The sequence below is a fragment of the Podarcis liolepis genome, assembly GCF_965112155.1.
Source record: "Podarcis liolepis genome assembly, chromosome: 9".
Lineage (NCBI taxonomy): Eukaryota > Metazoa > Chordata > Lepidosauria > Squamata > Lacertidae > Podarcis > Podarcis liolepis.
Genome location: NC_139564.1, coordinates 66016335 through 66088423, shown reverse-complemented (window position 1 = coordinate 66088423; position 72089 = coordinate 66016335).

Genomic DNA, 72089 nt, shown 5'->3' with positions numbered 1-72089 from the left:
AAAGTGATGGACTATATGACATTGGCCGAGATGACAGGCAGAATCCGTGACCAACGAAAAGAGACGGTGGAAGAAGACTGGAGAAAATTTAAAAGTTACCTGAAGGACTATTACAAACTTAATGAATGTTAAAAATGTCGCGGTTTTCAGAAACAAGGGGGTACAGGGATATATGGTTAGAAGATAGAAAAGGACTAAGTTGACAGAGATTTGAAAGTAATAATTGGGAGTTGCTAGTTCAAGTATGGATATTGGGATGCAGAGAGGGGGGGTATGGGGAAGTCCAAGAAAAGAGGTTTATAAGAAAATATGTATGAAACTATGCGTGTTTGTTTGTCATTTTCATTGTTTGTTTGTCTTTTTAAAACGTTGTAAAACCAATAAAAATTTTATAAAAAAAAAAACAAAATAAGTAACACATAAGAGAGGAGAAAGACCATATGGTTTCACAAAATCAGTCATCCTGGGATGTTTCCAATCGCATTATTATGAGGGCGACCTTCACTCAGATGCTATGAACCATTCTCATTACAATGGACATTATACAGAGTTCTAATACAAGTCCTATTAAAAAATTAAGGCACTATAATATCTGCAGCTGAGGGGTTGTGCCTGGTACATCGTAAGAACAACAACAACTTATTATTTATACCTTGTCCATATGGCTGGGTTTCCCCACCCACTCTGGGCAGCTCCCGACAGAATATTTTTTAAAAAAACAATAAAACATCAAACATTAAAAACGTCTCTAAAAAGGGCTGCCTTCAGATGTCTTTTAAAAGTCAGATAGTTGTCTATTCCCTTGACATCTGATGGGAGGGCGTTCCACAGGGCAGGCGCCGCCACCGACAAGGCCCTCTGACCATAGTGTCAACAAATGGGTAAGCTCCCCACAGCTTCCCTTGTATTAACTTCTCCCCCCTTCTGCCATAGGATTGAATGTCTCCACTGATACCTGTGGGGAGTTCAGGTGCCAAATTTGAGGGTGATGGAATAAGATCACTCCTGCCTCCCACTGAGGACTCTCCTCAAATCCCTGTGTATGTCTGAGGTAGGTTTTTGAGTGCTTTGTTGTTGTTTAGTCATTTAGTCGTGTCTGACTCTTCGTGACCCCATGGACCAGAGCATGCCAGGCACTCCTGTCTTCCACTGCCTCCCGCAGTTTGGTCAAACTCATGTTAGTAGCTTCAAGAACACTGTCCAACCATCTCATCCTCTGTTGACCCCTTCTCCTTGTGCCCTCCATCTTTCCCAAAATCAGGGTCTTTTCCAGGGAGTCTTCTCTTCTCATGAGGTGGCCAAAGTATTGGAGTCTCAGCTTCAGGATCTGTCCTTCCAGTGAGCACTCAGGGCTGATTTCCTTAAGAATGGATAGGTTGGATCTTCTTGCAGTCCGTGGGACTCCTTCAGCACCATAATTCAAAAGCATCAATTCTTCGGCGATCAGCCTTCTTTATGGTCCAGCTCTCACTTCGATACATCACTACTGGGAAAACCATAGCCTTTATCAATAGGATACATTCTCTGCTTTAAAGAATTTATAATCTAAATGAGAGTAAAAAACTACAGGAAAGAGATGAGATAATCATTCAGGAAGAGGATGGTACTGGAGACTAATGGAGGATGGCTGTCCTGAAGAAACTGCTCATTATGGGAAATGTAATCATATGTCTCAGCCTCTTGATACAAAGGATCTAAAGCTCAAACAGCTTCTGTAGCTTCTGGATTTATTCCTGAAATCAGGCACACGGTAGCTACAGATAAAAATCGTTAATTACTAAAGAAGAAATGAGCTAAGCATCATAGATATTGTAAAATGGGTTTCGTTCTTGCTATTGATTGGCTGGCTTGCAACAATGACCTACGCATATAAAAGCTATGGAGTAATGATTATTCATTCATCTATTCATAGGTAGACATGCCATAATTGTCTTATGCTGCCCATAAATAGTGTCCCTCTGAATAGAATAATTCCGCTTCCATTTTACAGAACAACCAGGAGACCTAAATGACTTTGTCTTGGAAAAGCCACTTTCTTTAAAAACCAAAAAAACGTAATAGAAAGATACAGACTTGAGTGGCACTAAACTTCTTTGAGAGCCGTAATGGAGTTGTGGGGGAGAGAGAGAACGCTTAATTTTTTGCCAGGACGGATAAATGCAAGTGCCTTGGACCAGGAATTCTCAAGCCTAGGTGGCTTTTTTGCCTGCAGGGCTGTGAAACCTTTTAAACAGCAAGACCTGTGGATTTCTACAGTACTGCAGATGCCTGGGGGGAGATATTCCAGATTCCATTCTCACATATTGAGAGATACAAGGAGGCAATGAAGTGTCATCTGCCCCTGTAGAAACTGCTGACTCTGACCTGGTTCCTCAACATGAGCTGTCCAGAGACAGTCTGATTCCCTGCCAAGCCTTATAGATGTAATAATACCAATAATATTATTATTAATACCCCACCCATCTGGCTGGGTTTCCCCAGCCACTCTGGGTCGCTCCCAACCGAATATTAAAAACATGATACAGCATTAGACATTGAAAACTTCCCTAAACAGGACTGCCTTCAGATGTCTTCTAAAAGTAAGATAGTTGCTTATTTCCTTGACATCTGATGAGAGGGCGTTCCACAGGGCAGGTGCCACTACTAAGAAGGCCCTCTGTCTGGTTCCCTGTAACCTCACTTCTCACAGTGAGGGAACCACCAGAAGGCCCTCAGCGCTGGACCTCAGTGTCTAGGTTGAATGATGGGGGTGGAAACGCTCCTTCAGGTATACTGGACCGAGGCCATTTAGGGCTTTAAAGGTCAGCACCAACACTTTGAATTGTGCTCGGAAATGTGCTGGGAGCCAATGTAGGTCTTTCAGGACCGGTGTTATATGGTCTCAGCGGCCGACCCCAGTCACCAGTCCAGCTGCCACATTCTGGATTAATTGCAGTTTCCTAGTCACCTTCAAAGGTAGCCACAAGTAGAGCGCATTGCAGGAGTTGAAGTGGGAGATAACTAGAGCATGCACCACTCTGGTGAGACATTCTGTGGGCAGGTAGGGTCTCAGCCTGCATACCAGATGGAGCTGGTAGACAGCTGCCCTGGACACAGCTTCAAGAAAAGTTACCTTGAACTGGATGAACAGCAGGCACTGAAGTGTAATGTAAAGACTGCAAGGCTGCTTATCATGGTATAATCATACTACACAGCTTAATGCTTTTTACCCTTCTGGAGTGTGCTATCTTGTGATTAGCAAATACCCTACTTAGAAGTGCCTTATTATCCCCACCCCCCAAAAAAAATCCCCCGAACTCTGAGTAAAGTACGAATCTCTGTATTTGGAATAAGATGAATTAGCAATTTGCAATTGTGTACTTCCCCAGAATTAATCTCTCCCTAAACAAGAATCTACCAGTCAATCAGAATTCTTCCTTAATCCTGAAGCAGTTCTATAATGCAGTTTAAATCACCCCAAGTCCAGGTGCCGGGTGCTACTTAAATGAAAAGCAACAAGGAAATTTAATCATAAGATTATTAAGTATTTATAGCAGTGGCTGGTGGGAATGGAAAGGGAAATGGGGGCAAGCGACAACATGGACCACAGAGAAAAATCTAATATACTTGCAGCTCATCCTTTCCATCACCGGTGATCAAATAATCAAGGCCGGCCAAAGCCTCAAGCTAAGATGACATTGAGAGAGAATCTAATGATAAGATACAGAACATTTTAGGAGACAGGTTTAGATAACGGAACATGGTTCATGCAATTATTAGAATAGGGTGAGGTTGGAGATCAGGCAGAGAGGCAGAACAGAGGGGAAAGCTTTAGCAGGGAGAGGAAAGAGGGGAGCTAAACTCGAGGAAGACGATAAGTGATTAAGCACAGAGGAACCAGGAGGAAAATGTTAAAATAGGATGCTGTCAAAGCACCTTTTCTGGGCAGACATATGAAAAGAAGGGCAAGGAAGATTAAACAATTATCAGATGGCTTAAATGAGTACTCTGGTCATTCCCATAACATGTAAAAACATTACTTTCCACTGCTGTATGCTGAAGAGTGAGTGGATTTCAGAAGCAGAGCAGTGACAATGAGTTTAAAGTTCACGGTGAGGGAGGGTTAAAAAGTTGAGGTTGTAAGAATGGCAGCCTGCTGGTGATGTCTGCGGTACATGACTTAGTGCTACAAACTTCATTTGGTGTAACGGTCAAATTAGTTACCTCGAGTTTCAGTGTATGAGTCCCTGGGAAGTCCTTTTAGACAAGTCCTATTGAAATAAACGATAATTGTGCAAAAGGGTAGCACTCTGGAATGGCTCCCATTCATTTTGAATGCAAATGGCACTGGGGAAATCATCTGCAGGCCCTCTGCCTGGTGCCCTGTAGCTTCACTTCTTGCAGTGAGGGAACCGCTAGAAGGCCCTCAGAGCTGGACCTCAGTGTCCTGGGTGGATGATGGGGGTGGAGACGCTCCTTCAGGTTTGAACTTCTTGCTCTAAAAAAACCACACTCTTTAGTAGCAATGCATAAACCATTAGTCCATAGGTTGCCTGTCTTCATAAATTCTTCCAGACAGAGTCTGCTTGAAGTCCTAGCACTTCCATGTCCTCAAGTCAACAAAACAATGGCGAGACATCTAGCCAATTCCCACTCTCTGTTTTAAGACACACACACACGCACGCACACACACACACACGCACACACACACACACACAAACACTTTTAAAAGCAGTTAACAAGTTAACAGGGCAATGATCCAGCCTTTCTGCGAACTTAATTGGAGTCACCTGCTTTGCAGCTGTTACATCACACGTGTTTCCTTTTCCCCAGTACAATATATTCTCTGTAAAATACCGTATTTTTCGCCCTATAGGACGCGCTTTTTCCCCTCCAAAAATGAAGGGGAAATCTGGGTGCGTCCTATGGGGCAAATGCAGGCTTTTGCTGAAGCTTGAAGAGCGAGAGGGGTCAGTGCGCACCGACCCCTCTCGCTCTCCAGGCTTCAGGAAGACATCCGCAGCCTAGGCAGCCCTACGGGAGGTCCGGCAGGGATGTCTAGGCTGTGGATAGCAGCCTGCTGCCCAGCGCGAGGGGCGCCCTGAAGTAGAGCGCCCCCCGCGCCAGGCAGACATCCGCAGCATGGGGAGCCTTGCAGGAGTTCCCCGCAAGGCTCCCCACGCTGCGGATAGCAGCCTGCCGCCCCGCAGGGGGGGTGCCCTGATGCAGAGCGCCCCTCGCGCGGGGCAGACATCAGCCAGCCCCACAAGCTCGGGGGACAGCAGGGAGGCGCAGCGCCGCCATCCCGCTGTTCCTCGACCTGGTTCTGTTTCCCCGACCTGCTTTTGGGGGGGGAAATAAAGGGAATTTTTTTCCTTTATTTCGCCCCCAAAAAACTAGGTGCGTCCTATGGGACGGAGCGTCCTATGGGATGAAAAATACGGTACATTTTCTAACAAAAGCAGTACAAATACTAACATAGCTCTAGCTGAAGTGATAAACCCAGGTCTGGGTTGTACCACTTTGCATCACAGGTGGCGACTCACATGCTTGATGGAGTGGTCCATCTCAGCTAGAGGTTTGCCACGTCAGTGAGAACTACAGGTATGGATTTTCCACCTACCTGGCCTACCCTTCAAAGATAAACGAACTACAAAATAGTGGTGCTGATAAGGAAGGCATGGGAAGCGACTTGTTTCCATCAAAATCACATCTTTCTTTCCCCTTCTTTGCACTTTTCCATATCCTTCACCATTAACAAGTAGGACAATTCATCACTGTCAGTGTCCGTGTCTCATTTGGGGCAAGATGAAGGTCAACGGAGAAAAAACACAAGGTCCTTCTTTCCTCCTTCCTTTACTAGGTTGCAGAGAAAAGATGACATTCCGAAACTGGCATGAAAAGATTCTCACAGGGCAGAGCAATCAGGAATTGAATGTCCTCTCACCCTTGATGACAGCATTGCTAACATGACAGGGCAATTATTTTTAATAATGTAGTCTGATTTATACCATATCTGTCAGATACAGTAAGTGCCAGTTTTAACACTGGGCAGTTTGCATACATTACCTAGGGTAGTGGCCTTTATCTTTTCAATATAAATTGTAAAACTAAAAGGCAGTAAGAGAAACTTTTCCACAAAACTAGAGTCCTCGATGAAACACCAGCAAATGAGATAATGAAACACAGATTCTCAAGTTAATATAATTTTTGATGTTACTTAATTTCATAGGGGATCTTGTTCTTATTTGATTTAAGCTGCATTCCAGTACACACACCAATGGGAATAAGTCCATTTAACTCAACAGGTTTTTCTTTCGAGGAGAGTTGCATAACTTTTTTCCTAACCAACATGTGACAATAATTTCAATTAAAAAGTGAAAAACTGTCTTGCCATGAAAACTCCGTACAGTGGTACCCCAGGTTACATACGCTTCAGGTTACAGACTCCGCTAACCCAGAAATAGTGCTTCAGGTTAAGAACATTGCTTCAGGATGAGAACAGAAATCATGCTCCAGTGGCGCGGCAGCAGCAGGAGGCCCCATTAGCTAAAGTGGTGCTTCAGGTTAAGAACAGTTTCAGGTTAAGAACGGACCTCCGGAACGAATTAAGTACTTAACCCGAGGTACCACTGTACTGTGCAGGGACATTTTATGCTCACCCCACCCCCACTCTGATCCAAGTGCCATCCTTTTATTGCACAATTTCGGAAGACTAAAGCAGGATTTTAAACGTGATCCAATTGAAAAGCGTTTAAAAGGGAAACAGATTGTGGAGTAGGCCTTCAACATATTGACAATGATGACAAACAGTAGATCCAAACAGTCAGATTGATTTGTCATCACAAAATCCTGACAGGAACACATTTGGTTTCCAGATTTACCAGTGTTCTTTTCTTGACCGCTTCTAATTGTTCTCAGTATGGAAGAGTTTTGTACATTAGCCTGTAAAATAAACACACAATACATTTTGAGTCGCAATTTCCTTCCAAATTGGATTTATTGTAGTTTCTGCTGCAGAGAAAACGCAATGAATGGAGGTTTCCAATATGCGCTTAACCCTCAGAGCTCTGTTTAGGTACCGAACATTGGTTTCGCAGTTGCCCATTAGCAAGAAGCCTCAGGTTTAAATTGGCCTGGTTAAATACTAGGACACTGGGCTCCCTTTGCCTGCATAACAGAGCAGCATCTTTTGTCTGCTGAGCATATGCTTCTGGATTTTCTAGATCCAACAATTAATCTGTGGGTATGTTCACACTGGTATGCGGGTGGCGCTGTGGGTTAAACCACAGAGCCTAGGACTTGCCGATCAGAAGGTCGGCGGTTCGAATCCCCGCGATGGGGTGAGCTCCTATTGCTCAGTCCCTGCTCCTGCCAACCTAGCAGTTCGAAAGCACGTCAAAGTGCAAGTAGATAAATAGGTACCGCTCCGATGGGAAGGTAAATGGCGTTTCCGTGCGCTGCTCTGGTTCACCAGAAAGCGGCTTAGTCATGCTGGCCACATGACCCGGAAGCTGTACGCCAGCTCCCTCGGCCAATAAAGCAAGATGAGCGCTGCAATCCCAGAGTTGGCCACGACTGGACCTAATGGTCAGGGGTCCCTTTACCTTTATGTTTACATTACTGCTTACTCCCCATCCAGAGTGCTCCACAGCTCATTTTTGAAGCCACATTCACATGATATTAAAGGTAAAGGTACCCCTGCCCATACGGGCCAGTCGTGTCCGACTGTAGGGTTGTGTGCCCATCTCACTTAAGAGGCCGGGGGCCAGTGCTGTCTGGAGACACTTCCGGGTCACGTGGCCAGCGTGACGAAGCTGCTCTGGCGAGCCGGCATCAGCACAGCACACGGAAACGCCGTTTACCTTCCCGCTATAAAGCGGTACCTATTTATCTACTTGCACTTAAGGGTGCTTTCGAACTTCTAGGTGGGCAGGAGCTGGGACCGAAAGACAGGAGCTCACCCCGCCGCGGGGATTCGAACCGCCGACCATGCAATCAGAAAGCCCTAGGCACTGAGGTTTTACCCACAGCACCACCAGCGTCCCCTCACATGATATTAGCCACCCGCAATCCATACTGAAACTACGGTTTCTTGAGAAATACTTAATTTGATGCATTCCCCCCATCAAACCCCCTTGGAAAAAATAAGAATGAGCTCACACCTTCCTTTGTGGGCGCCCTTTGTGGGACTGCGTGCAGCACCCAGCACCATGGCCCATTTAGGACCCACCAGCTGATTGGACTGGCCTGTCTGCCTGCGCTAGTCAATGGAGGTTCCCACCAAACTCAATTAGCCAATCAGCCCTGCAGGGAGGTGAGGACAGATGCTTAAATAGGAGGCGGAGTCGGCAGCAACCATGCAGTCTATCTTCCCTAAATGGGGGGTGGGTGGGCGTGAAGTGGTGACTCACACCCCCCCCTGGTGGCGATTCCAGGGTCTCCCTTTAAAGGGAGTTTGTATATGGGAGTCACAGGCCATACACTGAAAGGTTGCCAGTGAATTCCCCTGTGTTGCGGGGATATGGGATGGGCTGCCAGCGTACACAAGCATCTTGCTGTGCACCCTCCCATATCCCATCCACCCTGAGGAACCCCAGTTCCCCAGGCTGGGGGGCTGGGGGGCTGGGAGGGATACACGCCCAATGCCTATTCCAAGGTCTTCCTAAATCTGAAAAGTTTAATAAAGTTGTGGCCAATTTTTAATTCCATAACACGTTGTCAAGAGTTATTATTCCTTCTGGTGGTCTCTCGGGGCCAGGGGGTTTCCGCCTGGGCATGCAGTGCAATAAATAAATAAGCAATAGCAAACTGTACCCCCATTTAAAACAGTATGATTTCTCTACATTGTTGGAAGTCTTTTGGGATTCTAGTTATTTGTCCCTGCTGTACATTGCGTGTCGATGTCCCCAAGCCACCCCCCAAATAACTCACACTGCACACTTAATTTTTGTTTAAGGTTTTTGGCATAATTTTGGTCACAACTTTATTTAAATACAAAACTGTGAGTGGTTGTTTAGGCATTGGTTAAGACTATCTGTCCCCCCGCCTGGGGACAGAACTGACTTCCGGGCACCACCGAAAGACAGTGCGGGGGAAAGCAAGTCGGGGAGAAATGGAGCTGAGTCACAGACCCTCAATTCTCATCCGCATGCTCCCCGAAGGCTTGCCGGCCCTAGTCCGATTCCAGGGATTGGACGAAAAGATGGCAAGCCCCAGGATTCCTTTAACGGAATTCCCTTTCCGCAGCAACCACGGAGGGGCAGGCCCAGCCTATCCTAACCCCTCCTCCACCAATTTATAACCAATGCCTAACCGCAACCTTACAAGTTGTGACGATTTGCTATGCAGTAGGCAAAAACCAAATGGCCCAGCCAATCAGCCAGATGGACAAAATTCCTACCAGGCCCCTGCCCCAACGGCAGATGACCCCATGACAGGCATAGCAAGGTCAATGCAACAACCCCTTACTCAAGGGCGGGTGGGCGGGTGATCCGTTGCACGCAGCAAAGAGAAAGCTCCAGGCTGCATGCAGAGTATTTAAACATTTTACCCCTCCCACCAAAATTGCAACATAACTTTTACCCCAGCAACCCAGTGAACCAGTCACTGCCCCAGGCCATCTTTAGAGACCCTGCCTGGTAACAGAGGGGTGGCTCAGCAGACCCCACCGCAACACGTGCTCTCCATGAAGGAAAACACACTTTGTATTTAGAATTATTTGACTATACCTTTTTTCTGGAGAGGAAAAGAAATTAAGGGCACCGAGACTACAAGAGACCATCTAAACACTGTTGCTCAGAGTTTTTCTCTAAAGCTCCATTGATCCTTAAGCTGTTTGCCATATATCTGATTCTGTGGCTATGTAATCCTTGCTATTACATTTAAAATTAAAGTGACAGTTGCCTGCTTACCATGTCACATAAGACTTTATATCTGTGTTTGGATGTAGGCTGTGTTTGATCCAAACTGATACTATAAGCCGGGGGTGTATTAAGCAAGGGTAAAGTGTTGCTCATGTTTTCTCATGGCAACTTAGCAAGCTGCGGTTTCTTTCTGGAAACAGAGCTTCTCTACTTATCTTCTGAAGCAACTGTTACATTTTTCAAAAAAATTAAATTAGGGGGTTTTAGGAACATAATTTTATAGCATCATTTGCAAACTGGCGTTTATTTTAATGCAATTGTACTATCCGTGACTTGTTGTAATATACAATTAATAGTGGAAAAGGTCAAGACCGCAGCCTATACTGCAATCAGAATGGCCGAAGCTTGACCTGACACCCTACCTACGTGCTAATGGAAGGATTTGGCAGCAGATGCTGAATATTCATTTTGTTATCATACCTCCAGTCTGAGACTGCAAGGCATGTGCCCTTCCATACTAAATGTAGGCCGACAGTCGCATGTCATGGGCTCCCAGGTGCTCTGCAATGAGGCCCCCTCCATTTTTGCATCCCCCGGAAAGCAACAGATTTACTGAACCCAGAGAGGGCAATCATCTGCAGCTTAGGGGGTCATAGATTGTTGCCACCTGCTACAAACTGCTCATATTGAAGAGGTCTCTAGAATGGATAACACCATGATCTAAGCACTGTTGGGTGGTTCAAATGAACTTGTGGAGGTGGCCAGAGTGCTGTGGTGCCTAGCATGTATCATCAGTTTTCTGGATGTCCAGGGTGTGTAGAAAATGAGCTTTTGTTCTCAATAGGATGAATGAATGGCCAAACAGAGATGATGCCTCTGTTGGCCCTGTACAAAAGGCATTTAGTGAAGGTACAGTAGGAATGGGGAGAGAGAAGAAGAAGAATCTTTATTTGCATCAGCCACTAGCCATAGAAATAAAATAAAATGTACTGAAGATAGAGCTAAAAACTTAACTATAGAAAATACGTATTGGGGGGTTACATCAATAATCAAATAATAGATCTTGTTCTAATTGTCCCCGCTAAAAATCTTTTGGTTTTTGCTGTCACCTGATCATCTTGATCTGCTAAAAGAAAGGACACAGGGTGAGTGACCTGGAATGGACAATAATAGAGGGGTAATAACCTCACTCCTCAAATCTTTATAAAGAGTGTAAGCCAGAAGCACACAAGCCACTGCCATCTCCACAGGGACAAAACCATTTTTCCAGTGGAGTTTTTTGAAATCGACCCTTGAGTACAGCCAAAGGCAGTATATTCAAACTTCCGAGAGTGAAAGCGTGTCTGTATTTTGGAATTGTTACATTTTGCAAATAGGGTACCAAAGTGTCAAAATGACTAGGTGGAAAATAATCATACCATGGACAAAACTTCCTTATTGTGACCAAATTATTCTGTCGCTCAATATCATATAGGCGCTGTCTTATTAAATTATATTTGCTTTACTGAAGCCCAGTGTTAGTAACCGTTGTGGTGATAAACCAGAAAAGTAAAGCTTTTGGTTGACAATTTTAATCCAAGCACTCTCATGACAATCTTGTGATACTAAGGGTAGTAGACCAGTGGGGTTTAAATTTAGCTGAAGCCAATAATTAAATGTCCTATGCTAAATCTGTAATTCAACAGAGGCGATGTTAGCCTCCAAGCTCAATGAACCATTTGGAACACAGGATGGAACAGGGGAAAAAATTGCCTTAGAAACTTAGAGTGAAGGAATGGGGAACCTTCTGGCCTCTGGATATTGCTGAACTACAACCCCCATCAGAAATAGCAAGTGTGGCCAATGGCCAGTGTCAGAACTGCTTCCAGGTCCCAGCTCACAGAGGACCACGCTAGCCGGCAATACTGTACAAAAGTCTTTATTGAGTTACAGTTTCCATTTCCAAGCCGCAGCGCGCAGCTCTACGTCTTAGAAGCTAGACCGGCGAAGCTCCGTCTGAGTCTCTGCCTCCTGTACACCAACTTAATACTCTAGCCTTACTCCACCTCTTCCTTCTTTCCTTCCTCCTCTGGGTCCCTCTGCCCCCCGTGGTCTCTTCCTTCCTGGACTCTTCTGACGCTGACCCCCCCGACTCTTCTCCCCCCTTGCGGCGGGCTTTAGGACCTGGCTCCCTATCCAGGCTGCTTACTGTGCCGCCTTCCTGTGCATTTGAACTTGGCGCGCGCGCCCAACCTTCAACCTTCCTCTTGACCGTTTCCTTGCTCCCCGATGGAGGTGTGGCCAATCCTGACTCCTGCCCTCCCGCTTGCGGCGAGCCGCCTGATCCCGATACCTGGGACCCCTCCTCCCTACTGCGCTCTGGTGGGGAAGCTGGCCCCGATTTCCAACTGCTGCTCTCTGAGTCCCCTCTGGTCCCTTCTTCCTGGGGTGTCCCCCTAGGTGCCCCTCTTGCTCTGACCACTGGCGCCCCTTTCTGTGAATCTTCCGATTCACTGGAAAGACTCGGAGACCTCGGGCCGCTGTCATCGCTCATATTTCCTTCGGATTCCTCCCCCTCACTCTCTGTTTCCTCCCTTTCCTGTGCCTCTGCTCCTGAACCCCTGACAGCCAGAGTCATTGCTTCTAATGGTACAGAGAACAAGCCTGTTTCCTATTAGGGGAGGGTATCTGCTGTATCCAAAACCTGTAACAATTACATATCAAGTTGCCCCATTAGTCCTCCATTGCAGCCTGCCAAATCCCTATCTCTTTCCTATCCTTATACGGCAAGCATTCCCTAATTCCATAGATCTAGTTTTGGTTCATGAAGGGTGGGGTTCATGAAGTCTTTTAAACAAATAGACCTCTGTATCGATTAATTAGTCCTGTGTTTTGCAATAAAATTAAACCCCTGTTTTGCAGCTATGCTGCGAGGCAACATCTCTGTGGCCCATTGCTACTCTAGGTCCAACCTATAGGCCAAAAATCACACATCTGTGGGTGGCACTTGGACACTTGTGTGGTTGAGGATACTTGCTAGCAAACTAGGCAGAAGCAGCTGGCATGGTGGGACAGTGGTTCGGAGCCGCCCTTGGCAGTCATGTTGCTCCCACATACCTGGCTACGGCAGGGGCATAGATAAATCCAGCATCGCCTGAGCTCTGCAAGTGCAGCTTTCTCCCTGTTGAAGCTCAGAGTGTTTGAGGACCGGGACATTCGCAGGGAAACCAAAACGCTTGTTTACAAAGCTATTGTACTACCAACCTTACTGTATGCTTGTGAAATGTGCACCACTTATAAACACCATCTCCAGCTCCTTGAAAGATTCCATCAACAGTGTCTCCGAAAAATTTTACACATCACTTGGGAAGACAGGCAAACTAATGCCAGTGTACTGGAAGAAGCAAAGATCACTAATGTCCAAGCAATGATTCTTCAACATCAACTTTGGTGGACTGGTCATGTTGTGCGGATGGCTGATGATCATCTTCCAAAGCAACTACTCTATTCTGAACTTAAAAATGGAAAGCACAATGTTGGTGGTCAACAAAAGAGGTTTAAAGACTCTCTCAAGGCAAATCTTTAAAAATGTGGTATAAACACTGATATCTGGGAAACACTGGCCTGTGAGCTCTCCCATTGGAGAACAGCCTTTACCAAAGTTGTCATGGGCTTTGAAGACGCTCACACACAAAGGGAGGAATGAGGTAAAAGGAAGGCACATTTGGAAAACCCTCACTATGATCAACTCTCGATTGGAAACCTATGTGCCCACTGTGGAAGGACGTGTGGATCCAGAATTGTCCTCCACAGTCACTTATGGACTCACTGCTAAAACTGTAGTAGATAGGTAGCCGTGTTGGTCTGCCATAGTCAAAATAAAAAAAATTCCTTCCAGTAGCACCTTAAAGACCAACTAAGTTAGTTCTTGGTATGAGCTTTCGTGTGCATGCACACTTCTTCAGATACCAAGATATCTTCAGATATCTGAAGAAGTGTGCATGCACACGAAAGCTCATACCAAGAACTAACTTAGTTGGTCTTTAAGGTGCTACTGGAAGGAATTTTTTTTATTTTGCTAAAACTGTGTTTATGGAAGACAATCTTACTCGGCTACGAGTGATCGCCAAAGAAGAGAAGATAGTCAAGACTGCATGGATGAACTGGTGTCAGTGACAGATTGGCTCTGCTGGTGCTCATACCCAACTGTAGCCATACCGCTGACCCAACCTAGGTTAGTGGCAGGAATGTTGTTGCTGGGAGGGTAGCTGCTGGGGGCTGCTCTTGTTGACTACTCACATCTGCTCTTAGGAGGACTCATGTTTGCTCTGCTCTTCCCCATGGGGAAATTCCTTCTGAGCAGCTTGGCATGCACTACACCTCCTGGAAGTTGCCTCAACTGGAACTTTCTCTTATGCAGTGTTCCTTATTGTATGGGTGAATCTGGGAGTCTACTTTGCTGAGTTGATGGATCACTAGTAGTGGAGATGGGATGGTCAATCTGAGCAATGACGTTGGCTGGGACTTGGTTCCTGGGCTTGAGGTTTAGTAACATCTTCTTTTGGGCCATCAACAGGTTGGTGTTCATCTAAAGCGAAAGTGCTCCGAGATAAGCAAACACCCAAGTTCTAGGAAGATGTGGATATGCATAATCTGTAACAAGAAAGTTTTACAGTTTTGCAATATTTTCAGCTGTTCAACTAAAGTTCTGAGACAAAGTTTTGAGCTTGGGTCAAAGAGGTGAAACATCTCTCAAGTCTGTTCTTATTCAACCTGAAGAATCCATATCCTAGTCCTAAAGAGAGCAGGAAATATTCATGGCCTTCGCAAAAGGGTAAAGGTTTGAAATCTAACCTTATACCTGCAACCCTTCAAGCACCAATTTTAATAAGGACTCTACCTGGTATTCTCTCTGCCAAGGGCTTGGTATTTTAGAACATGCAGAGTGGGCAGAGCATAATACTTTTTTAAAAACCCACCTAACCTTTAGAAAGATGAAAAGCCAAATACCTCGTTGTGAGCCTAGTACTGTTAATTTTATTTATTACTGTTCATATCTACAATTATTAAACATATATCTTAGTGAGAAATAGTCCTACATCACAAAGGGTAATATATGAAAATAACAAAAAAAGTTGATGTGCTTTTTTTAAAAAAAATAGCTTTGCATCTGAGAAAGCTGGCATGATTACCAACGTTCAGATTTGCATTGTATTACTTATTTATGTAGCGTTTCTATTGCATCATTCAACAAGATAGCAAGGACTCAAATACTAATTTAAAATGTCCACAGGACCATCTAAAAACCATAAGAAAGTCAGTAACTAACACTGATCATGCTTAAGGTCTGAGGTTCCTGCTACTTCACTCAGTAAAGTACCGTATTTTTTGCACCATAACACTCACTTTTTTCCTCCTAGAAAATAAGGGGAAATGTCTGTGCGTGTTATGGAGCGAATGCCTGCGGGTGGCGGGGGGGATCTGCTGCAGTCGTGAGCAGAGGATCCATGGTTCCCCTTCCTTTCCTCCTCCGTGGTTACAAAGCACGGATCCACATGGATCCTCAGGATTTTTGCATTGGGCTACTCCAAACTCACTGTCAGATCACATGTCTGTGGCCACAGCATGAACCACAAAAATCATATATCCACTATTTTGTTTAGAATATTTTTCCCCTTGTTTTCCTCCTCTAAAAACTACGTGCGTGTTATGGTCTGGTGCGTGTTATAGAGCGAAAAATACGGTAACTCCACCACTGAATGCTCTATCAGATGCCCCTTTCTATTCTGTTTACATGACTAAGCCAGCATGGACATCACTGAAACGGAAGTGTGAACATGCTGGGAATATGAGCTTGGAAGAGCACATCTTTGTTTGAGACTCTGTCCTGCCATGTGATGCCCAAGATCTTCCTAACAAAATATGAAATCCTAACTGACAACCAAAATACAGTAAAATAACTATTCAGTTCTTTATAAAATGCTTTGACGTAGGTAGGTGTGTGTGTGTGTTTTACAATCAATCAATAAAGTAAGCTGAACTAGTGGACGCAGGTGGCACTGTGATCTAAACCACTGAGCCTCTTGGGCTTGCCGATCAGAAGGTCGGCAATTTCAATCCCCGCAACAGGGTGAGTTCCCGTTGCTCTGTCCCAGCTCCTGCCAACCTAGCAGTTCGAAAGCATACCAGTGCGAGTAGATAAATAGGTACCGCTGCGGCGGGAAGGTGAACGGTGTTTCGGTGCGCTCTGGAAGACACACTAGAAACATATCTGTAGCTTATCTCAGCAGGTGCTTATGGGTATTCATAGGAGCCAACTCCTAGGGGCTGAGGTCCCTTTGACACCCCCTAAAATATTTGAGGGGGCTGCCCTACCCACGCAAATGGGCATTGCTATTCAAATGGTGCGTGCATACCACGTCTTGTGATCAATTATGTGGGGTGGGGCTTACCTGCCCTCCCCCAATATTTTATTCAAGTTGGCACCCCTCTAAGTGATTGGTTAACAAACTGCTGAAGGATTTTAAGGTCAGGTGATGACATCCTGCCCAGTGAGTGTATGAAAACTTCTGATGAAATGGTAACAATGAAAGGCAGGATCGGAAGACTGACAGAACCAGCTCAGCACACCCAAAGTGCTCTGATTACCTGTCTACCTGTTTACCTTCAGTATACCTGAAGGAGCCTCTCCACCCCCATCGTTCTGCCCGGACGCTGAGGTCCAGCGCCGAGGGCCTTCTGGCGGTTCCCTCGTTGCAAGAAGCAAAGCTACAGGGAACCAGGCAGAGGGCCTTCTCGGTAGTGGCGCCCGCCCTGTGGAACGCCCTCCCATCAGATGTCAAAGCGATAAACAACTACCTGACATTCAGAAGACATCTTAAGGCAGCCCTGTTCAGGGAAGTTTTAATGTGTGACATTTTAGTGTATTTTTGGTCTCTGTGGAAGCCACCCAGAGTGGCTGGGGAAACCCAGCCAGATGGGCGGGGTACAAATAAATTATTATTATTATTATTATTATTATTATTATTATTATTATTAAGCAACAGTTTCTCACCCCACCCCACCCCCACGGGAAATTGCTTTCTTGAAACTGGAGAGAGGTTCAAAAAGCAATATGTATTTCCTGTTTATTAGAGCTAATTCAGTAATAGGGCAAAGTTAATTTCCCACCTCTCATGTTTATGATCATTTTCTATTTCTCACTTCTCTCAGTTCTCAGAGGGAAGACAACTGTTAAGCTGCAGTGCTGTAATGTGCTCTGGAATCCCAAATTCAAAATAAATCTTTTTATCACATTATACGGAATATCTAATTCTTATAGTACCCTGTGTGAGGCTTTCTTTTTACTATCTGCATAATCCATTATGGGTAAGGAGATAATTCTGAGATACTGGCATTAATATACACTTAAAGCTTTCCCTGATCTATATAGGCAGTGAACCTTAATGTCATACATTAAGAAGAGCGACCATTTCCCCTCTATTGTATGTTTTCCCCAGGACGAAAACACAGCATTTCCTTACACCCCTCCCCACCGAGTGAGGGTGTTATTTCTTTTTATCATTCATATCAGATGAGAATTGTTACATGGCAACTTAAAACTACTTGAACTTTTTAAAGTGTGTTAAGTTTCATTTTTAAAAAAATCAAGTAAAAGCTAGGTTGTGGTTTGTTTGTTTTTTACAATTATTATTAAACGTTTTAATTAGGACTCTCAGGAAGGAAGATCACTTCCAAAATGACTTCATTCCCAATTGGCTGACTAATCTGTGTTCACTCGCCATTCCCAAGGAGCTAAACTGACATGGCTTCACTCACCTTGTCAAATCCCTTTTCTCAGGAATCTGAGCCACACCTACAGCTCATTGGCTGCAACAGCAGTTGGGAGATCTAGCCAGGCATATAGCGAGGAGAGTTCTAGCTGACATACCTCTGTGCCAGGTGACAAAGGTGACATATCTTGAGTGAGTTTGGAAGCAGGCAGAGGAGACCAGCACATACTACTCAGTTCGTCCTTTCCATTACTTGACCTAAGCAAAGCCTGAATGTGGAATTCAATATCCGCTAATTTAATAATTCCTTTACTGCAAGCATTTCTGCTTGCCAGGCAGAAAATCTTCCATCGGGTTCCTCTGTTTGCTGTTCTGAGGGTCCTCCTGATGCTCTAGATTTGGGGGAGACACAGGGGCATATGGGGGGAAGAAGGGAGAAAAGCCCCATTGTGCTGGTTGAACTCCATGTGTGGCTTCCATTGGGCACCAGGTTGTTGTTGTTGTTTAGTCGTGTCTGACTCTTTGTGACCCCATGGACCAGAGCACGCCAGGCACTCCTGTCTTCCACTGCCTCCCGCAGTTTGGTCAAACTCATGCTGGTAGCTTCAAGAACACTGTCCAACCATCTCGTCCTCTGTTGTCCCCTTCTCCTTGTGCCCTCAATATTTCCCAGCATCAGGGTCTTTTCCAGGGAGTCTTCTCTTCTCATGAGGTGGCCAAAGTATTGGCCAAAGACAGTTCAATCAAAGGTGACTATGGGGTTGCGGCGCTCATCTCTCTTTCAGGCTGATGGAGTCGCCGTTTCTTCACAGACAGCTTTCTGTCTAAACTGCTTCTGGTGCAATGGAACACTATGACCGAAACCAGAGTACACAGAAACACCATTTACATTCCTGCCACAGCAGTACCTATTTATCTACTTGCACTGGCGTGCTTTAGAACTGCTAGGTTGGCAAGAGCTGGGACAGAGCAGCGGGGATTCGAACCGCTGACCTTCCGATTGGCAAGCCCAAGAGGCTCAGTGGTTTAAAACACAGCACACCTGTATCCCTTTTCCCAATATAGGGGTCTTGTAGAAAGATGACATCACTCTGAGGAAGAGAAACATGATGCCCTAGAAGGGACCCATTCCTTGAAGGATGAGCAGCTATCCCCTCATTCTGAGGATACTTCTCTGGAGGTGAAGGGATACTGGCAATGGGTCATTAGGAACATAACAATGACCACCACTAAATTTAGATTGCACTAGTAGCAGGAGACAGGCTACAGAGGCAGTAGGTTCTTTGGATAACAAGGGAGTTGGAGGTGTGCTAAAAGAGGATAAGGACATTGCAGAGAAGCTGGAATGAACTTTCTTTTTTATCTGTCTTCACAGCAGAACATATAGAGCATCTGGCTGGTTGGCCAGTGTTGGCCTAGATTGGCTATTGGCCTGAGACAGTATGCTCTTACGTTCTTATGTAACAGGAGCTCCTTTTTTAAGGCTCTCATTTGTGCCTTGGCAAAAACAGACTTAAGATTCCACCGCCCCTCACACGTTGGCAATTGTGGTTGTCAACAATGCTTCAATTTCATGCATAGGTGTGCATGAAATAGATTTTTGAAAACAGAGAAGAAGCAAGGAATTCTTCATTAGGAAGACAGAAGGGCAAAGAGACTGCAGGACCACAAACAGGAAGGAATGCTATATTTGTTTCTCACCAACAGCATGAGAAATGGCTCCCTCGAGAATGTCTGCCTGCTGAAACATCTCCCACCTGCAATCTGAATTTACTAGAGCCCTGGCAGAGACTTGCCACTTCATTTGCTGTTTGTCTGAACAGTGTAAATGTTCCTTGGTGGTTCTGATTATTTGGAGTAGTAAGCTGTAGGAAGAAAGCAACCTGAATGTTGTATGAACTAGACTGGGGTTTTTGGGAATCTGCAAATGGGGTGTGAAGCAGGTGGCATATGGAGAAGGGATCTCTTGTGATGATTGGAAATTTAATGATTCTGCAAGTGGGTATAGGGATTCTGAGACAGTAGTTTTGGGGCAAAATAATTACTTTAGTCCCGTTTCACTTTCCATTGCTGTTGATAGTTTTAAAGGTAAAGGTAAAGGGACCCCTGACCATTAGGTCCAGTCGTGGCCGACTCTGGGGTTGCGGCGCTCATCTCGCTTTATTGGCCGAGGGAGCCAACGTACAGCTTCCGGGTCCTGTGGCCAGCATGACTAAGCCACTTCTGGCGAACCAGAGCAGCGCACGGAAATGCCGTTTACCTTCCCACCAGAGCGGTACCCATTTATCTACTTGCACTTTGACATGCTTTTGAACTGCTAGGTTAGCAGGAGCAGGGACCAAGCAATGGGAGCTCACCCCATCGCGGGGATTCGAACTGTCAACCTTCTGTTCGGCAAGTCCTAGGCTCTGTGGTTTAACCCACAGCGCCACCTGCGTCCCGTTGATAGTTTTAGGGTCCAGCTAAAGAATACACGACATTTATGATTGCATTTCAAATACCTGTTTTTGTTGGTTTTCTTTTCTTTTTTTAAAAGCAATCATAGTGGGTTCGGTATTATGGTGTGGAGAAGCAGTTTGACCTGTTCTCCTACACTGTGGTCCTGGTGAAAGAAAAAGGATGGAAGCTTCTCCCTAGAAGAGACTGTTCAGCAGGAGATATTTCAGGGACAAAAGGTAGCACTTCCTTTCCACACAACATAGTGCTGTGGTTTGTTTTGTTTTTTTAAAAAGAAATCTTTAATAGATATAGGAAATGAAATTATATTCTTCATGCGTCAGTTAGTTTGACCCCCAGTATGGTCTGTGAAGAAGCCAGAATAGGCTCTGCTCAGCTTGCAATAAAGTCCTTAGTCTCTTATACTGTGTTTCTGAGGCATTATTACTATTGGTGTGGTACAGGATAAAGCATGGCATTCAGGGCCGGATTTAGGTTTGATGAGGCCCTAAGCTGCTGAAGGTAATGGGGTCTTTTATATGTCCAGCTGTCCTTTGTCAACAACAAATTGTCACTGTTTTTTGTGCTGAATATATGCTATATTCATGGACCTGATAGGTATCTAAAGCCATTTGCACAGAACAAAATATGTATTTTATCAAAGTAATTGTTGAACTGAAATACAATTAAGAAGAAGTATATTAATAGTGAAATAATTATTAATCTTTAACTGTATATAGGATTTATTTTATATGTTTTTTATCTTATATTTTGGAAATGTACATCCAGTGGTTTTTTTCCTTTACATTTTTTTGGGGGGCCCCAAGAGAGTGAGGCCCTAAGCTATAGCTTGTTTAGCTTATACATAAATCCAGCACTGATGGCAGAGATATTTTGCAGTTAAAAACCAACTTCCTTCCCTAAGTGTTTGGAACTCCCAGGAGCTAATGCACTGCTAATAGAATGCTCATTTTTCCCCCAGCAATCACACTAAAGATATGGTATTCCCTCCAGATTCTGCGTAGGTGATTTAATGATAATGAAGCCAATGACAGGTGTCTTGTACAAGAGATTTCATTCCCCCCCCCAAAAAAAAATGCATTAAAATCTTTTGAAAGAGCCCTCCCTTTTTTGCCTTTCAAAGTGCTATGCATGACACCTACTTGCACATCTTCTACAGTCAGGGAAGTAAACATGAAAAATTGCAGTAAAAAAGAAATGTTTACAAGGAAACCATAATGGAGGAGGGCGGTGCAAAACCAGACTTCATATCTGAAGCTTGACACAGCTGTTATGATAAATCGGGTCCTCCCTTAAAGAGGGCATGTATTGCGGTGAGACCTGGAGAACCAACACCCTGTGTTGTGGGTGGGTATGATTGGTCAGCCACAACACCCGATTGGTAGGTCCCTTGAAGCTGGGTGCAATCTGGCCAAACGGTTTGAGGGACCTATTCATGCCCATGCATGTGACCCAGAGCTTCCTCTTTCGGCGCGTGCATTTGGGACACCCGCCTACCGTTCCCACCTTTAGGGCTTTGCGCTTGACCTTGCTATGCCGTCATGTGTCGTCTGTCATTGGGACAGGGGCACAACAGGAATTTTCCCCACTTGGCTGATTGGCTCTTGCCATTTGGGTTTTGCCTGCTGCGTAGCAAATTGTCACAACCTGTAAGGTTGCGGATAGGCTCTGGTTCAGGTGATAGGGATGGGAGAACGCTCTCGCCATCCCTATGTGAAGGGTATTTTGTTAAAGGAATCCAGGGACTCGATGGGTTTGGTCAACCCCTGAGAGAGGGTTGTGCCCGTGCCTGAGTCCATGGGGACTTTTGGGCAGCAGAGATAGCCTGTTCCCAGCTTTCCACTTATCCAGGTGTTCGCCCTTGGCTGACCTATGCTGGTGCCCTGAGTCAGCGCTACCTGCAACGGTGCAGGGAGCTAGTTGAACCCGAGCCTATGCAACCAGTCACTTTCTGTAGTCAATAAAGTTGTGGCCTAAATTCTGCACAAAACCAAATGAAAAATTTGAGGCAAGTGTGAATTTATTTAGGGGGGGGAGGTTTCTGGGTCTGAATACGCAGAGTGATTGCTCCTCCCAATTAATAAACGAGTTTAAGAATATTTGACTCTAGACCTTTCCACTGAAAATGCTGCACTTACCTATGATTTCTTGTTTGTTACTGCGACTTTTTATAGTTATTTAACATCATGCCTCCACATAAAGTTACAACTGTATTTCCTCCCTGAACATGCATTTACTGCCCATAATAAAGACCAATAAAACTGAAATGAAAAAAGTCTGTACACATTTCTCAGCGTCTAATTACTCTTCACATTTAACAAGCCAGTCACTGAAATGAAATTTCATAATCTAGGCATTTATCATGCAAATGATATTCAGGAAAGAACAGTGAAAATCTGAAATAACGCCACGTTTGTCATGACATATGTTTTTCAGGTGGGCCTGAAAAATAATGACAGCCTATTTGCTTCAATTTTCAGTATTTTTGAACTTTGAAAAGCCTGCTATTTGACAGAACTTCTTCATTTTCAGTGACATATATTCAGTAGCATTGTGCCTTTGGTACAAGTTTTGTGGGCTGCAGGTCTATGGGGCAGGTCCAGCTAAAACTGGCAGACCTTCTTCTGAGTAGGTATTCATAAATTATTATTATTATTATCATTATGTCACATTTTTGCTCTCAACTTACACACAATAAAATAAAGTTAGAAAAAACCAGCAATAAACAAAAGCTAAAATATTCACCTGACAATATATTTAAAGGGGACAATTCCTATCAACAAAATTGTGGTGTAGAAAAGGAGAATATCATGGAGAAACGTCCTACCTTCTCGCTCTCAATTTTGTTTCCTATATGTCGGGTTTTTAAAGAGAGAAAATATGAGGGAGTGCAAAAAACAGCCAACCCCGAAAGGTGAAATTTCAAACAATTTAAAAATATGTTCCCCCTAAAGTCTTTCCTAACCCACACTGACATACATTTCCATTTCAATTTAGGGAGACTCAATGCTTATTTTCTAAAAAAAAATAAATGTTTAGGGAGCATCTTAAAAAGCAGAGACATCACCTTGCCAACAAAGGTCCGTATAGTTAAAGCTATGGTTTTCCCAGTAGCGATGTATGGAAGTGAGAGCTGGACCATAAAGAAGGCTGATCGCTGAAGAATTGATGCTTTTGAATTATGGTGCTGGAGGAGACTCTTGAGAGTCCCATGGACTGCAAGAAGACCAAACCTATCCATTGTAGAGGAAATCAGCCCTGAGTGCTCACTGGAAGGACAGATCGTGAACTGAGGCTCTAACACTTTGGCCACCTCATGAGAAGAGAAGACTCCCTGGAAAAGACCCTGATGTTGGGAAAGATGGAGGGCACAAGGAGAAGAGGACGACAGAGGACGAGATGGTTGGATAGTGTTCTTGAAGCTACCAGCATGAGTTTGACCAAACTGTGGGAGGCAGTGGAAGACAGGAGTGCCTGGTGTGCTCTGGTCCATGGGGTCATGAAGAGTCGGACACGACTAAACAACTAAACAACTAAACCCTCATTTTCCTGCTCATATTGAAATATTGTCCCTCAATGAGGCCAAACTTAGATTCCCAAAATGTTTAGGGGTATGCGTACCCTCACATACCCCCAGAAAAAAACACTGGGGAGACTCCTAGAGATACTTATCTCAATCACTTCTCTATACCACTCATCTACTTCCAATCCAAAAATATTGCTACAGCCTGGTGGCCCTGCTCATGTTTCTCCAGGAGGAAACACTATATAAAAAATTTGTGTTTTACTAGAGCTACAGGTCTCTTAGCCCTAACTCTGCAGGTTCCTCCTTCCTTCTGTTATCATTAGACTTATTAGGCTGGAAGCCCTACAGAAATATACACCTGCTCTGAGCATGCTCAGAACTGCTTCCTTTAAAATTACACTGGAAAAGGATGGTGAAACTTGGAGTCTGCTCCAAAGATCATCATATTTTCCTTGCCTCTGAATTCAAACATTAAATTCTTAGGTACCACTGAAGGATGTAACACATTCCCAGACACTATTGTGCCTAGTATTTTGAAGATAATTTAAAGAAAGAAACATTTCCAACTGTCATAATAGCTTTCTGCATTTATCTAACTTCTTATTTCAAATTGTGAAGGGGGGGGGGAGCATTCTCCAAATTACTCTATCGTAAAAAACACACATTACGTTCAACAATGATGCACAAGACTGTTGTCGTGTTGCCAGCTGTTCTCTCTATAGAATGGGATCTTCTGAAATATACCGTATATATTTTTAATAATCAGTTATTTAAATTTGCTACCAAAGAAAAGTAGGGGGAAGAAGATATAACTTTTACATTAACCTGAATATAGCTTGTCATCATGTGTAAACATTTTGTTTAACTTTGTTTTGATGTTCATAGTTAATGACATGAAAAGAGGATTCTGTGTGCAGAAGGACTGAAGGGATATATCACAAGTCTATCCAATAAATGTTTGTTTTAACTTAGCTGCTCTTCTTGATGTCAAATACAAATAATTTTAGGAAGAATTATATGTGTATTCAGTTGTTTTCTTCAGTGGAGGGGGCAAAGTGGTGTGGCAGTGAAGAGGAAGGGAGGGCAGCAAATGAACATCTGGCCCCTGGACCTCTCGACGGCCTCCTGGTGGATTTTGTTTGGCTTGGTGGGTCAAATGTTTGACAGGCCTGAATTACCTCCTGAAGCTTTATACTGTAATAATACCAGCCCTGCTTTGTGCAGGTTTTGTTCTAAATTCCCCAAGACACAATAACACAGTGGAAGGAAAGTTACAAAAACAACTCAGAGGCAGCCATATGTTTCCCTTGTTTTTCCGCAGCTCTTCAGCCAAAGGCGCTAGAAGATCACAGCAGGTTGCCAAAGTAGAAGTTTACACATTGCGCACATCTGGGGAAGCTGGCAGAATGAAAGTCTGGAGTGCAGAGAGGCACTATTTCTAACCAGAGAGTGGAGAGTTTAATGATTCAAATCACAATCCGGACAATGCTAAGCAGCTCTCAGCTCCTCTAATTAAAGATAATGCTGCCCTCAATCACAAGGTGAACTTATGGAAGATCAATTTAAAAAGAAGAAATTGAAGCTCCCTGGCAATGTGGAAGGGGATGACGCAGGGTGTTGATACTGTTGCTAGGATATTGAGTCGATAAGAACAGTGGCTTGATACAGAGTTTGATCTTCTTTTAGGAAAGGAAAAAAGATAGCCTTCCTCTCCACTTTCTTTCTGCATATTACAAAACCGTTAACCATGGGAACTTCCCTTAGAAACTGAGGCACACTTTCCCCATTTAGACGGATTTTTATTCATGTCCCCTATGATATGTCTGCATAAGTCTCATGGCAGAAGTGAAACGTGCATGCGAAAAGCATATCTGAACACAGTAATGAGCACTGGTGAAAATTAATTGGCTGAGAAAAATCACAGGGTAGGTGATCTTTCTGCTACGCTGAAACATATGCGGAAACGTGGCGACAACTTGTTCGAACCCAACATCTGGTGGAAAGAGGTTTAAAAAAATGATTGGGAAACATTTGTACTGGGCCCCAGATAGAGAAAAATCTCTGGGTTGGATACAGACTTACAGCACAGCCCTATGGGGGGTAAGATAAAAGTTAAAGGACCCCTGGATGGTTAAGTCCAGTCAAAGCCGACTATGGGGTTGCGGTGCTCATCTTGCTTTCAGGCTGAGGGAGCTGGCATTTGTCTTCAGAGAGCTTTCCAGGTCATGTGGCCAGCATGTCTAAACTGCTTGTGGTGCAACAGAACACCGTGATGGAAACCAGAGTACACAGAAACACCATTTACCTTCCCGCCGGAGCAGTACCTATTTATCTACTTGCACTGGTGTGCTTTCGAACCGCTATGTTGGCAGGAGCTGGGACAGAGCAACTGGAATTCACCCCGTCATGCGGATTCTAACTGCCGACCTTCCGATCAGCAAGCCCAAGAGGCTCAGTGGTTTGGACCACAGTGCCACAGCACTATATACACCAAGTCGAAAGTTAGGACTCTACTTGAGAGGCTGCCATCAGGCTCAAGGCAGATATAGAGAGACTCTTCAGAGAACTGAAAGGGTTTGGGAATGCTTTTGGGGCACAGTCAATAGAAGTAAATTTTTGGAGTAGCTTAATTTTCTGAGCCAGTTCCCAGCTGTGCTCTGGAGAGTCTGCCCACCCCTGCTTATGTCTATGAAAGAAGGGTCTCTCCTCCAGCCCCACTTTCTACTATGCTCTTTTGGGTAACCCTCCATCTGTTGTGTCCTGGTTCCTGGAGAGTGGTCTCCAGGGGTCTCTCACTCACCCAAGAAACACTATATGAGGTGAGAGAAAGGAACAACACTTCTCCTCCTCATCCCTGGTCTTTCTGATGGCAACAGGGATTTTATTTTCCTTGCAGGAGATGCTGGGAAGAAGAGAAATCCTTCTGGTTCCATGTGGCAATAGACAATGAATCTATTTCTGTGCTTATGTCTACATAATTCAGAGACTAGGTTGCTCACCAGAGGAAGACGGTTTGAGCATATTACAGCAATTCTGGTCTGAGTGCAGTGGCTACCAATTAGTTTCCGGGCCCAGTTCAAAGTGCTGGTTTTGCCCTATAAAGCCTTAAACTGCTCAGGACCACAGTATCTCAAGGACCACCTCTTTCCATATGAACCTACCCAGACCCTGAGATCATCTTCTGTGTCTCCTCAAGAGGTTTGCAGGGTGGCAACACGAGGAAGGGCCTTCTCTGCAGTGGCTCCCCGTCTGTGGAATGCTCTCCCCAGGGAAGTTTGCCTGGTGCCTTCATTATACACCTTTAGGCGCCAGGCAAAAACGTTCCTTTTTAACCAGGCCTTTGATTGATCTGATTTGCATCCAATACCTTTTATAATGTGCTTTTTTGGGTATGCCCAAGGTGATATTCTCTCACTGGCGCTGGCACTGGTGAGGGGAGAGACTTCATCAGGCAAGGCCTCTTTCCACCCACCTTGCCCCACCCCCTGGCCCTGGGACTCCTCATAAGGAAGCTGTGAGGGGGGAGACTTCATCAGGCAAGGCTCTCTTCCACCTGCCTTGCTCCAACCTCTAGTCTCTGCTTCTCAATTTCGATTGTATTATTTTATGTACTGTGGCTTGCCATTGTTTTATTGATTATAGTTTAGAAATTATTTATCGTAACTGTTAAGGGTGAATTTCTGTTTAACTTTTATATGCTGATATTATTATTTTATACTATTCTAATGATTGTTGAATGTTACTTTTTTGATGTGGGTTGCTTATTTTAAACTTATGTTTTATTACCACATTTTTGTATTGCATTAGATTGTTATAAGATGTACAGTTTTTGTTTCTTCAGCTGGTAAACCGCCTTGAGTATTGTAAGATAGAAAGACGGTATACAAATTAAAAATGATGGTGATGATGATGATGATGATGATGATGATGATGATATGACATCACTTGTTCCCAAGAAGACAGTGATAGGGCACACTTCTCCCTGTTCATTCATCATCTTATGGGAGAGATAAGCAAAGTAGACCAGCTTTCATTGCTCTATGATCACCCTCAGTGATTGCTAATGAACATGGCCCTAGGGTCTTCTGTGTAGTCCTCTCATTGCTGAGAATGCCATTCTTTCCAGATCTCTCTCTCTCTCTCTCTCTCTTCCTCCTCCTCCTCCTCCTCCTCCATCACAACCTATCCTGCCCCTGTGAAGTAGTTTTGTGTATCTTGCCAATGTACAAGTTACACGGAGCACCTTGAGAAATCATTGTGGACATAGCAGAGTCCTACAAACCCATGCCCAATTTTCATAACTAGGACCATTTATCACCTTCCCCCTTCATGATAGATGGGGACGTGGTGCACAATTCAGTTCAAAGGTCAACTTAAACATTTTTCAGTATAGAGCGTTTGCTGTAAATGCATGAAGCTCATTACAAAATGAGAAAAAGAGCAAATTAATAATTCACTAAATAAAATGCCCTAGCTCCTTGTTTTGCTTAATTTGGTGAATTCCATTTAACTTTCAAGGACTTTCAACTGTTGTCCCAGCTGAGGATTTAAGAAAAGCAAAAAAGCTGCTATTGTGCCACAATCTGGAAAGGGATGAGACGTATTTCTGTTTATCGGGAAGACTGTACATGTAGCCTCTTTAAGTACACCGACTAAGAGTCCTGCTGGAACTAATTGGCTATAATGTTTCTTAGCTGTATTTGGAATTAAACAAATTGGGAAATTAGAATTCGACTGAGATGTACCCAAGAGATTCAAACCACAGCTCCACAGCTCCCCATTCCTTGATTTCTAGTCCTACGGCTCGGTTAACTTCATTCTTTTGGGCATATATGTTTATCTTTCTGCTTTCAGTCAAGTGCCTGAAAAGGAGAATTTTGCTTGCCATTGTCAAAGCTAGGCATTGTTCTAAAGCAAAGCTCTGTTTTCCCCAAATTCCTCCTCAAAATGACTGAGTACATGTGACTGCCTTTCTGCATGTGAATTTCTTTTTTCCATAGTTTCTTCCATCAGTCTCCCTGATTACCTTCAGTGTCCAAATTTAGATTTTAGGCTCCTTAGGGCAGAGTCTGCCTTTGTTCTGTTACTTTATGCTATACTGCAAAATGCCATGTATACTGGTAGCTTCACACTACTGTTGCCACCACCATTACCACAGATAAATTGTAATTTGATATTTTTTTGAAAGATTTTGAGAATGCATATATATTTCTGGTACCTCTGCTGACACTGGCAGTCCACGTGGCAAATATTCACTTAGCAACCATATACTTACACAGTGTTGTTGCTGTTCTCCTATATCCCCCGCCATCTCCCAACACCTAAAGGTAAAGCCTTGAAGGATAGTAAAGGTTTTCCAAGTTAAGGTGAAATGTTGCTTGAGCTGAGCCTATCTGGCAATTTATCCTGAACTGCCTAAGGCCAAGGACAGACAGGAAGTTTTATCCTTGTAAAATTCTAAAGGCCTGCTATTTACCAATGCATGTTTTTGTAGATCATCACATGTAGCCTTTCCAAACTACTCAAGTAACATCCTGAAAAATTACAAAAATTAAAATAGGGTGGTTCTTCCCACCCCGTTTTTAACGTGCTACAAAGCTTTCAAAGTTTTGTCTTTCTGCAGTATACAGTAATTATTTGATAAAACATGTGCTAATGTAATCTGGGTACCAAATTGCATTTTCCATTAACAATGTTCTAGCTTGCTAATTGTGCATAGTTTAAATTTAGTATTAACTGACTGAAATGCAGCACAAAGTGTTAGTATGCTAATGATTTCTGTTGCAGGAGGTATTAGCTGTTAACAAGAAATGTAGAGGCAGGGGCTCTGTCCCAGAGAGCGCTGCGTGCCACAACATGTCACACATGCATATAATCACTGTGCGCAGTGAAGCCCAGCAGCAGATCATGGCATCTGATCCACTTCACAAAGCACTAATAGTAAATGGGATCACAAGATCAAGTTCGTTGGGTTCACCTCTCTGGCCTTGTTTGTTTGAGTGCCTTGTCCCGTGGGTTTCTTTCTGATCAGTGTGACATTAACATATGAGAGTGCTGGAGGTGAAATAGTTAAACAGGTTACCCAATCAGAACCCAGGGGGTGGAGTCAGAGGGACTATAAAACCAGCTCTGGGAGGGGCAAAAGGGGGAATTGGTTGGGAGTTGGGTGGTTGGTTGGAGTGGGAGTGAATTGGGATAGAGTCTGTGGGTAGGTTGAGTTAGTGTAGAGAAATAAGTTGAGGCTAGGAAGACAAGTAAATACCTGAGAGGTGGTTTCGTGAGTGAGAGCAGGTAGCGGAAGTTATAGGTCTGGATAGGCACCCCATGGTTGTAATTGACCGATCCCGTTTATGAAACCACACACTTGTTAAACTGCAATAAATAAACAGAAGTTTATGTTCCAATTTAAACCTGACTGGACTCAGCATTGTACCACGTAGGGCCTGGGTGGTGGCAGCAAGAAATCAAGTGGTGGCACAGGGATCAACAGACGGTGAAACGTCCGGGGACCCTGTGTGATTGCCACAATCACCTCCTGTCTGATTTGCTTCTGGGGATGCTCAATAAACTTCCTGAGAAAACCAAATGGGATTTGAAGCAAATGTTCCCCATCCTTCAGGTTGCTTCAGTTAGTAAGGAATAAGACTCCCCCCACCCCAGAAATTTAAGTAGGATAAACTCTCATCTGCAGCTAGATCAATGGACAATTGGGATCTTCAGAAGATAGTCTTGAAGATAGGAATTTACTAGCTTCTGATGAATCAGTCTTGGTTTGGGAAAAAATCATTTTCACTCAGTATTTCATGGTGCTCTCAACTCAGTAGAAAATTTGCACATTAATGTTGATCTCAACCTTGATAGATCTTTGGCCTTCAGTTGCACAGATGGAGAAATTGTTAAATATCCTTAGCAAAGCGCAAGGTAAGGATGAGATTCCTGTGGAAGCTTTCAAAGGATAGTTTATTCTTGTGAGTTTCAGTGGTGGTTTTTAAATAATCTAATCCATTTCGCAGGTTGAATTCCCTCAGGCTGGTATATCAGAATGGTTATCTCTATTTACAAAACAAAAACACTACTAATAAAGCCCAACCCATTAATTATAGGCCTATTAGTTCAATTAACATAATTGCTAAGGTGTATGCCAAATTCTTTCTCTGTAGACTTCAGAACCGGTAGGAAGAAAATAAACTCTTTTCTTAGGAACAAGACAGATTTAGGGCTGGCTTCTCGACAATGGATAATTGTTTTACTCCTAACTGGTAAATATTCTGATCCTTAAAAAGTGTGAGTTGTTTTATATTGATTCAGTAAACAGGGATAGGTTCTGGGATGAGTTCTTGAATACCAACAATTGCATTACTTAATAGCACTAATATAAGGGTTTTAAGCCCTCATGCTGAACTAACAATTAACAATATTCCAATGACGAGAAGAGTTGAAAATACATCTGGACACCTTTTCCTTTCAAGATTTGTAACAGCAGAGTTCCAGTGACTCTTTGGGATGGAGCTTTTTCTCCTTCTGCTTTCGGTTTGGTACAATGTCAGGGTTACTTTTTACACAAACAGCATGGTCCCATTTTCCATCGCTGAGGCAATGACAACCAACGGCTTGGATAGTTTTAAAAGACATGCAAGGTAAGGCCCACAGTAGTTATGTTGAACCTGAATACCAGGGATTTTAAATGTTAAATTTGTTAAATTTCTATAACACCCTTCATCTGAGGATTGCAGCCTGCAATATAAAAAGCACAAAAGCACATAACATAGTAACAAACAAAAAGGATGCCCCTCTCCAGTTAAAAAAGCTAGAGATTGTTTAAAGATAAGGGTAAAGGGACCCCTGACCATTAGGTCCAGTCGCGGATGACTCTGGGGTTGCGGCGCTCATTTCGCTTTACTGGCTGAGGGAGCCGGCGTACAGCTTCCGGGTCATGTGGCCAGCATGACTAAGCCGCTTCTGGCAAACCAGAGCAGCACATGGAAACACTGTTTACCTTCCTGCCGGAGCGGTACCTATTTATCTCCTTGCACTTCATGCTTTCGAACTGCTAGGTTGGCAGGAGCAGGGACTGAGCAATGGGAGCTCACCCCGTCGTGGGGATTCGAACTGCCGACCTTCTGATCGGCAAGCCCTTGGCTCTGTTCATTGCCTTGGTGGTGGCATGCAAGCATCCAATTTGTACATAGGCATTTGTCTGATTGTTGCTTGAATATGAAAATTTTGTAACTTATTCATGTATGCTACTACAGCGGCAAGAGTGTTACTTGGAACACACAAGTCCCAGGCTGCTGTCGTTGCGTACATAAATAGTTTTTTTTCTTCTCCCTTGGTATTTCTTCATTGCCTGCTCCCATTTCCAACCCAGTAGTGGCTCCGTCACTCTGCAAAACCCCACCAGGCCAGATATTTTTCATTGCTCCCTGAATATAGCGGCATATATGCAAAAGCTTGGTTATGAGCTATGAGTTTGACAAGCAAATAAAACGATAGAACAAAGGCAAGCTGCTACAGTGTAGAACCAGTGTGGTGTAGTGGTTAAGAGCGGTAGGCTCGTAATCTGGTGAACCGGGTTCGTGTCCCCGCTCCTCCACCTGCAGCTGCTGGGTGACCTTGGGCTAGTCATATTTCTCTGAAGAATCTCAGCCTCACTCACCTCACAGAGTGTTTGTTGTGGGGGATGAAGGGAAAGGAGATTGTTAGTTGCTTTGAGACTCCTTAGGGTAGTGATAAAGCCAGATATCAAATCCAAACACCTCTTCTTCTTCTTCTTCTTCTTCTTCTTCTTCTTCTTCTTCTTCTTCTTCTTATTTATTTATTTAGACAGAATGTTCATAGAGCCTCGAGATAATGGCAAACTGTGTCTAGCCTGCTGACATAACACACAAGCCATAGACTCCTAAGGTGACAAAGAATGCCTGCAGATTTAAATAGACATGGGACATCATTTGACTAGAGGATTCTGTACATTCCTGGGAGTGATGTGAGAGGAACAGTGGAGATAGTGGCAACCCAAATGCCACATCTTGCATATGAAGGAAGACCTCCATGTCACAGAGACATTTCACCAGTGTTCGCCACAGCAAACTTGCAAACTTTGAAAAAGACAAGTTCTCCCAAATATTTGGGGCACCTTTCAGAGAGCTGTGATTGACGGCCACCTGCTGATCCCATCTGCTTCTCAGATCAGAATCTTCTGGGAACAAGCACTCAATGTGCGCTTCAAATTTATAGGTGGAAAGTTTTGTGGAAGGAACATCTAAAACGGAGTCAGAGAATGACAACATCACACGCACGAAGAACTTTGTCAAAAGCAATTAATAGGGCAAATTATAGCTTGTGAAACTTGGCAGTATAGGAGTGTATTGTTATATTTTGGGCAATTATATTTGCATAACCTTCTTCTTGTGCTTGTTAAAGGAGTGGTGCCTAAACGCTGCGATCTGACACCCTATCAAGAAATGGTAATGGAGCCGATTAAATTTGGAACAATGTACATGTTTGCCAACTTAACAAAGGAGGAAGTTGAAACCAATTGGAGACCTTGTGGCGGTGTTAAAATTCTATGTTCATCAATTAAGTGAAAAGTAGATAGATAATATGCATTTGTCACTTGGCATTACTTCTAGGCAATAGAATAGTGTTCTTTTAATAGAAGATGAAACTTTTTCAGTTGATGAAATGCAAGTACAGTCGTACCTTGGATCCTGAACACCCAGGAACTCGGACGTTTTGGCTCCTGAACGCTGCAAACCTGTAAGTAATTGTTTCGGTTTGCGAACATTCTTTTGGAACCCGAATGTCTGACAGGGCTTCCATGGCTTATGATTGGCTGCAGGAGCTTCCTACAGCCAATCAGAAGCCATGATTCAATTTTTGATCATTTTGGAAGTCAAACGGACTCCCGGAACAGATTATGTTCAACTTCCAAGGTACGACTGCACACAACATTGCAAACATGTCTCTTGCTTATCCAGTTCCCACCAGTTGCACTCCCGATTCTGAGCTCACATGGGTCACTTCCACCATAGACATGCGGAAAATTCTGACTGTACCAGAATCCAGTGTGTTTTCAAGTTGGCAGCTCTAGATGTCAGCCTCCAGAAATGGATTTGTGGTGGAAATGGGGTACTTGAAAACAAACAAACAAACAAACAATGAAACCAATGACAGTGAGATCAATTTGAAGTCTGAAGCTGAAAACAAGACTGCACCTGACTTCACTGCTCACAAAAACCAGCACATCTATTGCATTAGAAAGGGAAGACTACAGTTATTATACCATGAGTTAGCTATGTGTTCTAATTTGTTAAAAAAGAAAGTTTATTAAGTGGTCCAACAAGACCCCTAGAAATTATCAAGAAGTTATGCAGACCAAAGTTTGAGAACCACTAGCATTGGTTCTCAATTTATCCTCAAAGTGTCCTCGCACATGGGAAAAAGCAGTTCAGTTTGTTCAGAAGCAGGGATGCACAGAGCAGTCTATTTCTGGATTGTATCAGTTTCACATGTGCTCATGAATCATTCCATCCCATTTCTGCAACAATATGCAGATATTCCCTCCGAAAAATATTTATTTGCTTGCATTTTATGCTGCTTCAACAATTAAATGTTTTAAATTTGTTGTTAGCTGCCCTGAGCCCGGATTTCTGAACTGGGAAGGGTGGGGTATAAATAAATAAATAAATAAATTATTATTATTATTATTATTATTATTATTATTATTATTATTATTATATCCTAAAAGATTTATTTTGCACACATTATACCCTAAAATGTGTTCTGTGCACATTTTAACCAACAATACACATTTTACATGTGTTTTCAGTACATATTTTTGAGATGAAAACGGTATTGCAGAATTAAGAGAAGAGCAAAAACTGCACTCCAATTCACTTATGAATAGGAGAATTGTAAATTGCATTAGTGTGCCAAAAAATGAGGATCAAATGTAATCTTGGGGCCTCCTTAGTCATGAGTGGAGTCTTTGGAATCAGAAGCTATGCTGAAGTGAGTTAAAAAGCCCCTGGGTTTGCAGTTGCCTGAACCTAATATACTGTAATTTGGTGACTACACAGACTTTGTCAGGTTCTACCATGAAACATTGCTGAGAGTTATTGTCACAGGCACAGAGTCTGCCAAGAATTAATTAGAAAGAAACTGTCTTAAATAGACTTGGTTTTTCAAAAGCAGTGGACATGGCAATCAAGTTAATTATTCTATCAATTTATGATTTTTTTAAAAAAATAACATATGTAGAAAATTGCGTTTATAATAGCCTTATGAGTGTTATTGGACATTTTGGAATAATATTAATCAGGAAGGGCCAGATTGAGAGACCAGGTTTTACATGGGTGTGAAGTGGGAAGTGAGCTTGCAAAGAGTCACCCGTCATATCCAACAGCACCTACAAGTTGAAGCTTTTGAAGTATGGTAATTTTTTTCTGTTCCCATAGAGACCCACAGAATTAGGGTTAGTTAGCTGGAGCATGGAGAAGATGACACATATCACCACAAACTACACAACACTACAAAAAACCAAAGAAAAACAATACAACAATACAATACCGTACAAAAAACACTACACAACACTAACACAAACAATTAACAAAACAAAACAAAAACCATTCAAAACACAATCCAATTTCAATATCTTATCTTTCATTCACATGTTTCCACAACCTCCTCACACCTCCATTTTTGTCTTCCACTTCTATTAATTGTTTCAGCAATTCCTCTCCATCTTCCTCTATTTTCTATCCTATAGTTATCTTAACACATTCTAACCTTATTTTTCCCTTTAATACCCTATTAATCTATCTATACCTAATTCCTTATAACATTTCTACTAAAGCCATATAACTTCATTCCAACATTTTTCTAACATTCATTAATTTTACAGTATTTCTGTAAGTAGTCTTTAAACTTTTTCCAATCTTCTTCCACCGATTCTTCTCCCTGGTCTCGGATTCTGCCAATCATTTCCGCAAATTCCATGTAGTCCATCAACTTCATCTGCCATTCTTCCTGTGTGGGTAAATCTTGTGTCTTCCAATACTTCGCGATAAGTATTCTTGCTGCTGTTGTTGCATACATAAAAAAAGTTCTATCTTTCTTTAACACCAATTGGCCGACCATACCCAGGAGAAAGGCCTCTGGTTTCTTCAAAAAAGTATATTTAAATATCTTTTTCATTTCGTTATAAATCATCTCCCAGAATGTCTTAATCCTTGGGCATGTCCACCAAAGGTGGAAAAATGTACCTTCAGTCTCATTACATTTCCAACATTTATTGTCGGGCAAATTGTATATTTTTGCAAGCTTGACTGGTGTCATGTACCACCTATAAATCATTTTCATTAAGTTTTCTCTTAAGGCATTACATGCCGTGAATTTCATACCCATGGTCCATAACTGTTCCCAGTCAGCCATCATTATGTTATGCCCAACATCTTGTGTTCATTTAATCATAGCTGATTTCACCATTTCATCCTGAGTGTTCCATTTCAACAGCAAGTTATACATTCTTGACAAATTCTTAATTTTTGGATCCAACAATTCTGTTTCCAATTTTGATTTTTCCACCTGCAAACCAACTTTTCCCCCCCAAATTGTAAGCCTCCATTATTTTGTAATAATGGAGCCAATCTCTCACTTTGTTTTTCAATTTTTCAAAGCTCTGCAATTTTATTCTATCACCGCCATGCTCCAAAATTTCCCAATATTTCGGCCATTTGGCCTCCATATTGAGTTTTTTCTGTGCCTTCGCTTCCATTGGTGATATCACCAGATATTGATATTGTACACAATGCCTTGTGGTGACACACCCCTCAGAAGATTCTGTTGGATTTCAGTTTCCGGCAGTCTCTACCAGCCTGGTCAATGATCAGAGATGATGTGAGTGAAGGAATGGGTTTCTGTGCAGTCAGTCTGAAACGGGACCCAAAATCTACATTTTTCCTCCTCCAAGGGAGCATTTCTAAAATGCATTAACTTGAGCTCTTGAGTCAATGTATAAACAGAAAGCCAGCTGTATAAACAAGTGCCCAAAGCCCTCTCCTTTATCAGTCCGTGACGGCAATGGATGGCCTTGCCAGTTCCGAGTGGAGCAGGGATGGCATATCTGGGTCTTATCTTACCTCCTGACCACAAAAAGATGTACAGACCTTGTCAAGTCTGACAAGAGACCCGGGAACGATGCCAGAAGCGCTTCTTAGAGTTGGTCACCTCCTGCCCCAAGATAAGAGTATAGGAACAGGTACAACCTTTTATGGTCAAGAGTACTGGAACAGGAATATCTGCTTATGGTCATGGATGTCAACTTACGTGTATAAGCTGACGTGGTTGGATTCCTGGGGGAGGGGGGAGAGGGTGCCTGGAGGATATATATACTGCATGAAATTTCTCATTTCTTTGGACTTGCTGTGGACTGACCACACAAGTGCCTTCTGCTATCCGGAGAGCAGAATAAACTCTTTCTTTGAATCAACCTCGGTGTCATTTGACTCCTTCCTCCCTGTTCTGGGAGCAACACTCACCCTACCATCGGTAAAGTCTAATAAGGCTACAGGAGCTATAGCCTAACCACCCCTGGAGGGCTGCAGGTTCTCCATCTCTCTCTTAAAAGAAGACCGTGAACATGCAAAAGCTCTTCCAGCTTTTCAGCAACAAATTTCGTGTATTTAAGCCTTGATGCAAAGCAAGATGTTTTTTCTGCTTCTGGCAGTTGTCATGCCTTTGCTGTTGCCTATGAAGTTTGAAAGAACACAATGCGCTATATCAATTCTTGCCCCCAAACAGAGCTAGCGATTAGCAAAATTACTTCTGAGTAGAAGGTTATAGCTAAATGTCATTGGTACTCGCCATGGTCCTCTACCACGGCAGTATTTTGTGCTATGAAGCATCTTTCTTCAGCGTATTCCCTTCCAGCCACTTCAAATTTAGTTCAGTGGATGACAGTCCAAACGTTAATGTCTAATAGTAATGAAATATTCTAGTTAGCATTTCCCCCCTGTTGACATGGTGCTATATTGTGGTAGATATTGTCCATGTGCACGCTGAATTTATTTTTATGGACTTTTCTTTCTCCCCAAACCCTGCCAAAGCATATTGAGTACATTGTTGAAAGCAGCTTTGCAGTTTTCAGGAGGATGCAGGTTTTGAAGTATTCAAATCACTGTTTCATATCATTATTGTGTATCTCATGAGGTTAATTGAACATAATCCTTCAGCCACAAGTGCCATTCTCCCCAAGCACAGCAGAATAATGCAGACCCAAACCACTGTTGTATATCTCTTGCTCAAATGGCTTAATTGCACACTTGGCTGCTGATTTAAACTGGGTTGTGTTTCCCCTTCAATCTCTGTTTGGAGTGCTTATTCTGATCTGTGAATGTGCAGATTTTTTATTCTTTTGCAGCTGAGCACAAATGACCGAACAATCTGGATAACTGCAGCATCTATAATCAACATGCATCCTGGCCTTTGTACCTGCAAGGACATAGGACTCAGGTCATCACAAGAATGAGTGCTGCTCCTCACCCAGTTATGAGATCAGCTTTCTATATTTGTTATACCAATCTAAATTCTACAAATGGCTGTGCAACCCATGAGTCTCTGGGCCTCAGCAGCATCAGGCTAATGGCCAAAATGTCCATGATATGCTCTTTCAACAAGTGTTCTGATCTTCCTCCATTATAAGCTGGGCAGCTATGGGTTTCCCACCTCTCTTGACCTATATTGGCAAGTGATCTGAATTCATTTTGAAAGTATTGGACTTGTTGACTTGCCCACATACAATCCAATCTGATCTGAAATTGTGATCTAGAGTTGTCTAGGGTGATGTTTAGCAGTGTATGCTTAGACCTTGGAGCCGTCTTCAGGCTCAGGAGGTAAATATAATACCCACCACTGGTATTCAAATATGGTGTAAACGAAGCCTATGGATTGGCCTGGTCAGAGATAAACTCTAGACACTAGACTTTCCATCTTTCCCTGATCTACATGGCACTATCTTTGGCTTGCTGTAGTTTAGGCTCCAGTCTTATGCTCAAGGCCTCTGTTCCACCTCCATCAGTGAACAGAAGGACCCCCAACTGCATCTAGATTTGGATATGACTGCCCACGGTCCTAGTCTTGCCTTGAACATGTGCTCCTTGGAAATAGAAATCTCAGCATTGAGACCAGGACTAACCTGATCTCCTTCCCCCACTCGCCCTTTTAACATCAAAACCTTTGGCTCTAGTTAAAGGCTACCACAACCCCAAACCAAAATAAGTAGAACATCCAATATGATTGTGTGTCCCCCCCCCCAAAAAAAATGGCTTTTGACATCATTTTAGATTCAACTTTTGTTTGTTTCATTTTGCTTGATGGTTCATTATCAATGCATCTGTGAGCCCAAGGCCTTCCTGCTCTAGAAAGACTCTCACGGCCTCAAGAAGAGCCATTCGACTAAAGTACATTTGAGCAGCTGCCTCATTTTGCTGACGGAACAAGAACATGCAGAAGTGTGCTTTTTTGTACGTGTTTATAAAGTTCCCCTTTGCAAAAAGGTCACTGATATCCCTACACTGCATGGAGTTAAAAAGCAGGAATTCAAGCATTTTGGAGTCTCAGAATCTCACAAATGGCGCTTGCTAGGCACCGTGGCTTTTAACCACATGGTGCATTAACAACTGAATGGCGAACTTGATATGGAAGGGTAGAATAAAGGCAGGGTCCCTGGCATCTTCATATAAATGACACTTCATATAAACGACATCTTCATATAAATGACACTGTTTTAGGACAGGCATCTGCTAATGCGCCAGAGATGGCTGCAAGATTTTTAACAAGTAAAAGCCAATGTGGCCTCACCTACCATCCCCAACCAGCCAGTGTGGTGTAGTGGTTAAGAGCAGTAGTCTCGTAATCTGGGGAACCGGGTTTGCGTCTCTGCTCCTCCACCTGCAGCTGCTGGGTGACCTTGGGCCAGTCACACTTCTTTCAAGTCTCTCAGCCTCACTCACCTCACAGAGTGTTTGTTGTGGGGGAGGAAGGGAAAGGAGAATGTTAGCCACTTTGAGACTCCTTAAATGGAGTGAAAGGCGGGATATCAAATCCAAACTCTTCTTCTCTTCTTCTTCTTTCCCAGTACAAAATGGAAAGAATGGGACCGTGACTTTTGGATTTTCTCTCTTTCTCTTCTCTGCCACATTTGTAGTCAAGCTGCACACTGCAGATATCTGTGGCATTTTTTGACATTATCTGAGCTCTGTACTCAGAATGTACAGGAAGTTGCTGCTAGGATTACATGAGTTCTATTTTCAAAGAATGCTGTTGCATGGCAAGCGAGACCAACACAGAGAATGCAGGCTGTACTTACATTTGAATCTGCTTTATCTTGGGGTTTGTCCTCTCTCTTAAACCTAGGGCTGATCCAAAATGCAGGGCCCCTCATATAGAGCGTGCTGCCTCACACAAAAAGGGCCATACATGCCAGCGATTTTTCCAGGCGTACATCAATTAGGGCTTCAACGTTTGCCTCCTTTAAAGGAGGTCATTTGCAGTGCAATGTATAATGCAGTTGTCCTCTTCTCTCTTAGGAAGTGTTTTGTGTAGAAAGGGGGAGGAATTGTAATTCTGCGAGGAAGGGTGATTTTTGTTTCTCTCCTAGGGCAAGTGCTGCTGCTTTGGAGAAACTATGCACTCCAGTCTCCATTTTCTCCATGTTATCATTCTCTGAAGTCTCACAAATATCTGACAGTCTTGCGTGTCGAGGTCCCCAAGCCACCCCCCAAATAACTCACAACGCACACTTAATTTTTGTTTAAGGTTTTTGGCATAATTTTGGCCACAACTTTATTTAAATACAAAACCGTGAGTGGTTGTTTAGGCATAGGTTAAGACTATCTGTCCCCCCGCCTGGGTACAGAACTGACTTCCGGGCACCACCGAAAGACAGTGCGGGGGAAAGCAAGTCGGGGAGAAATGGAGCTGAGTCACAGACCCTCAATTCTCACCCGCATGCTCCCCGAAGGCTTGCCAGCCCTAGTCCCATTCCAGGGATTGGACGAAAAGATGGCAAGCCCCAGGATTCCTTTAAAGGAATTCCCTTTCCGCAGCAACCATGGAGGGGCAGGCCCAGCCTATCCTAACCCCTCCTCCACCAATTTATAACCAATGCCTAACTGCAACCTTACAAGTTGTGACGATTTGCTACGCAGTAGGCAAAAACCAAATGGCCCAGCCAATCAGCCAGATGGACAAAATTCCTACCAGGCCCCTGCCCCAACGGCAGACGACCCCATGACAGGCATAGCAAGGTCAAAGCGAACAACCCCTTACTCAAGGGCGGGTGATCCATTGCACGCAGCAAAGAGAAAGCTCCAGGCTGTGTGCAGAGTACTTAAACATTTTACCCCTCCCACCAAAATTGCAACATAACTTTTACCCCAGCAACCCAGTGAACCAATCACTGCCCCAGGCCATCTTTAGAGACCCTGCCTGGTAACAGAGGGGTGGCTCAGCAGACCCCACCGCAACACGTGCTCTCCATGAAGGAGAACACGCTTTAGTTTAACCTATCTGCCAGCCCAAGGAAAGAACTGTGTGGCAGAATAATGTCCTAAATTTTGCCACATGGCATGATCCATGAAAACAGCAGGAGAATTACAATGCAAAACTCCGAGTGTTTTCCAGTTTTCAAACGGTTTTTTTCTGGAAGAAATTAACATGGAAATGAGTGCTAAATTTCCACTGGATTTTGCTAGATTTCCAGAAGTGGCTTTTACATCCTCTGAAAGAGCACATAAAATGCAGAAATTATCAGGTAAGGAAATGTCGGGGAAACGAAATAATGTGCTGTCTGAATGCAACCTTGCTCTGCCCCAGTAACATTTACGTAACTTTTTTTGCAAGCTAAAGTTAGCTTTTTGCATGGGAGCAGCACCACAGTTTTGAACTAGTGTTTTAAAAAGGCAAAGTGTTCTGGGAATTGTAGTTTGAAGGCCCTAAGAACAGTGTTAGAGACCTCTAACTACCTTAAAGGTAAAGGGGCCCCTGACCATTAGGTCCAGTCGTGACCGACTCTGGGGTTGCGGCGCTCATCTCGCTTTATTGGCCGAGGGAGCCGGCGTACAGCTTCCGGGTCATGTGGCCAGCATGACTAAGCTGCTTCTGGCGAACCAAAGCAACGCACGGAAACACCGTTTACCTTCCCGCCAGAGCAGTACCTATTTATCTACTTGCACTTTGACGTGGTTTTGAACTGCTAGGTTGGCAGGAGCAGGGACCGAGCAACGGGAGCTCACCCTGTCACGGGGATTCGAACCGCCAACCTTCTGATCGGCAAATCCTAGGCTCTGTGGTTTAACCCACATCACCACCTGTGTTCCTTCTTACTACCTTATACAAGTACAATTACACGTACACAAATACAGTTCTCAGTTTAATGGGACTAATGTTTATTAATGTTAATATCTATTCAGAAATAAGTCCAGTTTGATTCAGCGGGGCTTACTCCAAAGGTAACTGGGGTTAGGATTGGTGCCAAAGAAAATTTGTTTCTTGTGTTAATATGCCCATATTAATGGCTGTGCCTAGATAATGGCTGGCATCTAAATAGGAGTTAGTAAGGTCCGTATTTCAAGGGTCCTTATCTCTTCATGGCACTGTTTACTCAATTTTGTATACCCCTCAAGTGCAGCAGCACATAGGACTGAGCACTAAGAATTGCCAGTGGGAAAGAAAAAGATTATTTCTTGACTATTTCTTATTCTTCTTGAGCTGTTAACAGATTAATTGGGAAAAAGGAAGATGATTAATAATTTTAAAATGTTTATGTGAATATTTATTAAGGGATTTGTTCCCCACCTTTTAGATCAATTCAGTTTCAATACAACCAAAGTTTCAAGTGACCTTTTGAGATACTGAAGAATGTGATAATATCCATTCAATAGACAAAACAATAGACAAAAGAAATTCTGAAAGTACAGAAATATGTAATTTCTGTACTTTCAGAATTTCTTTTCCCCCATTACACTAAGGGTTTATCCACACTTACCTTTTGCCTCACTCTTTCCAGGCACTAAAGCTCTCTTTCTTTCTTTCTTTCTTTCTTTCTTTCTTTCTTTCTTTCTTTCTTCTTTCCTTCCTTCCTTCTGGAGTGTTCCCTGCAGAAGCAGGGACCATGCTTGGAAAATGCAGAGGAAACATTTGGTAATGTTCTCAGTAAATTGGAGTATTAAACTTCAGATTTGAAGTTTACAGCATGTCATCCTCTGAAGGAGAGTTATCTGAAAATGATTTAGAAATTGTATTTAACTCTGAGTAGGCTTGTTAAGATGGTACGCAGGTGGTGCTGTGGGTTAAACCACAGAGCCTAGGACTTTCCGATCAGGTCGGCGGTTCAAATCCCCGCGATGGGATGAGCTCTTGTTGCTCAGTCCCTGCTCCTGCCAATCTAGCAGTTCAAAATCATGTCAAAGTGCAAGTAGATAAATAGGTACCGCTCCGGCGGGAAGGTAAACGGCGTTCGCCAGAAGTGGCTTAGTCATGCTGGCCACATGACTCGGAAGCTGTACGCCGGCTCCCTTGGCCAATAAAGTGAGATGAGCGCCGCAACTCCAGAGTCGGTCACGACTGGACCTAATGGTCAGGGGTCCCTTTACCTTTACCTTTAGGCTTGCTAAGATGTATAAGACTGAATCAGATGAGTGCTGGAGATGCAAAGAGGTCGACGGTACGTTCTTGCATATGTGGTGGACCTGTAAAAGGGTAAAAGATTATTGGGAAATAATTTATAATGAATTGAAAAAAATGTTTAAAAGTACTTTTCCAAAACAAAACAAAACAAAAAACAGAGTCCTTTTTGTTAGGGATAATTCAGATGTAAATTCCCACATGTCAAAAAAGGCTATTTATGTATGCCACTACTGTGGCCTGTGTTTTGTTAGCCCCAAAATGGAAAGCGAGCGAAGTCCCAACTAAAGAAGAATGGCAACTTAAACTGATGGAATATGTGCAGCTCGCGGACCTAGCATATAGAATAAGAGAACAAGAAGAACATAAGTTTAGAGAAGATTGGAAAATGTTTTCTGAATATATGGGGGGCGGGAACTGTGTACACTTGAAAACGATGGCAGCATTAAGAAGAAGAAGAAGAAGAGTTTGGATTTGATATCCCGCCTTTCACTCCCTTTAAGGAGTCTCAAAGCGGCTAACATTCTCCTTTCCCTTCCTCCCCCACAACAAACACTCTGTGAGGTGAGTGGGGCTGAGAGACTTCAGAGAAGTGTGACTGGCCCAAGGTCACCCAGCAGCTGCATGTGGAGGAGCGGGGAAGTGAACCCGGTTCCCCAGATAACGAGACTACCGCTCTTAACCACTACACCATACTGGCTTTAAGATAAATTCAACAATGTAAACAAGTTTTGATGGATTTATTAATGGAACACTAAATGGTTTAGTTTATGTAAAATATGCAGGGATTTATGATATGCAAATCGAACCATGGAAAGAGAAGAAGGGAAGTCACTGACATTTTAAGGTTGTTTAATGAATATTTTAAATTGTAAAATAAGTCCTAAGACACCAGTACCAAACCAAATCAGCATCAACAGCTGACTCTTAACTCTCAAACAGCCTAACCAAAACTTGTGACCACATATTAAAACTGGTCTTTAGCAATTAACTGAAGCTTAAGATGATTCATCTATCAGCCAAAATCATTTATAGGTTGCAGAACTTGAACTTGCTAGAGGATATTTCTTATTGCTTGCTCGATCCATTAAAAAGCGGCAACTCACAAGCGTAAAACACAGATATGCCCTAAGCCGCACATTACGTACACAATGGAGATTGCTGCAAAAACAGATAATTTGCCAGCAAAGGTGTTATCATTAACACCATCTGTCCACCTGATCATGACAGGTACTCCTTAGAGACGCATAAACCTCTGGGACTCTTCAGGAAACAGGAAATATTTTCAGCCAACAGAAGAGCCGAAACGATCGCTTTAAATGTCCTAATGTTCCCACTGCTTCAGATTTCTTCCGAAGGAAAACAATCCATAGTACAATATGTTTCAGGTTAATTAGTTTAATCCATTTTTAATTAAGTTGATGTTTCCATGCCAACTAATGGTTTTCAAATAGTCGAGTTCTTGACAATGCAGAGTGGCTAAAAATTAATTACCTGAAAGCATTTTTGTTTTCATATTCTATCAGCCAGGATGCAAAGCACCACATTTATACATATGGCTAAGGCAACAGATGGCAAGGGTCCCTGTACCTCATACTAGAGGGAATTTGGGGGAATCAGTTTTTTCTGAATACTACAGTACTGTGATATCCATCTTTTGCCGCATCTGGTTATACTGTTTCTGCTATTGCTTTTAGAAATAGCACCATGCTAATCTACCAGCATTGCTTCAAATTTCATCTAGGCTGAGAATTTTATGGAATTATCCAGTTCCCACAGCAATGCTTGACACCCCCCCCACACACACAACAGAATTGTAGCCTTATTAGACTTTACCGACTGGTGGGGTCTGTGTTGCTCCCGGGAGGGAGGAAGGAAGTCAAATGACACCGAGGTTGATTCAGAGAAAGAGTTTATTCTGCTCTCCGGATAGCAGAAGGCACTTGTGTGGTCAGTCCACAGCAAGTCCAAAGAAATGAGAGATTTCATGCAGTATATATATCCTCCAGACACCCTCTCCCCCCTTCCCCAGGAATCCAGCCACGTCAGCTTATACACGCAGGTTGACATCACATATGTTCCTGCTCCGGTACTCTTAACCATAAAAGGGTTTTTCTCTTCCTGTACTCTTGACCATAAAAGGTTGTTCCTATTCCTATACTCTTATCTTGGGGCAGTAGGTCACCAACTCCTGGCACCGTTCCCGGGTCTCTTGTCAGACTTGACAAGGTCTGTGCGTCTTTGTGGTCAGGATGTAAGATAAGACCCAGACGCGTCATCCCTGCTCTACTGGAACTGGCAAGGCCACTCATTGCCGTCACGGACTGATAAGGGAGGGAGCTTTGAGCACTTGTTTATACAGCTGAGTTTTGGCTTAAGAGCTCAAGTTAGAGCATTTTAGAAATGCTCCCTTGGAGGAGGAAAAATGGGAATTTTGGGTCAGTTTCAAACTGACTGTACAGAAACCCATTCCTTTAGAATGAAGTAAAAAAATAGACAGGGAGTCTCAGTTAGGTATCAGTCCTGGTCGCGGCACTTTTCATAGTAAAGATCATCATAATCATCTTAATTTCTTAGTGAGGACAGCACCATACTCTGAGGATCTGTTCTTCATAATGGCTAGTTTCAAGGAGTCCTGCTTTCTTGCGTTACTGGGGGCTCCCTCCAGACAACCTCTATTCAGCATCCATCCTATTTTGTTTGCACAGTACCCTTTGCAGAGCATTTGTTCAGATTTGTTTGAAAGATCGTTATATGACAATGAGTATTTGTCCTGATTTTCTTTGTAAGGTGTTTGGAGAGGGTAGGGGGGCAAGATAATTGGTTTGTTTTGTTCTTGTTTTTATTATGTATTTGGTGTTCTTATATTGTAGTTTTATTCTGTGAACCACCCTGAAATCTATAGATGAAGGGCTGTATACGAATGTATTTTTTAACAACAACAACAAAACAACAACACCTCTTTCCTTAATAATTTTTGATCCATACTTTTCAATGCCTTTCCATATAACTTTCCTTACCAGAAAATTCCACTTTGTAGGGCAACAGAGCACTTTAGTCCACTTTAATTGTGCAGACCTAAAAGTTTTGATATGCACTTGACTCACTCTTGCAAATTAGTGATAATCTGGGACTGATTTATCTTGAACCATTTGCTTCCTCTAATTCATTGTTGCTTCCTTTAATTCATAACCATTACGCTCTGTGCTTGTCACTCAGTACAAAGCTGAAATATGCACACAGTCTCGGGACATGTAAAGAGTTCAAGTACAGTTGAACAATGCTTCTTCGTAGAAATGGTATCACATGCCTTTCTTACGCAAGACTAGTTATCCAAAGGCTAGACTATTGTAATGTGTCTAAATGATGCTGCTTTGCATCCCAAAACTTCAGCTGGTACAAATGTAGCTGTCCAAGTGCTGATCAAAATAAAGCAACTTATCCAGACGTAGCAGACACCCAATTTGGGAATCTGTTGTGCCACCAAGCTTTATTTCCCACTGATTTGGGGGCTGCAATACCTGAAGGACCGCCTCTCCCCATATAAACCATCCTGGACTCTGCGTTCATCATCCGAGGCAATTCTCTGTGTTCTTCCTTCACATGAGGTCTGGATGGTGGCAAAAAAAGAATGTGCCTTCTCTGTAGTGGCTCCCCATTTGAGGAATGCTCTCTCCGGAGGGGTCCACCTGGCGCCTTCATTATATATTTTTAGGTGCCTGGTGAAAATGTTGCTCTTCAACTGGGCCTTTGGCTGATTATTTTTCTACTGCCTTTTAAATGTGTCTGTGGGAAAGGGGGTGTTATTGTTTTGCTTTACTCATTTACTTGTTTTTATCCTGTATTTAATTTTGTGAACTACCCTGATATCTTCAGATGGAGGGTGGTATATCAAACAAACAAACAAACAAATTGAAGCACCTGTCTCTAACTTTGTCCTTGCTTTGATGCCTTCTAAAGTGTTTGGTTGTTTCAAAAGTACGACTGGTAGCCACCCCAAAATCAGGCAAGCTTGCAGTTTGAGAGGTGATGGTGGCTCACCACAACCCCATCATAAATGGAAGCTGACCTTCCTGAAAATCTCAAATGGTACCTCGAACTGTGGCAAGAGCAACATTTTCCTTATGACTGTCTGTATTCACCCTCTGTCACACAGCCGAGAAGAATGGCTGCTTCAATTAAGGAGATGATCGTGCCTATGCTTAAAATCTAATATCTCAAATCCGATTAAGGCAGAGTATGACACAGACTGAGCTTATGTTGCCATTGATTTTTAAGAAGATGGAGATAATTACTTCAGATAGATTTAACTCAATTGTTGAAGACCAGATGCATAGTTTCTCTGAAGGAACATTCCTCTATTTATTTCTCTCCGTTTCGTGGCATCCTCCCCACCCCGCTACAAATTCTCCAAAACCAGAGGAATATCAAATTTCCTCAGAAAGAAAAAGACAAGCGTGAAAATGTAGACAACCCAGCTTATCAAAGGAACTCCAGTTATAAAATTATGCAAAGACCTCAGCAATAAAATACTTAATCCAGACTTTTCTTTTTAAGGGCGGGAAAGCGCAGGGAGAAAACTCCTAAGTATCATGCTAGTCTGCCATGCTAATTAATTGTAATTAAAGACTATGCCTTTCACTGTCTGCAAACAAGACTATTGGAACGATCAGAACAGTGAACAGTGATCTTCAGGTTGCAAAGTATTGGTTTGTAGTAGTGTCCAAGCTTGAATTGAATGGATTCATCCCAACTGATTTTGGTTCACAATAAGCTTGTTTTGAGCCCAACCAATCCAAGTTCCAGTGTTTCCAGTGATGTCATAAGGAAAACAATGAGGGCTTCTCAGCCCCTTCATATTGAATCCTCATACTGAAGCTTGCCTAGTAGTAGCCTGCTGGAGTGGCCTTAGTATTCTTTAGCATCAGGTGAGATCCCTGCAGATTGGAGGTGGACAAATGTCACCCCCATCTTCAAAAAAAAGGGGGGGAGAAGATCCAGGTAACTACCAACTGTTGAGATTGACATTGATACCAGGATAGGTCCCAGAACAGACAATTAAACAATAAGTCTGGGAGCCCTTAGAAAAGGATGCTGTGATTACTAAGACCCAGTATGGGTTTCTCAAAAGCAAGTCATACCAGAGTCTCTTTTTTTTTGATAGAGCTACAAGCTTGGTGCATCAGAGGAATGCTGTAGATGAAGTGTATCTCAGTTTCAGCAAGGTTTTCAACAGAGTACCCCATGTTACCTCTGCCTCTACAGTGGTACCTCGGGTTACATATGCTTCAGGTTACATACGCTTCAGGTGACAGACTCCGCTAACCCAGAAATAGTGCTTCAGGTTAAGAACTTTGCTTCAGGATGAGAACAGAAATCGTGCTCTGGCGGCGCGGCGGCAGCAGGAGGTCCCATTAGCTAAAGTGGTGCTTCAGGTTAAGAACAGTTTCAGGTTAAGTACGGACCTCCGGAACGAATTAAGTACTTAACCCGAGGTACCACTGTAGAAGTGACTCCTCTCTCTGAAAATATTTTTTCCTTCAGATTACCTCTCCTGTAGTTCAGTTGCTCCCTTAGGACTGGTTATGTTATACCCACCAACGAGAAACTAACAACGAGCCTCTTCAGACATGCATGTTCATTATCTAATGTACTGCAACATGAATTGATGAACGGCATGCGTGAACTGTTTCTCAAATAAAAAATCAAGCACAAAAAAAGTCAGATGGCATGCATGCCTGTTTGGACCAGCCTTAGGTCTAAGTAGGTTTAGGACAGAAGCTTTGGATTCATTCTTCTTTGCTAAGTAGGTTTTTGCAAAGAGCCTGAGAACCACAGAAATAAAGAAGAAAGATGCTAATAATCTAGTGTTAATTAATGCTAAACTAACCCTGGGCTATGGGAAATGTCAATTGCAATTGGCTACATCAAGCTGAGTCCCAGATGTGTGCCATCCAGAAGCAAAAAAGAGAGAGAGAAAGAAAAAAGATTATAATTAGAAGAAGGCAGATAGGGAATAAATCAAGCCCTCTCTCACCCACCCATGTGAAAGAGAAGAGAAATAGCAGCAGCTGCTATCCTAATCTGGCTCACTGTTACGTCGATCAACCAAGGGTTTTCATATGAACTTGCACAACTTTTTGAACTCTTGTACATTAATAAGAATTCAGGTTTAAGCAATACAGTGCTAACTTTGGAGCATACTGATTTTCAGAGGGCAGTGTTGCAATAGTTTATACTTTGCTGATGAACAGCAAGGAAATATGTGAGTGGAAGAATGTACAATAATACAAAAATAATAATACAAGCGCAATTAAAAATCAAGCAATTAAAACATGCAGTTAAAACCTATCTCAGCATATTTTCAAATCCAAATATAAACATATTTCGCTACAAGTGGAAGATCGTGGAGAAGAGAGGCAGTGGGCCTTCTTTGACATGAAGTTTCTTCCCTGCTGAAACATCTATGGTCAATTCTGTCAATGTTGATGTGCTGAAATGCTTAGGGGTGTCGGACAATTACCTGGGAAACCAATGTGCAAATCCCCACAAAGCCATGGAAGCTCACTGGTCAGTCACCATTTCTTAGCCTAATGTACCACTATGTTGAGCTCCTTGGGATGTGGCATATAAATGTAATAACAAATAAATAATTTCCTCACTTTTCCATTCTTAGGTTCTGTACTCCACATTTTCACATCAGTTTGCAAATGTTTCTCTTTTCGTTCCTCATGAAAATTCAGCAGCATTTCAGTGTGAATTTTCGCTAACATATGTATCTTTGTATGGCATTTTGTCCCAGACACACCTTTCCTGCAAAGCAATTTACCGCGATACAATGCATTTTCTATGCTATTTCACTAATACATGCATTACTGTGAGCACTTTGCCCCTTTGATATACATTGCTTAGTGGAGAAGAGAATGGCAAAATTCAGAAAAGTGTACCTTTTGAAGGACATCTGTGCTTTGGTTCATTTCCCCCCCAGAAAATTTAAATTAAGTAGGTTTGCCTATAAATCCTAATGGACTCATGTTTCTCCCCATCTCTAATCTATAGCATAGGTGAGCAACCTGCAAGTAGCCTCCCTAAAGCAGGTAGCCTCATGCAGCCCCAGTCTCAAATTATGTGGCCACTGATGTCTCCTGAAGTTGCCTTGTTCTCCTATCCCATCAGAATCCCTTCCTTCCTGCTCGTTTCCTCCTTATTTTTCCTGCATGTTCAATGTGTTGTTCATGCTTTTCTATGGAGCTTTTCTATGCAGCCGATAAGAAGGGGTATGATGAGGATAAAATAAACGGATGTTCTGCTTTGCTCTCCCTTTCATGCCACTGTATGGCTTTGCAAACAGATTCTGTAACAACAGCTGCAGGTTATGGGGCAGAGGGCTTCCTCCCTTCCACACTGGTCTAAGAGGTTTGTGGGCTGCTTCTATTTGACTCCTTCAGGTGTAATTGGCAGTGGGCATGCCCTGGGTTGCTCCTGTCTGATGGGAGAAAGGAAATTGCTGAGGAGCGAATCAGCTTCACTTCTCGAGGGCATTTTCCTGAGATGAGCTGCTGTGAGTCAAAAAAGAAGAGAAGGCTACATGCTCCCCTAGCACCACAATAAAATATAAGAATTCTGCACAAAACCTTATAATATTAAGGAATAAATGATGCAAATTGATAATCTGGAAGTCAAGACTTAATATTAGTAGAAGCTATGGCAGTGCCACTTTTCCCTGGGGTTTTCCCCCTGGCTGGGTAAAGACATAGAAGCAGCACTACAAAAAGAGGGGGGGAAAGCCTATAATTGTAAAGGTTCTGCTCTGCTTTCTCTTTTGACTAGTTCACCTGTGAATTACAATGTACATATACATAGTCAAGTTCTCTCTCCCCCCCCCGCCGCTGCCGCCCTCAGCGCCCTGCTAAATTCCCCACCCCTTTCATTGTTCCTGTCGGAAGCTGTCTAAAATTCAACAGTGGCAATTTCATTTTCTGGAAGTCACACTATCTGCGGCACACCGTTCTGCCGCGCGGAAAAGAAATGCTATTCATTGCTCTCGGTGGCTTTGAGAAATGCTTTATTTATGTGATAAAACCGATGCTTCCGTCTTTGCCAGCGTGGCACGTGGGACGGCAGTAGCTGAAAGCTCAATATGTTATCTTCTCAATAAAGCATTTATCCAGCTTCAGAATATTGTTTATTTGCTAGGAGAGAGGTGTGCGGCAGGCAGGTTACTGAGCACCGCACTCCAATGCCGTCCTTCCCTCCCTCCCTTCCTCCACTGTCAAGTTCACATTCATACATGCATTGCATTTTCTGTGCTCTTCCTTGTCACTGGAGGGTTTTTGTACCTCCTGGAAGGAAGGAAGGAAAGAAGGAAGGAAGGAAGATCTGGATATCTGTAGCTTGTGCCTTGTTCAATGAGGTGGTTAAGATCAGAGTAGATGTCAAACAGCACAGCAGAACGAATGCTCTCCCATGTAAAGAAATGCTGTCCTTTACCCAACTTAAGTTCAAAAAGGTCATTCCGAAATGGGAATGGCGGCAGTACTCCTGCAGCCTTGGAAAAGCTTGTAGAGGGGAAGAGGATAAGGATAAAGAGTATCTGTAAATGGCCCATGAGAGGTGTTTTTTATTTCAGGCAGAGTTTGCTAAAAGGAAGGAGGAGGTTCAGTCTTAGTCAACCTGGCGCTACCCAGATATTTTGGACTACAATTTGTCATGGCTAGAGCTCAGGTAGGGTTGCCATATTTCAAAAAGTAAAAACCAGGACACCCTGAAAGTTGTTGAGCTTTTAAAAAGAGACCTCAAATTTGGTTTTTTTTAAAAAAAAAAATTAGGAAAATCCAAAAGGGTTTTGTTTTTGACAAACCACAAAGTTGTTGAGCTTTTTTTGATTGACTTGCCTAAGATCAGCTCAAAGCACCAGAAATCCCCCCTGGACAAATGGCAGCCCTAGCTCAGGAGAATTGTAGCCCCCCCCCAAAAAAAAAGATGAGGCAAAGGCTAAATGCAGTGGAAGAGGCTGTAGCAGGACAGTGTCCCACTGTTATCTTAAGGGTGTTTGGTGAGAATGCAATAAAGGACCTCATCAATTTCTGCCCCATGGCTTTAGAACTGCCTGCCTAGGGAACCCTGCCTATCCAAACCCGCTCACTGTTGTTCTTATGTTCACCAAGTAAAAGGAAAATCTGTTGCCTTAATTCAGTTATAAAACATATCTCCATATGTGGAACCTCTGGGTTATAGCCAGTGTTGCCCCTTTGCTTGGAAAGCCACTTGTCCAGTTCTGCTTGCCCAGCTGAACTTTCCGCTCTCCTCTCCTCCCTCCCCCCCCCCACAGCCACTCTGTACACCCCTCATATATACTCTAGAAGATCGGGAGAACCTCTGGCGCAGATTTTGAGAGCACTAGGGAGAGGAGAGGAAGGGGTAAATCCCATTGTGTGAGTGGAACACCACTTGCAAGGCTCTCAATACAACTAGGGGTGTAAAGAAGCAGCAGTTACCATCCTATTCTGTGTATCTCACAATCAGCCCCGTTTCCATCCTGCTGCAGTTTGGCTTCTGCTAAAACCTACTTTATTCATCTCACTCTCCCCTATGCCTGAAACTGATGTAAGACATTTCAGCAGGAGGGAAATGTTGAAACCAACACAGAAGAGAATGTAATTATGTAGCATTTATGGACTGCAAAACCCAACGATAGTGAATACTGCCTTGTGTTTGCTTGCGTGATTTCTGTTCCTCACCTCAGATGAACATGCAAATTGTGTCAATTTCCACTTCTGTTTCCATTTTTGATGGAATTCTCTAACCTCCCATTGCTTGTTTGAAAACTGTTATGATTAAATGGGCATAAGATGTAGGTCACAACATTATGATGGGAGATTGGGAAAAATTATGGAAAACTGACTTAAAATTTACAGATTATTCCCTATTGAAGGAGAATTACATGAAGATGATGTACAGATGGTACACAACACCAGTGCAGTTAGGGAAAATGTACAAAAGTAGTTCAAATATAGGTTGGAAGTGTAAGGAAAAGGAGGGGACATTTTATCATATGTGGTTGGATTGTAAGGTAATTAAAAAAATTTGGGAAATGATATACAACGAATTGAAGAAAATGTTCCATTTAACATTTGTTAAAAAACCCAAGGCATTTTTGTTGGGGATTGTAGGGAAAGACCTGCCAAAAAAGTTGAAAAACATCTTAATATATGTGACAACGGCTGCGAGAGTTCTGGTAGCACAAGGATGGAAGACTGAAGAAACCCCAGCTAAAGAATCATGGCAAGAAAAATTGATGGACTATGCAGAACTGGCAAAACTGACATATAGGCCACGGGACAAGGCTAACTGTGACTTTAAGGATGAATGGGAACCCTTTACAAAGTATCTGAAGACGCAACAAAGCGAACTGGACTCCTTGGCAGGTTTTGAATAAACATTCACAAACTTTTTATTGATAATAATCAGCTAAATAGTTTGAGGATCTATACAACTTTGTAACATGCAGAAAACAGCATTCTTAGAGAAACCAAAGACTGGAACTGAGGGAAGTCGGGGTGGGGGGGGGGGAGGAAAAACGGGGGGGGGGGGACAAGGATGATATGTTTTTGGATAATATGTCTTGTTATAATTTTGAATAAAATAATAATAATAATAAAGAAAACTGTGCATGCAGGAGTTGATGCATCTGACTGCTCATCCATACCTATGCTTGTCTGGCCACATATGAATTGAATCCAAGGGGGGGGGGGTCTTATTTATATTAATTGGGATATGCATGCCCATTTAGGGGCATTAGTCTCCTAGAACACTGATTCCATCAGTCCCAAGTATGCAGGTGTAATCCATATATTTGGATGTGGTACAGACTAACACAACCACATGAGCTTCAGCAAAGACGAAGCTGCCCCTTTCTTCCCATTACACATGGCAACTGGTAATGTCATATGACTTATATGGTAGCTAAAAGAGATAAATACCAAACAGTTATGTCAGAAATGAAACTCCAGAGAACCCTCAGGCTAGTTACGATACCTGCTGGGACTTAAAGGCTAGAGTCTAACATTTTTGGCTGTACTGATGGTTTTCTGGGGGGATTAGATTGATCTTCACTTCATAGGCACAATGTGAAATGGCTTTTTAAACCTTTGCTGAACATACTGGCATCCATTTCCAATCCCCTGTGCCTTTCAGTATGCTTTAAAACTCCACATTTTGATACATGCTCTCACAGTTTATTACAAATAAACTTTCCAGTGCTGCATAAGCGGTCATATTTCACATTACTGTGGATGCCAGTTTTTGCTGCAAATGAGATGCTGTATGAACATATTTAAATGATCACTCTGGAATGTTGCGATATTTTACACAAAGTAGAGTATTTTAAATTCATTGAATTCAGTGGGATCGCAAATCTGATGACAACACTTAATCACTTTATTCCTGTGGTCTCCCTTGCCCTGAGCAGATGGGGATTATTTCACGAACCAATTATGAAGTTCAGTAACACAGGATCTAACACCACTTCAAAGAAGAAGGACTCCCAATGGTTTTAAACTAATAAAATAATCAGATGGTATAATAAATAGATTTCTTGCTATAGTTTTGAGGATCTGGCCCATTTATTTATTTTTTAATTCAAGCACTTGCAATTTGCATATAATTTTCTGAAGTTCAGGATGATATCCACTGAGTGAAAAAGGAAACCCTTTATTTTTGCAGATATTTCCAGCTTCTTGCACAGTATTTTCATGTCCATTATATTTAAAGGTAAAGGGTAAAGGGACCCCTGACCATTAGGTCCAGTTGTGACCGACTCTGGGGTTGCGGCGCTTATCTCGCTTTACTGGCCGAGGGAGCCGGCATACAGCTTCCGGGTCATGTGGCCAGCATGACTAAGCCACTTCTGGCAAACCTGAGCAGTGCACGGAAACACCTTTTACCTTCCAGCTGGAGCGGTACCTATTTATCTACTTACACTTTGATGTGCTTTTGAACTGCTAGGTTGGCAGGAGCAGGGACTGAGCAACGGGAGCTCACCCCATCACGGGGATTCGAACCGCCAATCTTCTGATCGGCAAGTCCTAGGCTCTGTGGTTTAACCCACAGCACCACCCGCATCCCATTATATTTATTTGCAAATTAAAAGGGCTACCAGGCTTACTGGTTCCTCCTCTTGTGCCTGACCAGCATGACTAAGCCACTTCTGGCAAACCAGAGCAGCGCACGGAAACACCGTTTACCTTCCTGCTGGAGCGGTACCTATTTATCTACTTACACTTTGACGTACTTTCGAACTGCTAGGTTGGCAGGAGCAGGGACCGAGCAACGGGAGCTCACCCCATCGCGGGGATTCGAACCGCCAATCTTCTGATCGGCAAGTCCTAGGCTCTGTGGTTTAACCCACAGTGCCACCCGCGTCCCATTATATTTATTTGCAAATGAAAAGGGCTACCAGGCTTACTGGTTCCTCCTCTTGTGCCTGGCCCTGTAAGTTGCCCCCAACTGGTACCACCAGGTGCCAGCAAGTTAATGGTTCATTGGGCACTGCCTAGAGCAGGGGTGTCCGAACTTTTTCCAAAGAGGGCCAGATTTGATGAAGTGAACATGCGTGAGGGTCGACCAAAGTTGTTGACCTTTTCCCCTCCCCAAAGTTGTTGACCTTTCTTTAGAATTGAAGTTGTTGACCTTCTTTTAGGATTCCCCCCCCCAGGAAATAAACTAATAAACTGCAACAGGGGCCAGATTTAACTGACCGTCGGGACTGTCAAAGCCATCAGGCCCAGAAGCCAGACTTTGGACATGCCTGGCCCGGAGGCTCTACTTTTGGGAGATGAAGGAGCAGGGCAGGAAACTCTCAGTCATCAGCCTTGTGGAGAGAAAAGAGCCCAGCTGTAATGCCTTGGGCAAACGAAGGGCAAGAAGACATAGCAGATGTTCAGAACATTGCAGAACAGTCAGGAGAAGGAAGAGAAGACCAGTAGGAACTTAAAGAAGAGATGGGGAAATCTAGACTCCTAAGTGTGGCTTCTCACACTCCCAGGCAGAGGTCCTCTTCAGCTTGTCATTAGGGGAGCCCAGAGATGGAATACCAGCATCAAATATTTAGCAGCCCACACTGTGAGACTTATTGTTCGGGCTCAAGCCTGCCCTGGCCAAAAGCACTGAGGCAGAGTGCTCCTCCCCTGTTTCGGGACAGTCTTCCCCATGACCCTGAGGCTTTGACTGTTCCTGGGGTTTGGGACAGTGAAAGTAACCTGGGACACGAGTAGAAGCAGCCACATGAAGCAGCGTAAATGAAGGAAGGCCTTACTTGCGGCAGATTAGATGTGAGCTGGAGTCTTCTCTGACTCCTCAGCCAGTTGTGGCCCATGGAAGATACGGAACACACAATTTTCCCTCCAGAATATAGCGCAGTGGTGGAGTATGCGGGCAGCAGATGAAAACTGTCCTTCCACCACCAATAAATCAACAAAAACTTTCTTTTATCTGTTTTCTGACTAGAGAACTCTATGGTATCTTTGAATCTTTTCAGAGTTTATCTGTAAGAACAGCAAAGGAAGACAACCAGTATCATTTTCCCCTTGCAATGAGAATCCACTGAAGCTGGGTGTGTTCAAGGTCACACTCTTACTACTACTGCTGCTGCTACTTCTGCTACTACTACTACTAATAATAATTTATTATTCATACCCCGCTCATCTGCCTGGATTTCCCCAGCCACTCTGGGTGGCTCCCAACAGAATATTAAAAGTATGATAAAACATCAAACATAAAAACTTCCCTAAACAGGGTTGCCTTCAGATGTCTTCTAAAAGTCAGATAGACATCTGATGGGAGGACGTTCCACAGGGCGGGTGCCACTACCAAGAACACCCTCTGCTTGGTTCCCTGTAACCTCAATTCTCGCAGTCAGGGAAATGCCAGAAGGTCCTTGCAGCTGGACCTCAGCGTCTGGGCTGAACGATGGGGGTGGAGACACTCCTTCAGGTGTCCTGGGCCGAGGCTGTTTAGGGCTTTAAAGGTCAGCACCAACACTTTGACTTGTGCTTGGAAACATACTGGGAGCCAATGTAGGTCTCTCAGGACTGGTGTTATGTGGTCTTGGCGGCCGCTCCTGGTCACCAGTCTAGCTGCCGCATTCATTGGTGGTAAGACCCAATAGACTGGACAGTTCCTCACACCCAGCTGTGTATGCTAAAGTCTGAGTTTGCCTGGCAGACCTTCAGAGATTTCGAAGCAAATGAATTGGTGTTGAAAGGGTTCCCAAGTAGATAGGCCATTTCTACATATCAAGGAGGTGGGGTGTGTGTCTGTTTTTAATGCCAAGAGTTGTGCAAGGTGGGCGGGGGGAGGGGACTCAGCTCGGAATAGGCAAATCTGTCTATTTTAGTTTCTTTCAGCTTCTCATTTTTCCTATCTTAAGTCCAGTTCTCCACATTTCCATGCATTTTTTTTAAAGCTCCTCATGAAAATTCATCAGCATTTTAGTGCAACTTTCTCCGAATCTACGTATTTGCATGCAATTTTGCCTGATGTCCACTTTTTTGCAGTGGAATTTTCCCCAATACAATGCATTTTGCATGGTACTTTCACTAATAGACACATTTTTTACGGACACTTTATCCCTGTGTATGCATTTTCGTACATGTTACTTGGCTGGAGAACTGCATTGCAAACTCTGGAAAAGTAAATTTTGCACAATTCAACATTTTGGACTTTGTGCTGTTTTTGGAAAATGCAAATTACAGTGGTACCTCAGGTTAAGTACTTAATTCGTTCCAGAGGTCCGTACTTAACCTGAAACTGTTCTTAACCTGAAGCACCACTTTAGCTAATGGGGCCTCCTGCTGCTGCTGTGCCGCCGGAGCATGATTTCTGTTCTCATCCTGAAGCAAAGTTCTTAACCTGAAGCACTATTTCTGGGTTAGCGGAGTCTTTAACCTGAAGCGTATTTAACCTGAAGCGTATGTAACCTGAGGTACCACTGTACACAGATTTGGGTTTTTTTAATGTGAACTGAATCAAATTCCTCCTCCATCCTTACCTCTTACCAATGCAACCTTGCCACTCTTGGCTACTCTAAGGTTGTTCTTCCTCAGCCCAGTTTAGTTCCATTGTTAGAGCTGGGCTGAAGGAATCGTCTTCAAGCAGCTGAGCATAGTTGGGTTCAGTCTTCTCTTCTGCATGTTCCTGTGGATACAAAAGTTGCTTTATAGGCAAGCAGGCAAATTATACAACATAAACACACACACATTGAGACAGGCCCTTAAACCAACCAAAGCTTTGAGCCTTAATTGAAACCAAACAAAATTGGCAAGTGCCCAGTTTAAAAATGCTGTGAAGTCTTCGGCGCTTAATTCGCTACGTAAAATTGCCCCTGCTTCTCCAGAGGAGTTATTAGTAGCATAAAACTTCGCCCTTAACAACATTTCTTAGCAGAAATGTGGGTATTGCTATGAGGATGAAATTGACAAACTTATAATTGGCTTTGCTACGTGGGAGCTGCAGATTGTGATAAATAGGAGGCCACAACTCTGTTTTATTTGTGCTAAAAATATGAAGGACAATAGCAAGGGAACAAGTGCACTTTTAAATGGATGCCTACTCCACAATAGAGCTTTTTTGTTTGTTTTTATGAGCCTTGGTCTTTCCGGAGGTTTTGATGTTTGCCGGAGCTGTCCACTGATTCACCTTCTGTATCTTCAATTCCAAGTAGGAATCATCTTGCATTTTTTTTATCTAATTGAAGAGCAGGCACCATATTTTATTAGCATCTTTTTTCCAGCATGAAAAGGGTGTTCATTCACATAGATCACCCATATGATCCACATAAACGTACATCAAGTAGATCAGTTACTTGTGGGAGTTAGCCTGCCGCAGTAACAGCATCTCTGGCTCTGAAGTCAGTTGGACTGCAGTTGTCGTTTAGTGACTCTGAAGGGCTGCCAAGTATCTCAGAAATATAAGTACTTTAGCTGGTTTAATATATTTAACTGCTGCATGGCAAGGTTCGGACCACAAGCAGTTCTTAGATGTAATTATTTTAAAAGAAATTGTGCTGTCCCCAGCAGAGTGGTTTTATTGCAGACAGTACTTTAAAATGCAATAAAAATCATAAAAGAAGGTACATATGACCCATTTTAGAGATTTGCTTTATAAAAGTCTCCTAATAGTATCATGATTTTATTACACACAATATAGATCCATACCTGAAGCTAGTACTCGTTCTAACAATGTGTCTATGAACATTGTTATCACTGAGTCATAAGAATTAAACCTTGATCTTTCTCAGATCCCATTGATTTCAAGTTAGGATCCTAGTGTATAGGTTCATTATCTATAGATGTGCTAACCATAGTTCCTATGTACTTCTTAGGGATATTTCTGAAATATTCCACATCTATTTTTCCCATGAATTTTGATATTTGGAATTGCCCGGACGTCTTCCAGATGAGTGACTGATATTCGTAGTATATTATGGCTGTTCTGCTTTAAGCTACAGGGAGAATTGCAAGACTTTCCACATAAGTGGGATACTGAATACTTTCTGTCTGATCTTCTCACTATTACACCAGTGAGGGTGATGGAGCCACTGTGGTTTGGGAAGGTGATGGACACATTTATCTGAGCAGCCATTTGAAAATACTTAACTTAAAATCAAACATTTCGAAACTGTTTCCACCCTCCACAATAGACACATTTCTAAACATATTTTGAGACACTTCTTTTTCAGCCAAGTACGGTGTTGGAACATTCAGGAAGTGTGAAATCCAGTGGATAATTATGTTCTGATCAGCACATTAGTCTGCAAGGGAGCTATTAACGACAAAGCTCCAAATATGGAATCCCCTTCAAACCTGTGCCAAAGTTTTGTTCCACAAATCCCAAGTTTTAAGCTGCAAATCACAGGTTTCATGCTCAGGTGTGAAACCAACACACCCAGAAGAGTGGCCTTTCAAACACTCAAAAAGCTGTCATTGTCATATCCATGCCAAGGTTTTGTGTGACAAGTCTGCTGCCACCTACAAGCGTGTGAATGACATGCCGTTTGGTGAATCCTAGTGAACAAACAAGAAACAACATTGTCCTATCTCCTTCACATCTATGCCAAAGTTTTGTGCTGTGCTTGTCCAATCGGCAGACTTGCTGTGAGCAAAAACAATAGGCCGGATGCCCAGAAGGATATCTCTTGGGTTGAGGATTGGGTTCAGTAATCCTAAACTATCAGAGTATGGATCATTGATGCTCAGCCATGCCAGTCTAGGAACAGCCATAATTAGTCAATCAGCCATAATTTTGCATAAACACTTCTCAGCACTGAGGTCACCTGGGCTTCCAAAGCTGAAGTTTATGGATTGAAACAGAGGAAGCTTAGTACAAAACTTTGGCATAAAATGGAAGTGAATAAGAGATTTGGGGGTCTGTACAACTATGACATCCAATGGAAGATGAGAGGCTTTTTGGGGAGTGTGCTAGATTCTGGCATCACACAGGGCATTGACATGCAGAGGGCCAGGAGGCCGGCTGATAAGCCCCAGCTGTGCCGTCTCCATCCATCGGCCCGTGCTCCGATGTAAATCAGTGACCCAGACTTCAGAAGCAATGACACGCTATTAGCAGAATGTACTGTGCACACAGAATAGGCGTGAGGTTTATGTACAGTGGTTGCAGTTGAGTTGAAATACTGCACCACAGGTTACACGGAAAGGGGGGAGGATGTTGGGAATTCCGTTCCACCTTAAGGAACAGATGTGTGGATTGTTGCATGTCACATGTCAGTTTACATTCCAGCACAGTATGCCGGGAACTTCCATTGTGTATAGCTTTTGCTTTTGCTGTTCTCTCTCAGATGACATGAGAGAAAGACGACATATTTCTTTGTCCTGATTTATGATTAGTAAATCTGCAGCTGTACCTTCACAGGGCACCACTGAAATTTGAGATGCCAAGGTCCAAAACTGTTGCAGTGAATACAGCTGCCTGGAAGTAAAGGATCGAGTTATTTCATATTGGAATTCTAACAGATCAAACTTGTCTTGCAACTCTACAGTTGTCTAAAACTGAGTGCTTCTTTAGCCTGCAGAATCCTCCATTCCTCTTTCTTCTCCCTCTTGGTTATTTCCTGTCTTACTTTGTGGCAATTTTGGTTGCCTATGGACAGCAAACTATCTGAACCCTCTCCTGCTCGAGAGAACTACATTTTCACTAAAAAAAATGCATCAGGAAGGTGTCTTTAGAAAAAGGGTGCTGGTATATCTAGCGTGGCAAGCAGGTGCCTATAAAATCCACCCTATCGGAAAAGAAATGAAGAGGTGTGGGAAAGTAAGCTCAAGAAATAGCTTGTGGGAACACTACCTCTCTTTTAGGGGTGAAGACAAGACAGATAAGCCCGGTTCGTACATAACATGAAACCATAGTTTTAAAAGAAACTATAGTTTAATGTGCCCCTTCATGGATCACTGCCTTGCTGTGGTGAAGGGGATTGAATAACTCAGAGAAGGTATGAACTATGCTGTGCAGGGCACCCAAGATGGACAGGTGATAGTGGAGAGTTTTGACTAAACGTGATCCACCTGGAGCAACACTCCAGTACCCCTGCCAAGAAAGCTCCATGGACAAAGACAACAGGCATATAAGAGTCATGACGCTGGAAGATGAGCCCCTCAGGTTGGAAGGCGTCCAACATGCTACTGAGGAAGAGTGGAGGACAAGTACAAGTAGAAGGCTGATTGCTGAAGAATTGATGCCTTTGAATTATGGTGCTGGAGGAGACTCTTGAGAGTCCCATGGACTGCAAGAAGATCAAACCTATCCATTCTTGAGGAAATCAGCCCTGAGTGCTCACTGGAAGGACAGATCGTGAAGCTGAGGCTCCAATACTTTGGCCACCTCATGAGAAGAGAAGACTCCTTGGAAAAGACCCTGATGTTGGGAAAGATGGAGGGCACAAGGAGAAGGGGACGACAGAGGATGAGATGGTTGGATAGTGTTCTCGAAGCTACCAGCATGAGTTTGACCAAACTGTGGGAGGCAGTGGAAGACAGGAGTGCCTGGCGTGCTCTGGTCCATGGGGTCATGAAGAGCCGGACACAACTAAACGAGTAAACAACAACAACAACAATAGTTTAATGTGAGCAAGCAAAGTGCTGGGGCATACTGCTCAAAGGTCCATGCATTGCTCTTCCCTTACTCCTTCCTTCAGCACACTGCAAAGAAAACAAGCCAGAGATGGATTGTATCATGTGCGAACATGCCTTGGCTCACTGCTTGTGGTTTGTTGACAGGAAACAAACCATGACAGCTGGTTTGCACATAACACGAAGGCAATCTTTCCTTTATTTCCCCTCAGCTGAGGGCCAAAGGAGGAGTGAAGTGATTTTGGGGGTGTGGTGAGCCAGCTTGCTGCTCATTCACCTTAGAGCACAGCTTATTTTTAACACCTTATTTCGTTATTTGCTTGTTTTTATATTTAAGCCTTTTAGGTAATTTCTAGATTAATACACATGACACTGAAGCCATTTCTTCACAGCCATGCTTACATCATGAACTGCTTGCTCGGTAAATCAAGCGCTTCAGGGATATTCAAACTTAAAACGCATCCAATCAGCCGTGCTGATTGCCAAGCGTTTGAGATGTCACAATCTGCAATTGGCGGCACCTAAGTCATATCAAAATTCATTACAGCTATAATGTAGAGAAAATTAGATTTTTAAAATATTAATAACCTTCATATTTATGCTGCCACATGATATTAGCGGTTGCAAGGGACTGGCCGGGATGCGTAAAATGGATCTCTGGTGAGGTGTCTAATGGCGGGAGGCGAGAAAGCGCTGACCAGCATTCCTGACTGAATAGAAATTTCATTCAATATAACTGGAAGCCTTTCAAGTAATTTCTGGATTATTTTCTTGCTGATTAACTGAAATGAGCCACAGTGTATCGGCAAAAAAGAGTGATTTATGCCAACATCTTTATTGAAATCCAGTTAGCACGGGGAATGCTACATGAATTTATAGCTTGACTTGCATCACATTTATTTGAATTAAATTAAAAGAAAAGAGTGCCTTATTTATTTATTTATTTATTTATTTATTTGTAACCGCCATGCATATTTCTCTCCCCACCCCCTTTTATTTTCTCCTGAAGGAAAAGAATTATAGGAATGCTTTTCAAGTTTGTGAATTTCAAAATAGTCCAGTGTCAAAATATGTGAGGGGAGTTTAGGGGCAGAAGGTCACCTATCTCCTCACCTCCTGCCCTGCTCTGTTCTCCTTCTGCCTTATAATGACTCCTCCTGTTTTTCTTCCTGCTGAAGGAAATAGGGTGGAGATGAAGCCAAAATGAGGTCTTCTCAGTGATAAAATGACAACCCCAAAGCAGAGCACGTCATTGAGTGTGTGAGTCCTGTTTCTCATGAATGAACAAGCACATATCTCCACCTTCTATGAGCTGCAAAAGCTTCTTAGGCTATTGACAACGTGCCAGTCTGGCAGTAGCACACACCTGTTGGCCTTAGCTAGGAGAATTTGGGAAGCCATCAGCACAGTTGGAGTCAGTCCATGCCATTCCACTAGTAATAGCATCCATGATAATACTTATCCATGATAATGTCCAAAATTATCCATGATAATGTCCAAAATATCTTGTGGGAAGCAAGAACAGGATGGATAGCATAAAGATGCAGCTAAACCATTCAGCTTGGTCACCTGAATTATTCTGCCAGGTGGTAAGGGGCTGAGCTATGGCAACATAGAGTCCATATCAAGTGCTCAGCTTGGACCTGCGAGGGCAAAACTGTGCAGAGCGACAGCGTACATGTTTCAACCTGCCTGTTGCATCTTGACCATGCACTGGGCATGCTTCCCCCACCCACAGGCCCTCTTATGTCCAGGCTGAACACCTGAAGAGGACTTAGGTTATAAAATGGCTCTCACTTGCTGGGTCATCACCTTGTTGTTGTGAGTGGGCTTGCACGTTCCTATGACCCTTGTGAGCGAAGCCATTAGGAGTCTCGTACTCCCAGCAGGGTCACCCAAGGAGGTAAGGTCAAAGGGAAGGAGCTAGACAAAGAATGATCCAAGAAGTCCTCAATGGCAGAACAGGTGGAAGATAACATGCATGTTACAGCAGCTGTGATGGTGGATGAAGTTGTGATACTCATGTCATCAGAATAGAGCCTTACTGCGAAGACTGTGTGTTGGTCAGCGTGCACTGGTCTTTTGAAGATGCTCAAACTCAGGACAAAAGGGAGAAACATGCTAAGAGGAAGGAACGGTGATCAATTCCCTCCAGGAAACCTATGTCCGCACTGTGGAAGGACATGTAGATCCAGAATTGGCCTCCACAGTCACAGAATCACTGTTAAAACCATGTTTATGGAAGACAATCATTTCTGGCTATGAGTGATCACCAAAGAAGAAGACTAAAATGGCTTCCCTAGCTGGATGCGTATTTAACCATCCAGTAAGTTCTCCAAGTTCTGAGACCCTAAAGCATGGGTAGGCAAACTAAGGACTGGGGGCCGGATCCGGCCCAATCACCTTCTAAATCCAACCTGTGGATGGTCCGGGAATCAGTGTGTTTTTACATGAGTAGAATGTGCCCTTTTATTTAAAATGCATCTCTGGGTTATTTGTGGGGTATAGGAATTTGTTCATTCCCCCCCCCCCACAAGGTCTGCTGAAAAAGTTTGCTGACCCCTGCCCTAAAGTCATCATATACAGATAGGGATGAAAGAATCTGTCCATTTTGGCTCTCATTGGCAAGTTTCTCATTTTTCCAAGCTTAAATCAGTTTCTCCACATTCCTTCAAGAATTTGCAAATACCCCTTTAAAAAACATTCACGAAAATTCTTCAGCATTTTAATGTGAATTTATATTGATAAACACATTCTTGTATGCAGTCTTGAATAACAAGTCGTTAGAGTGTTGGATTAGGACCAGTAAGACCAGGTTTGAATCCCTGCTTAGCCATGATACTCAGTGGGTGACCTTGGGCCAGTTATGTGCTCTCAGCTTAACCTACCTCCTAGGGTTGTTGAGAGGATGAAATGGGGAAGGTGAGAACCATGAATATCACCCTTCAGCTCCCTGGAGAAAAGGCAGGATATAAATATAATAATAAACAATTTTTTTTAAAAAAAATCAGAATACAATGCATTTTTATGTTCTTTTCAGTAATATACTGAATTCCATCCACACTTACACCTAAAATATACATTTTTGTAAACATTGTTTGGCCATGGAACTGCATCACAAAATTGGGATATATAAGAATTTTGAAGGATGGCTGTGTTTCGCTTCTCATATTGCTTCAGAAAGTGTGAATGTTAAGTTATGGGTGAACATATCAGACGACACAGCGATTCTTCAAACAGCTCTTGTTTATTCACAGGCCAGAACAGAACTGAACTAAAGGGTTCAGCCAACCTGCTTATATAGAGCTCAACTACAAAGCAACAGTAACAACTTTCTGTAACTATCCAATCACTGCACGTCACTTTCAATTCCTTATTTGCATATATGGACCTGAGTGAAAACTATCTACAGCATCCCCCTGCTGGCCCAGGGTGAGAACTTCAGTACATAACAGTGAATTTGAAAGATTTGGTTTCAAATGCAAGCTCAGTTGTGAATTCCCCCTCTATCTCTATGCAAAGGAAGGAAGAGAAATTAGTTCTTTGGATTCATCTTTAGCCCCACTGCCACTAGTGCCAGCTATCCAGACCAGACCCCACATTTCTTAGACTGGGGAGCAGACCCAGTGGACTTCAATCTCAAATTAAAATGCGTTGGTACAGAATGTTAAAGCATCTACATTTCCCATCCTGCAGCGGCTCAAAAATCTTCAACTTGCTTTGGACAGGTTACTTTGAAAGCTATATTTCTCACAAATTATGAGCAGTTATCCTGCCTCTGAGGTTAATAGGATTTCAGGATCTCAGTTCATGTAATAAAAATTAATCTGGCTCTGCCAGGAACTGTAAATCAGTTTACTCTTCTGCACAGAATACAAATACCTAAATGATGCTCCTTTCATATATTTTGCAATTTGCACTGCACTCTCAGGGCCTTATGCTTTAATCACCAACCTCATTTCTGTACTTCAGGCCCACTTAAACAGCCCTCCTGTTACCATTTTGTATTTCTGGTCATGGGTTGGGGTTCAGAGAGTTTGGGGATTTCCCAGGATCACTTACTACTGGGCTGAGGTTCCACGGAAGTGCTGACTGTATGAAATCCCGCCTTCATGTCACCCCTGTGATTTGTATATGCTGCAAGATTGTAACACACTTTAAGAGTGGAAAAACCAATCCATTTCTGGGCTGAATCCAGGGCCAGATTTAGGAGTGATGAGGCCTTAAACTACTGAAGGTCATGGGGCCCTTTTATATGTCCAGCTGTCCTTTGTCAATTAAAATTAAAGGAAATTAAAGGGGACGGGACTGGATGTACATTTCCAAAATTTAAGATAAAGAAATAAAATAAACCCTACATACAGTAACAGTGTTTTTGTTGTGTAGGCTCCTATTTGTTATGTGCAAATCGCTTTAGGTACCTACTAGGTCAATAAATTACCATATAAAGGTAAAGGGACCCCTGACCATTAGGTCCAGTCGTGACCGACTCTGGGGTTGCGGCGCTCATCTCGCTCTTTAGGCTGAGGGAGCCGGCATACAGCTTCCAGGTCATGTGGCCAGCATGACTAAGCTGCTTTTGGCGAACCAGAGCAGCGCACAGAAATGCTGTTTACCTTCCCGCCGGAGTGGTACCTATTTATCTACTTGCAATTTGATGTGCTTTTGAACTGCTAGGTTGGCAGAAGCAGGGACCGAGCAACGGGAGCTCACCTCGTCTCGGGGATTCGAACCGCTGACCTTCTGATCGGCAAGCCCTAGGCTCAGTGGTTTAGACCACAGCGCCACCCGCGTCCCAAAAATTACTATATAGCATTCAACAAATTGTCATTTTTTGGGTGTTGAATATGTAATTCCCAGGATTTTTTGATTTTGATTTTAATCTATCAAGTTCCTCAACTCCCAACCTACTTTCCAAATGGGAAATTCCGTCACTTCATGACCCTGATCATTGCATTATAGCTGAATAGAAAATGGAGAAGAATATCATTAGCCCCTCCTGTGAGGTTATGCATTGCGACTTGGCTTTGCCCTTCTAAACTCTGCATTTGACTCCACACACAGTTGCACAGGGTTTCTGAGGTATATGGGTACAGCTGACTCCCACACCAGACCTTTGCTGAATATGCAGAAGCTAGAGGGGAGAAGCCAGGCAGCTGTATCAGTGTCCGAACCAGAAGACACTGTCACTCTCGCTGATTCATATTTAGTCCTTTGTATGGTTACTGCATGAATAGAGATTTGTTACGCTTTCAGTATACCTGAAGGAGCATCTCCACCCCCATCATTCTGCCTAGACACTGAGGTCCAGCTGCGAGGGCCTTCTGGAGGTTCCCTCACTGCGAGAAGTGAGGTTACAGAGAACCAGGCAGAGAGCCTTCTCGGTCATGGCACCCGCCCTGTGGAAAGCCCTCCCATCAGATGCCAAGGAAATAAACAACTATCTGACTTTTAGAAGACATCTGAAGGCAGCCCTGTTTAGGGAAACTTTTAAGGTTTGATGTTTTATGTGTTTTTAATATTTTGTTGGGAGCTGCCCAGAGTGGCTGGGGAAACCCAGCCAGATGGGCGAGGTATAAATAATAAAATTATTAATAATCATATTTTATTATAATTTGGATGTTTGGTGTCTCATGTGTTTGGAGGTCCACGAGCTGTCTCCATATCCAGATAGTGTGACCTTACTGTCTTCTGGTAACTGTGGAAGCTTGAAAAGAGACGAAATCACTGCTCTTCCTTTTCATCACATCCGATATTGTGTGAAAGAGCCATGCATTATGTACACTTCATTTTCTAATTACTGTAATGTGATAATTATAACTAAGTTGTCCCTGTCATAAACTTTTTGCACTCAAAGATCAAATTTTAATAAATGTGATCTCCTGAGTCATCTAAACGGACCTAAATGTGTTTTTTAATCAAGCTTTGCTGTGAACACTTCTAAAATAAATATTTTGGCTAATCAATAGTTAGAGATAAAACTGTGCTGTGGTCAATCATATAATAATTTTTCAAAAAGCATTTTTTAAAAAAAGAGATGTCACAAAGCCAAGTGAAAATGTGATGTATTGCAATTGTGGAATCTTCTTGTGGTAGAAAAATGTGATTTTAGATCTGTTAATCCAATTGTGATTTTTAAAAGGGAGCAATCAGTATTGCACAGGCTTTTGTTGTAAGTTCTTCTGCCTTGGACAGGAAAGGAGACAGGCTCAACATGGGAATGCCCACAAATCTGGCTTGATACATCTGGTGCAGCCATAGTAAAGCTGGCTGAATCCAATATGGACAGGCATTTGGGGACTGGGTGCAGATTTAGTGTCACTAGAACCATCCCTTCGGACAATCTTTACATGCATGGAACCCAGGGGTTGATCATGCCCTTTCGTTCAAATTACAATGCAGTGGGACTACTACTATAACGTCTTGTCTCATTACATATGCTAAAGCTATTTTTTTCTCTCACCTGCATACTATCCCTTGCTTTTTCCTATAGAACTAATTGCAGTTGTTAACAGTTGTCAACAGGTTTACCATACCCATTGAGTCGTCAACAGGTTTACCATACCCATTGAGTCAATCACCCATCTCCTAACACCCTTCTGAGAAAAACCCCACCCCACCCTCCCACTATATATAAGGGTCTGCTGACTTCTGTTTCAGTGTATCTGAAGACGTGTGCATGCACACAAAAGCTTATACCCAGAACGAACTTAGCTGGTCTCTAAGGTGCTACTGGACTATTTTTTGTTTATTTCAACTGCGCCAAACCAACACGGCTACCTACCTGAATATACTACTATAATGTTTCTTCTACTAAAACAGACATGGAATTCTTGTGCGCATAAACCACTCCAATTTCTTTGTTGTCATCGTTTGTTTGTTGGTTTGTGTGTGTGTGTGTGTGTGTGTTTGCAGCTATAGGCAGATTAATATGCTGTTTTTGTTAATTTTTATTAAGTCATCATCATCTTATTTACAGACCATTCGTTATCTTTGTAACACAGTTGGACAGAAGGAAAAAACAAAAACATTTTTAACAATCCATAGCAATCTAAAAGGATCAGATATAAAATAAGTGTGCAATCTCTAAAAAAGGATAAATCAAAGAGGTCTGTTGTGTGCAACAAAGAAAATACAAGAGAAAAAGAATACATTCATTCAATAAATTCAAGATGGCAGGCAGAGTCCTGTTTAACTGGTTTCTGCTTCAGATTATCTGTGTGAGTTTTCCTGTCAATGTCAAAGCCCTTTGACACCAAAGTTCAATGAAACAGGGTTGATCTTCTAATATAACAAAATTCCCTGCCATACTACTAGCACTAAGAATACAATCTGATTTTTATGTAAAATGTCATTCTGGCCATCAAACATGTTTCAATAGCCCATGTAGTCAATGTTTTGTTAATGCTCCAAGTCAAGGTACTTAGTAAAAGGTAAAGGTAAAGGTACCCCTGCCCATATGGGCCAGTCTTGTCAGACTCTAGGGTTGTGCGCTCATCTCACTCTAGAGGCCGGGAGCCGGCGCTGTCCGCAGACACTTCCGGGTCACATGGCCAGTGTGACATAGCTGCTCTGGCGAGCCTGCACCAGCGCAGCACACGGAACGCCGTTTACCTTCCCGCTATAAAGCGGTACCTATTTATCTACTTGCACTTAAGGGTGCTTTTGAACTTCTAAGTGGGCAGGAGCTGGGACCGAAAGACGGGAGCTCACCCCGCTGCGGGGATTCGAACCACCGACCATACGATCGGCAAGTCCTAGGCACTGAGGTTTTACTCACAGCGCCACCCGCGTCCCAAGTCAAGGTACTTAGTATGTATCCATAAAGGTTAAGGGACCCCTGACCATTAGGTCCAGTCGCGGACGACTCTGGGGTTTACTGGCTGAGGGAGCCGGTGTACAGCTTCCACATCATGTGGCCAGCATTGATAAGCCACTTCTGGTGAACCAGAGCAGCACAAGGAAACACTGTTTACCTTCCCGCTGGAGTGGTACCTATTTATCTACTTTCACTTTGACGTTCTTTTGAACTGCTAGGTTGGCAGCAGCAGGGACCGAGCAACGGGAGCTCAACCTGTCACAGGGATTCGAACCACGACTTTCTGATCGGCAAGCCCTAGGCTCTGTGGTTTAGACAACAGCGCCACCTGCGTCCCATAGCTAATCTAATTATTATGGTACCTAAGACAGAACATCCAATAGGAAACGCCCTTTCGTGATGTTGAAAATCAGTTGCCTGTGGCAACTGCCTCACTCTGCCTAGGACTAGTCTTGCTTTCTGCCTATTAAGTCTCATGATATGCTGAGTTCACTGACAGCACAATCCTAGGCATATCTACGCAGATTGTGTTAAAGAATTCAGTGTGACTTACTGCCTGAAAAATATGTGCATAGAATTGCAGCATACATTATTGTAAATTAACGAGGATACCATATTTTATTTTAATTTTTAATGTCTGCCATGTTTTACAACTTGCTGTGGGCCCAGTCAAGCTTCCCAGATTGTAGGGAATATTACCCAGCCAATTATCTGCTTGGCTGTCTCCATGCGCATCCTTCAAAAATCCAGGTAGTGGATCTTCTTTCAGGACTATTAACATAACTTAACCAGGGACTCTTAGAATTAGGGAAATGCCAATAGTTTCTTAGTTTGCCTCTATGGTTGGACTAATAACCATATGTCCATTTTACATAATTTCATAAGCAAAATCAGACATGTGTTTCTTTCCAAGCAGGGCACAGAAACTCTTTTCCTTCCATCAAACTTCCCTGAGTGTTATACCCAAAGTTCAAATTCACTTTGTGTGAAACCTAGTGGGCAGGGGAAAGGGTGGTGATTTGATGGGGAAAATAATCCTTCTTGATATGAAAACAAGCTGAGGTAGGCGGATTTATATAACACAATGTATGTTTTTCAGGCTGTTCTGCTTTCAGCCCCTCACCGTATGGAAGCCCTCAAAGAAATGTCTCCAGTCTTTCCAAAACTTTTCATTTAGCTGAGAAATTCTCGGAGTGTTTGCATATCTCAGCCCTTCCTTGGGCCAGGAGTTTCTTTACATCTGACACAAGTGGCATGCGCGGAGCGTGATTTGCAGCTGGTTACATGTTTGTGTAATGCACCATAAATCAACATGGGCATGGGGGACAACAAATGATTCAGCTTGTGCTTCAGCACTATAAAACATAACAAGACCATCGTGGATTTCCCGACTTGAAGCGCAGGAACCATGATGGATTTCTCCCCAGTCATTTCAGATGGTTGGTTTGTGGAATCTTGTTTGTATCACTTGCCTTCCATAAATCGCAAGTGGGCCTCAACAACCTGGTGCTGGAATACTGCCAAATGCTATGGCGATTTCTTCACCTTCTAAGCAGCAAAACAAATCCCACGGCCTCTTGCAAAGTCCATTGCATTTCAATATGACTCATACTCATTGAATCTGCATACTCATTGAATATATATATATATATATATATATATATATATATATATATATAATAAAACTTCACAAAACATTAAAGGTTTTATTTATCACCCAAACTGCTAATGTAGCAGCTGCCACTATACCCATTTTCTTCAAAAATAAACACTTCAATTACTGCAGTTCCCAAAGGAAATAGACAGGGTCTAGGAATGGGTGCAGAACAACAGAGGGTACATTAAAGCTATCATCATCATCATGCT